Source organism: Chenopodium album, chromosome 5, assembly GCF_948465745.1.
Source record: "Chenopodium album chromosome 5, dcCheAlbu1.1, whole genome shotgun sequence".
In the NCBI taxonomy this organism is placed as follows: domain Eukaryota; kingdom Viridiplantae; phylum Streptophyta; class Magnoliopsida; order Caryophyllales; family Amaranthaceae; genus Chenopodium; species Chenopodium album.
The window spans coordinates 65382157-65454245 of NC_137838.1; the positions used below are offsets into that span (position 1 = coordinate 65382157).

The following is a 72089-nucleotide window of genomic DNA, read 5'->3' on the forward strand; positions in this document are numbered from 1 at the left end:
ATAAATTATTTATCTAATTAATAATTATGTTTAAGTTTATTTAAACAAAAAAAAACAATTTTATTAATTTAGCAAAAAACAACAATGCATATAATAAAAAAAAAATACGAGTGCGATAATCCGAAAACACAAAAAATTGAAGAATAACTTATTTTATTATATGACGGTAGCCGGTACCGCGGTACGAATGTACGATAATTCAATAATACAAAATAAGTAATGATAATTAAAAATCGTACAATAGTGTATGAATATTGAATAACTTCATTTATTATACGGAATACGAAGTTCGTTAATACAAAAAGAATACAATAGTGTATAATGTAAATATGTAATCATGTAATTATTATTGGTCGTCTTCGTCTTCGCCTTCGCCTTCGTCTTCGTCTTCGTCTTCGTCTTCTAGAGGTTCAAGTTCATCCGCCAATTGAGTTGATTGAGAAGTATGAGAACTAAAAGAAGTCGACGTTCCTTCATCGTCGTCGTTTTGTGCATAAGTACGATCTTGAGAACGAGTTTCGGCATCCAACCAATCCTTGAAGCAAACACACATTTCAAGTGTTTCGGGTTTTAGTCTTGTTCTTCTATCGTCTAAAACTCGTCCCGACGCACTAAAAGCTCTTTCGGAGGCAACGGAGGAGACTTGGATTGCAAAAATATCACGAGCCATTGCCGACAAAATTGGATGTTTCACGGTTTGTGATTTCCACCAATCGAGGATGTCGAGGCCAAACTTCTCTTCATCGTCCATGCCTTTCATGAAGTCGTAACTTAAGTACATTTGCAACTCCGAAACATCGCTTTGTGTTCTCTTACTTGATGATGATTCCGTACCTGAAAACTTGGACATCATGTTAGCAGCTTGTGCAAATAAACTTTTGGCCCGTTTACTTACATTTTTGGATGTTTGAGAAGGGGCAAATCGAGACACGGTTCCATATTTACTTTCATAGGTGGAGTATAAAGAAAAAAAATCATTTGTCACCTTAGTTTTAAAAGCTTCAACATCATCTTCAAAATTCATGTTACTATAATAAATATCAATTAATAAAAAGGTGCCATCATATTTTTGCCTAGGATCTAAAATAGAAGCAAAAATATAAATCATAGGAATATCGGTGTAATATTTACGCCATTTTTCCTCCATGGATGGAAGATATCCACGATAAACATGTTGAGATCGGTGTTCCGCAAAAAGTTGTGCAAGTAAACATGCATTACTAAGAAAAGAATGAGAACAAGGATTATATACAGAAGAAAAACAATGTGTCATACCATATAGTAATTGTAAAAACTGCATATATTTTTCACAATTAACCCAATCATCTTCTAGTAAAGCATTTTGTGGAAATTTCATATTATAAAAAAGTGTTAAATGAACCTTGTACTCGATTGCCCGACTCAACATTTCATAGGTGGAGTTCCACCTAGTTGGACAATCCGGTGCTATTTTTATGGTTTTTATCCGTTGTTGCCTGCAAAAACCTTTCCATTCTTGATATCTCATGTTAGAGCTATTAATAGACATAATAGCATTCCTTATTTTGTGATAAAATGGACCAATTGCTTGTGTTCCATCCTTCACACACAAGTTAAGAACATGACAAATGCATCTAACATGAAGTGCATTTCCATCTAATATAACATCGGTCAATTGGTTTTTGACCAAATTCGCACTATATGTCATAGAAGTTGCATTATCGAAAGTCATTGACATGATTTTATCCCTAAGACTATATGCATCAATGGCTTCCATTAAATGATGTGAAATGTTAAGACCGGTATGAGGGTATTCAAGCATTTTGAAATGAATGATGCGTTTTTGTAACATCCACTCATTATCTAACCAATGACAAGTAACACATAAATAGTGGAGTCCGTAACCACCATCCCATGCATCGGCGGTTAAAGAAACTCTACTAGGAAGATTAGCTAATTCATTTACTAATTTCAATTTGTACTCTAGATAACTCTTCATGGCAGCAGATCGAACGGTTTTTCGGGAGATTTTTTTGTGTTTTGGTTGTAGTGCTCGGTTAACATAGTTGTTGAAGGCATCATTTTCGGCGAAAAGAAAAGGTTGTTCCGCATGTACAATCATTCTCCCAAGTTCATCTCTATCTCTCTCGTAATTGTAAATGAAGCCTTGTGGATGGAATTGAGAAATTTTGGGTTGGGTTGGATCACTAGATGGTCCACCACATTTTTTTGTATGTCTATTAAGGTGTCCCGTCCCTCCCTTGGTATCGGCCGAGAAAATTTTACCACAAGTCCGACACTTGGCCTTTTGTCCATTTTTACTTAATTGATAATGTGACCAAACTTCACTCTTTCTTTTGGTTTGAGCAAAATCCTCTTCGGTACACCACTCTAATATGTTAGGATTTTGGGTGTTGGGCATTTGGGTGGATGGTTCACTCGACCCGCAGGCTTGTGTTTGGCTACCTTGGGAAGGAAGAGGAAAAGGAAATTCATGTTGTTGAAATTGGCTTTGTTGAAATTGGGTCCAAGGAGCCATATCATCCATTTGTTCTTGCCCTCCCGTGATTTGGGGATTAAAGAAAGGGGTGGAAGTGTTTGGAAAGGGCATGTTAGGGGAAGGAAAGGGCATGTTAGGGGGGGGCATAGGCATTGAAGTGTTTGGATTTGGTGATTCCCTACGTTTTGACTTGGCTTTTCTAGAGGAGGAGGAAGCGTTCGGGTTTGATGCCATGATTAATTAATAATAATAACAATAAAAGTAACAATAACAATAATAATAATAATACAAATAACAATAACAATAATAATAACAATAAAAGTAACAATAACAACAATAATAATAATAATACAAATAACAATAACAATAACAAAGTAACAATAGCAATAATAATAACAATTCACAACAATAATAATAACAATTCACAAGTCACAACAATAATAATAACAATAACAATAAGAATTAGTAAGTAGTTTTTATATAAATTAAATTTTTAAAAATAATTATAATAATAGTAGATTACTTGGATCAATGAGATCCCAGGTAGGAGAGGTTAGGAGCGACGTTGTCCAGAGCCCAAGTCCCGCCTTAGACAGATTTCAACAATCCAAATAACCCACAATTAAAATAGAAAGTAGTTTTTATATAATTAAGTAGTTCCAACTTCTAATAATAATAATAATAATAATAATAATAATAATAATAATAATAATAATAATAATAATAATAACAAGATTAACAACTAACAATAACAAATTAAAATAAAGTTGAGTTAGATCTTACAATGACGCTTCAATGCTTTCCCAAATTTATAATTTCCCGAACTTATAATTTCCCGAATTTATAATTTCCCGAATTTATAATTTTCCGAATTTATAATTTCCCGAATGTAAATATAACAATTTTTTTTTTTTGGTAGTAGACTAATAAAGGTAATAATAGTAAAAATGTAAAATTTATAAGAGAGTAGGAATTTTTTTTTTTTTCACAAAAGAGAGCAAGATTGTAGATTTGTAGGATTTGTAGGAATTTGAGAATTGAGAATTTGGGAGTAAGAAAATTAGAGAATAAGAGAGAAGAGATAAGTTGATGAATTGTGAAAATTTTGGAGGAAAATATGAGGTATTTATAGGGAATTTGGGTGGGAAAAGGGGTGGAAAACTAGCCGTTTATAGCTGTTGGAAAACGGCCATAAACGGCTAGTTTTCCAACGGTATGGCACGGGCCGTGCCGTGCCGGGCCGTTCCGGGCCGTGCCTTGCGGGCTCGTGCCGTGCCGTGCCGTGCCCGGCCGTGCCACGTGCCGTGCCGCCGGGTCGTGCCAGCGTGCCGGCCCACGTGCCGGCCACCGTGCCGCCCGGCGTGCCACGTGCCGTGCCCGTGCCAAATCCCACAATTTTGTTCACGGCACGGCCCACGGCCCACAGGTGGGCCGCCGTGCCGTGCCGTGCCGGCGACCGTGCCGTGCCGGGCCGTGCCGGAGTCGTGCCGGGCCCGTGCCGCCCGCGTGCCGGCACGGCCCGTGCCCATGTTTACTTGTCACATTTAGAATGTGAAGAAAACATTCCTAATCCTAGCAAAAAAAATAAAAAAAAACTTGTCATAGTTTCCAAATTTGTCACATTCTATATATACTTTACATTCATCTATTTTGAGTTTTGACATTTGTTTTAACAAATTAAGGGTCTGTTCACGTTTACTTAATTTCAGTTCAGTTCAGCTCTAATCAGTTCCTGATTTTCCTCTCTTATAAAATATTCATTTCAGCTCGGTTTAGTTTAGTTCAGCTCCAATCAGTTCAGTTCAGTAAATGTGAACAGGCCCTAATGAGGAAGGAAATCAAAAGAAATCAAGCCATGAGAAAATCAAATGTCTTTTATATTTTTGAAAAAAATTGTAATCCTCTTATTATTGCTAGATTGCACTAATTTAACACTTTCTCGCAATCATTTGTTCTATAAATATATATATTCTTGTGACTTTTACAGATTTCACAAGTGACCCTTGTAATTTAACCAAAGGATACTCTATCAAATTAGAAAATCAATAATTTAGAAAAAAAATAAAACTTAAATTGGGATAAAAGTTACCCAAAAAATTCATAAAAATTTTATGATCCGTTTTACCCAGGCTCGGCCCTGAGCCAGGACAGGAGAGAGAAGAGGTCTAATTTCATAGTTCAATCCTAACATTTAAGGGCTCTGCAATACATTAGGAGCCAAATTTGATTCAATTATCAAAAAAGCTCATAATTTTAGGGATAGTTGATTCAATTATCAAATTAGTCTCATAATTTTAGTGATATTTGATTCAATTATCAAATCAAGCTGATAATTTTCTTATTTAACAACATATATAATCGCTGGTTATGATCTTAGATATTAGAACCAATATTTCAGATTTTCGAACCCCAAACTTACTGCTCTGATAATTAAATTAGTAGTAAAATTAAATCAAACATAAACCCTAGATTGCGAAATTGACATGATGATTACAAAAAGAAACAACAAATCACCTCAGAAGCTGCTTCAATTGGGGAATACAAGCATTAGAAGGCGCATCAATGGAGAACTTGAAGTGCGATTTAATGGAGAACCGAGAGAAAGAGGGGAGCAAGAGGAAGAGGGAGGAGATACTAGAGACCGTTCAAAAAAAAAAATACTAGAGAGAAGTTTGAGTGTTTGGGCAATGTCTCAAAATATGTGATGAATGAACCCATGTTTGGTAATTGGCTTTTTAATGGCTTTTTTTATTAGCTTTTGACTTATTTAGGTGGTCAAACAGCCAAAAAATATGTTTGGTAAAGTATATAAACTGTATAAGATCAAGTTTAGCCTCAAATCTTAAGATTTGAATGTGACATCATGTAAATAATTTATATTAGTGTTTTATTAGTGTGTTCAATCAACATGAAATAAATTATATTTAAATTATTCGTACATTAACAAATTACATAAATCTTCTATATATAATTATATGATTGTGTCTATGAATAATTTTTTATAATGTTCATTATATTATCTCAATGACACCAGAAACTCATTTGGATCATTGATCAATGATCTCATCATGTGTATTTCTACTGATCCAAGCAATACTACTATTCGATTTTCCCTCTATATAAATAACACTCGTGTTGATATGAATGATAACTTTACACTCTGAACGTAGGATCTAGATGATTCCAAGGGTTATTTTATGTACTTGATTTGAAAGTAGCACAAACATGAAAAAATGAACATGCACATATAATTAAAGAGAAAGTATTGGGTGCGGCAAGCCATATCAAACAATTCGTGCGTTAAGTATATGATATGCAGTATTTGATATAGGATATGTATTATTTGATAGTAGATATGTACAACTTGTTGGAGGATATGTGTTACTTGATAGATGATACATACATTTTGTTGTAGGATATATATTATTATATTGTTTGTTATATAATATGTAGTATTTGATAGAGGATATATACAATTTATCTTTGATAGGGGATACAAACAATTTGTTAGAGGATATTATCATATAGCCAATAGAGGATATCATCCAATCTATAGATAATATCATAAACACAATTATAAATGATATCATATATATATACCCAATAGAGGATATCATCTAGCCTGTAGATGATAGCATAAACACAATTATAAATGATATCATATAGCCAATAAAGGATATCATGGACACCGTTATATATAGTATCATATAGCCAATAGAGGATATCATATAGTCAATAGAGGATATCACAGACACAATTATAAATGATATCATATGTAGCCAATAGAAGATATCATCCAGTTTATAGATGATATCATTTACACAATAGATGATATAGAACTAATAAATGATATCATCTAACTTATAGAAGATATCATCAAACAATAGAGGATATCATCCAACTCATAAAAGATGTTATATCATAAAAACAATAGAGGATAAAAAAAAAAAAAAAAAAAAAAAAAAAAAAAAAAAAAAAAAAGAGAGAGAGAGAGAGGATATATCATTCATCATATAGATAATATTATAGACACACTACATGATATCATCCAATCTTTAGATCGGATGTGTGATATCATCCAAATGAATAATGTAAGGCAATGATTGCTCATGAAGGTTGGAAAGTGAAGATTTCTCACTGCTATAGAGAAGCGAACCGGGCTACGGACTGGCTAGCTAATTTTGGGGTGAGATCAGAGCAAAAACTAGTCATTTTTGAGGCGATCCCGGAGGATCTCAGAGCCGTTTTATTGGAGGACCTCAGTGGAGTTGCGAGAGCTAGACTTGTTCCTATGGATAGGGCTTAGTTCGAGTGACTTGTTTTAGTTTTGCTGTGTTTTTGTTTTTCTTTTCTTTTTCTTTAGTCTGTTTGTTTAGCTTCATGTTTCTTTTTGTTTCTCTTTGGGTTTATGCCCTCTCTTTCACCAATATATATATATATATATATATATATATATATATATATATATATATATATATATATATATAGTAATCTTTATTTTTAAAATAAACAAATACAATAATTGTCTTCCTATATATATTGTACTAGATGAAGCCCATGCGATGCACGGTTTGTTAATATTTTTTTTAAAAAAATATTTTTCATATTTATGTGATTTTTATTATTATATTAGCTTTAGAATATTAGATAAAATTCCTAATCTCAAAAAAAAATAATATTTTGTATTTAATTAATTTAAACTTTAGTATCTCATTCGTCAATTTGGCTTACGTGGCATTTGAATTATAATTGTAAAAAAAAATTAATAATCTCTTATTTAATTGGCTACAACTTAAATTTATAATCCTACCTGGCGCGTTAAGAAATTAAATCCTATGTGGCTCTCTAAAAACTCTGGAAAAAACTCCCTTTAATATATATACTAGTTTTGTGCCCGTGCGATGCCCGGGTTGTTTATTGAATTTTAAGATATATTTTTAAATCTGTATGTCAAATTTTAAAACATAACATTAATACAAAATTAGTTAGGAATTGATATGTTTTTGTGACGATTTAAAATTGTAGACATGTAATGACTAATAATAATAATATTGGTGAAAAATATTTCTTGACCCATAACTTGAAATAATGACCCTGTCTGAAATGACTGGTGACCCGACCTGATTGACAGGTCTACACATAGTAATAAAATTATATAAGATTGTGAAGTATATTATTTTAATTGTTAGAATATATTATAAACAATGGATGTGGTACATTTTGAACTAATTCCTTCGCTCCAGAAAAATATTATGATACAAAAAATAAATTTATATGATAATTTATGAAAGTTATAATCTAAATATTTTTTGAATAAAATTATAATTCAATTTGTGTATATGAAATATTGGTATTTTATCAAAAATAAAACTCTAAATTAACAATTTTATCCTAAAATTCTATTCAAATTTGATTGAAAACAAAATTCTAAACTAACTTTTTTATCCTACAAATTGAATTCTATATAACTCTATCCTACGTGGCACGACACTTGGCGAAAAGTTGGAACGCCAAGTGTCGCTACCTCGTCGCCTGGCTAAAAGTTTAGCTTTATATATTAGTTATATGATACTAGTTTGTGTCCCGTGCGATGCCCGAGTTGTTTATTGAATTTTTAAGATAATTTATAATCTATGCTTTTCTCACGATTTGCTATCTAGTAGGTATGTAACGACTAATAATAACGTTGATGAAAATGTTCGATTTAATACATTAAAAATTTAAAATTTGGGCAAGGGTTGAACATTTCTTGACTCATAATCTGAAGTTACCCAATCCAAGATGACTCATGACCCAACCCTAATTGACAGGTCTCCATTCTATTAGATTGTGAAGTATATAATTAAAACTGATTAGTATATATTAGAAATGGATGTTTTATCCTTTAAACTACTTTCTTTGCTCCAAAAAAATATCATGATACAAAAAATAAATTTATATGATAATTTTTTAGAATTATAATCTAATAAATTTTTGAATAAAATTATAATTCAATTTGTATATTTTATCGATAATAAAACTCTAAATTAACAATTTATCCTAAAATTCTATCTAAATAAAATTCTTAATTAACTTTTTTTATCTTATATAGCCTATTTAAATCTATCCAACGTGGCGCGACACTTGGCAAAAAGTTAGAACGCCAAGTGTCGCAATCTCGTAACCTGGCTAAAAGTTTAGCTTTATATATTTAATTCATCTTGGGTGGACTCGGTCCACAATAAACTTATTGTGGACCCAAAGTCTCACGTGCCCAAACCACCAACCACCAACCACCAAATAGAAGACAGTAAAAAGTCTCCGGCCCAGCCCACTAACCCTTAAACCCATAAAACCCCAAACAATTCATGCATCTTCTTCATCATCGACGCCATTAACAATTCATCATCAGAGCTCGAAGTTTTTTCTCTCTCCTTCTAATCAATCTAGGGTTTATAATTCTCTATAATCAATTAATTTCTCCGAAAATCATGGCAAATTCTTCTATATATTCAGTTGAAATTGATCTAAATCAAAATATACAGGACAATGTAGAAAATTTTGATATCAACGTAATCAATTTTGATCTGAACGATGATGCTCAAATTGAATGCTACTACGAGGGTAAGAATTATAAAAATAAATGATTATCTATTTGATTTTGATCAAACTGTGCAAATTTAATTTATTGATCATTGTTTGATTTATTGATCAATTCGGACCTGAATAAGAAGATGAAGCTGTTGAAGATGTAGAACAAGCAATTATTGATGCTCAGGATGAGAATGATCAACATGTAATACAAGTTCAAGGTATTAGAATTATGCGAATTAGAGTATATGCAAATTATACAATTGGTTTTAGAATTCGATAATGTGAATGAATCGATTATGCAATTGCTGCAATTTCATAATATTAAATAGGATTTATAAAATGTAAGTCAATTATTCTCCAATATCTACATGTATCAATTCATGCAACACTTGTTTGACACTTTAAATGTAAGTCAGACGTTTTATAAAATAATAAGTATAATCACTTTAATTATGATATTGTCACTTTAAATGTAATATAATCAATTTTATAAAATTTCTGCAAAATAATAATCTTACATTTGGTGTACGGTATAATAATTATTTCAATAATCATTTATGTGATATAATCCTATTTTATACTCTATAATCTTCTTTTTCGCATTATAATCATGTGTAATGCAGGGAAGGGGAGGGAGTTGTGTGCTGCATGTAGGCAGGGGAGGGGTACGGTTGTGAGAGTTTGATTGATTCGTATGTGGTGATTTAATGTATTTAGTGTATTTTGCACTGCTGCACAAAGGGGGCATTGTCTTATGGTGCTGTAACATTTTCAGTGGCCTCTTGTTTTGCTGTAACAACTTGAACAAAGGGGGTGCTTGGAGGGGGGAGACATAGCTGACAATAGTCTCAATAGCATGAATAGGTTTATAGAGCATTTAGAGACATATAACATTCACTCATTAATCAGGCGCAACCCACAAATAGCATCATATTGTCAAAAATCAGTTGAGATAGTGCTGACATATAATAACCTTATTGTGTGTCCTAATGTGTATGTGATATAATCATTTTTTATGCATCATAATCATATTATGGTAATTATAATAACCTTTTATGAGCTTATCTATTTTAACACAGTATTATCATACTAAAATCGTAAGAGTGACATTTTTTTTATGTACAATCAGAATCTCATACATCACTAGCAATCAATGAGGACATTGGTGGTTGTTTATTAGGTGAAACTAGAGAAACTTTGAAGGAAATATATGAGCTATATTGTCAACATGCTGCTTTAGTAGGGTTTAGTGTGAGAAAGGCTAAAGATAGAAAAATATAGGGAACCAAAATAGTCAATGAGAAATACTACGTGTGTTCTGCTGAAGGGAAAAGAAACACTGAAAAAACAAAGGTTGAAGAAGAAGTCATGACAGAAGAAAGTACTTCAACAAAAGGAAATAAGAGAAGGCAAAGAAGAGTTATGATAACAAGAACAGGTTGTTTAGCATCAATACGTGCAAAGATGAATGATAATAAAGAGTTTGAAATAGTACGTCATGTGATGCATCACAATCATCCTTTGACAAGACAGTCACTTAATTATCTACATAGATCAGAGCGACGAATGACATCCCCCAAGGAACAAGTTATACAAGCCATGACAGAATGTGGTTTAAGACCAATTGATTCATATAATTGTATGAGTTATGAAGCCGGTGGAGAAGATTTATTGGGACATTCAAAGAAAGATCATTTCAATTGCTGCTACAAACTCAAAATGAAGCCAATAAATGGAAGTGATTCTCAAACTGTTGTTGACAAATTGTATGAGCAAATGACAGAGGACAATGAGTTCTTTTTTAGAGTGAGACTGAGTGAAGATGGAAAAGTTTATTGCTTATTTTGGAGGGATGCAATGATGCTTGAAGACTATAAAATTTATGGAGATGTTATGGTCTTTGATACTACATATAGGACAAATAAGTACAACCTTATTTGTGCTCCATTTGTAGGAATCAATAACCATTGGAGGAACACAATGTTTGCATGTGCTTTTATTGGTGATGAAACTAAAGAATCTTTTGAATGGGTGTTCAAAACTTTCAAGAAGTCAATGCAAGGAAAATGCCCCATTAGTATATTTACTGATCAAAATGCAGCAATTGCTGCGGGAATCAAAGAGGTACATGTCTTCTGTCAAGTATAATTTATTTTTTTTTTTTTTTTTTGTGTTATAATCCTTTTTTTTTTCTTTTTACAAAAGCCTTTGTGCTATAATCACTTGGTATAATCTTCTTTTTTGAAATATAATAACATTGTATGTAGTATAATCATATTTTTTTTTATACTAATTATAATGTTGATTTATTTTCTATGCTTTACAGATTTTTCCAGAAGTAAGACATAGGCTATGTTTGTGGCACTTAAGTCAAAATGCGAATACAAGGTTTGGATTACTAAAGGCTGATAGAGACTTCAAAAATGAGTTCCACAAATGCTTAAGTGGTTGCATAACAGAGAAAGAATTTGAAGAGAATTGGAATAAAATGGTCACAAAGCATAACCTTCAAAATGATGATTGGTTCAATAGGTTGTACTCACTAAAGGAAAAGTGGTGTACAACACTTAGCAAGGATTTTTTCTCTGCTGGAATTTTATCCTCACAAAGAAGTGAGAGTACAAACCATGCAATTGGATTCAATGCAAGTAAAACCACAAGCTTGACAGAATTCTTTTCTATATTTCAAGCAACAGTGAGGAGATGGAGAAAAGATGAAGAAATGGATGACTTCAACTGTACAAAAGGAATTCCTAAATATGACCTCTGTATGAGTCCATTATTGAGTCATGCTTCAATGGTATATACACATACACTATTCAGAGACTTTGAGGAAGAATTCAAGTATGCCATGGCAAGCAATGTTGAACTTCTAGATCCCAAAGAAAACAACATTACTTATAGAGTTTACATCAATGGCATATCAGGTTCATATCATAAAGTTTGGTTAAACTTTTCAACTGGAGATATTCATTGTGAATGCAAGAACTTTGAAGAATTGGGATGGTTGTGCTTCCATTGCATAAGAGTTTTGCATCTATATTCTTTCAATAAAATTCCAGAGCACTATATATCTGCAAGGTGGACAAAGTTTGCAAAAAAAGAAGTTTGGGAGAGACATGATAAAAAGAAAAGAGAAAGAGGAGAACTCAACAACTACACACCATGGAGATTACACATGATTAGAAGGTAATAGTATGTTCACATATAGATATAATCTAATTTTTAGTGATATAGTCTGATTTATAATAATATAATCTGATTTATAATGATATAATCAATTTTATCTTGGCTATTATATTTTCACTTGCAGGCAATACAATTTAGTTTTGAAGAGCCATAAAATAGCAAAAGCAAGAAAATTTCTTGAAGAAAATTTCAAAAAGACCAACATTATTGTTGACAAAATAATCAAGGAAGATGAACAAAGAAGAGCAGCTGAAGAAGCAAAAGCAGCTGAAAAGGCAAAAGCAGCAGCACAACAAGCAAAAGCAACAACAACTGATGGAAGTCATCAAGCATTGTCATCGTCAGGACTAACTATATTGGATCCCGATAGAGCAACTACCAAAGGGAAAGATAACAAGAGAATCAAGGGGCATTATGATTTATACAAAAAGCCAACAAAAAGAGGGAAAAAAAGACATAAAGAATTTGGTTCCACAACTCCAAAAGTTCATTTGTTTTAGAATTTTTAGTTTAATAACTTTTCTATCTCATATACAACATAATCAGTTTTGATTTGGCATAATCAGTTTGTACTTGACATAATCAGTTTTGTATTGGTATAATTAGTTTTGACTTGATAGTCCATTTTGATTGGGTATAATCAGATTTCAATTTTTATAGTGACCAAAATAGGAGTCAATATTTCATACAAACTTGACCATAGAACAAATCTTCTCATGCAAAAGTAAATCAAATATATCTGTCAGCCATGTACTTAATTATGTAACCCAAAAGAGGAGGTGTTGTGAATCTGTTAGCTTTTCATCTTATATACTCATATTTGGTATACTCATAATCACATATAATATTATATAATCATATATAAGTTGTTAAACACTTGAATACTACTATTATGTAACCCAAAAGAGGAGGATGTTATGAATCTGTTAGCTTTTCATCTTATATACTCATATTTGGTATACTCATAATCACATATAATATTATATAATCATATATAAGCTGTTAAACACTAGAATACTATTATGAACTTGATTCATTGATTTATATAGATGTCATTACATTGTTACTTGTTAGACATTGTTAGACATTACACGTGTATATGTCATTACATACCAAAAATATTAATCCATATTATCTACTTTTAGAACTCTACAACTATTTCTTCTTCTTAGCTGCTACAATTTTTTGTTTTTTGGCTATGGGTTTCTTCATCTTTTCTGCTTTTCGGGCCTTTTTCCTTCTGTTCTCTTCAATTGTCTGCAAAGTCTTTGACCTTTTATCTTTGAATGCAATCACATTATCCAACAGCTGAGATCTCACTTTATTCATGTCTGATAAAACAAGGCTTGCACATATACAAGCTCTGCATATCTTTCTATCATTCTCCTGAAAATTAATAATCATATAAAACATAATTCCTTACCTAAACTCTTAACTTTTTTCTAGCATACACAAAATGATATAAAGTAATAGAACTTACAATATTCAAAAAAGGGCATTCAAACACATTTGAACCGTCAAACAACAGCATATTGGTCAACACGAAATCAACACAATCCAAATCCAAAAACAACATATTGGTCTTCCACCTCCCTTCGATCTCTTTTATTTTAAAGAGTCCAATATCACAAACAATATTTAAGTGGATTAACTCGGAAAAATTTCCAATTAAATCAGCCTACAATAAAAAATAAATAAAATTATAATTAGTATTCTTAAAATAAGAATAAAATACAAATATGAAAACCTAAAAAACTGTAGAACAAAAGTGAAGTATGAAATACCAATACTAATCCAATTTCTTCAACTTTTTTCTTATAAGAAGGATCAACCAATAGCTTGTTGTCAAGATATTGAATATTCTGCTCTTTAATATTCAGCACAAACAGAAAATAATGATGCTCAAATAAGACTAGAAAAAATACCTGAAATATTCAGCACAAACATCATTATATGATATTAAACATCATTATATATACACAAACATCATTATATGATATTAAACATGACTATATAAGATAGAATATATATTTACCATCTCAATATTTTCATCTAGAGTAATATAATTGTAAGACTCTATTATTTGGTTCAAGGAATTTGAAAACTGATCTTGCAAACTGACATCATTTTTATCTTCACAAATTTTCATCAAAATTTCCTGCAAAAAGAAAAGAAAATTAAAACTTTGTATAAAAAGATAGAAAAGCTAGTGAAAAAAAAATATTGTATATTCGTACATTTAGAGAAGATCCAAGGAAAAACTTCTTAGGATTATGATCGGCTTTTCTTTCATTTTCATTGAGCAAGAATGCCCAACAATCAACAATAGCTTCACTAATTTTTGATTCAGATCCAATTGTCCAAAATTCTTCTCTTGAAACACAGTGTAAATCACTTGTCTTGAAAATTTCCTCACTAAACAGATAAAAGTAATTAATTAAAAATTAGAATTCCAAAAGCAATAGATATAGAAATAATTATATTTTTAAAATCAACTTACTTGAGGTTGAAAGGAGGTTCATTGATAAAACAATAATCAACAATTTCTTGAACAAACAAATCCATGTCCTTCATAACCTCAGCATGCTTAACCATAAAATCAGAAACAAACACAACACCACTCTCCCCAACATTTAGTTCACCAAAATCAAGACTGCACTTTGATTGATTATTTTTTAGAACCTCCTGGAAAACAAACCAACATGTTCCAGGTTTCCCACAAAGATTTTGTTCATTACCCATTATATTATGAACAACATTACTTATTATGTTGTTTGCTGCAGATGACAAACTACCGTCCTTGTAGAAACCTCTAACATCAGAAAGATCATCCCAACCACCAGGCAAATCACTAACAAGTTTTGAAATCATAACAATTTCATCAATAAATTTTTGGAATAGAGTAGTTGACATGAGATCGAAATCTCTCTGGGATGGTTCAAGAGCAGAAGTAATAGAGGAAGAATCATGCACCAAATTTTCAATCATTTTTTTTTCAATTTTTTTAATTCCTCAAGGTGATATTCAACAACAACTTCTACATCCCTCTTCATGATCAACCATTGAGCATTAAATTTCTGAAAGAAAAAAAAAAAAAAAAGGTAACATATAAGTTGTAAAACATGACTATGTCACAAGAAATATCATTATATTAGATAAAACACAAGTATAACCTAAAAGGTGTAAAACATGACTATATCACAAGAAATATCATTATATTAAATAAAACATGATTATATCACAAAAAGCATGTTAATAATGGTAAAACATTATTATATCACAAGAAATATCATTATATTAGAAAAAAACATGACTATATCACAAGAAACATCATTATAGTATATCATGATTTGGTTCTGTAAATGAAACATACAAAATAAATATGAGGATCATTATTATTAATGAAAGATGTGATATAATCACAACTGATATCTTATAATCATATTTATATTGATATAGTCACTTTTATATTGATATAATCACAATTGATATCTTATAATCATATTTATATTGATATAATCACAATTGAAATCTTATAATCATTTTTATATTGATATAATCTAATTTTTAATTTTTAATCATATTTATTATATTCATATAGTCACTTTTATATTGATATAATCACAATTGAAACTTATAATCATATTTATATTGATATAATCACAATTGATATCTTATATATTATATTAATATTTCGTCCAGTAACTGTTTTCTTATATTTGCACGCATAAGCACACATTCTGCAATTTCTAAAGCTTTTCGACTAAAATCAATACACTAAAACTACGAACAACGAACTCAGGAGAGAGGAAAACCAGTAGAATTAAGCTATTGTAAAAACTAATCCCTAAAAATCAAATCAAATACTAAAATACCTCTTAAAAATGAAATTTAAACACTAAAATTGAAAATCTAAAGTTAAATTAAACAGAATTGGACGATTTACACAAAAATTGAACTAATTAATCGAAAACCTAATTAAATACCTTTGCAAGGCCGCCCAACTGATGATCGTAATCCTCTTCGTTTACTCCAATTTGATGATCGTATCGCCTTCACCATTGTTGATTTTAATGAACTTCCTTCTCTCGCCTTCACCATTGTTGAAGTGTACAGAGAAGAACATCAAAGGAGGAGAGAGAAAAAGAAGAAAAAAGAGAGAGAAAATGATATGTCAGGAGGAGAGAGGAAATTAAAAGGAAGCTTCCCAAAAAAGAATATGTGATAGTCACGTGGGAAGCTCGGTCCACAGTAATATTAATGTGGATCGGGTTTATATTAGTCTTTACCTTATATATTAGTTATATGATATGATGATTAGATTTACTCAGTAAATGTACAGATGTTACTTTACATTACAACTAAATTATTTTAAAAAGTAGGTGGTCTTTAATTTTTTTTTTTTTTAGATACAAATAAAGATTATACGGAGGAGTAACTTGTGGGTTGTGGCAGTACAACAAAAAATTATACAAAGTATATTTGATTTTGATTTCTCGTCAATTTGGCATTGAATTTCGTCTTCCAACCATTGAAGGTCAACAATGGCGGAACCACCATTAAAGGTCCCGTACTTAGCTCATGGGTATAACATAGCACGCTCATTTCCAAACCAAAATACATGCACTTGTTATCAAAACGCTCACAATTCAACATACAATCACATTGGACAATCAATTTCAACAATTATACATCACAAAAGAAAACCCCAAATCTATTTTTTTTTTTTTTTTGGCATTTTTCGAAATATCCGACAATTTTAAGCAATTATTAAGCCAATTCAAGCATTAGTCATGGGCAAATATAATCAACAATCAACGAGTTTCTCATCATAGACGACACCACCGCCAATAACAACGCCGCCGATGGGAGCAATCATTGGTATAAAGCAAAAACCCCACGAAACATCTGGCCATGCTGGACTGACGCAATAGTTTGTGATAATTAAAAGCAAAAACAAGTAACACATAGCTTATTAATTGAACAAACTCCTAAAATCCAACAAATTAACACCTATATAATAGCAAAAGAGCACATAAAAACGACCTTATTAAATCAAAATTAAAAAAAATGTAGCAAATCTACAAAATTATTAGCAGTCACGTAGTTAACTATCAAGGGATAAATTGTTGAAATGTGGCATACAAAATGAGTCTTAAACATGGAACTTAGAAAGACAGCACAAAGTGATTAAAAGCAAAAACAGCGAAGTATGTAACACTGGCATCTGAGCTTACAAGTTCAAATTCACAAAGTAACAAATCATACAAAACGTAAGTCAAGGACGAGCTTTAACACCAAGTATCAAAGTAACATTTGTCATTCCATTTTCCTGCGTTTCCTTAGCACAATCAAATCAGGCAAGAGACTAATAGTCAACGCAATAAAGCATTTGGTTCTTAGCATTATCAATAAGTAAGAAGGCAATAGACTAATAGTCAACGCAGTGAGTATTTGGTTCTTTGTGTAGATAATGCTAAGGCATAATATCATTGTTGTATGAACCTTGTCTATAAACACATCAGATACCTATCTTTAGAGCAGAGATAATAATTTTAGCTGTGTGTAGAGTGGTTGCTAATGTACTTGGTGCTGGTCATGGAAGGGTGTCAAAATAATTTATATTGTCTGGAAAAATTCAAATATGTTCTTGTATTTTGAGTTATGTAAGAGGTGATTTACTCGGTATTTAAAAAAAAAAAAAAACCGTTAAAATCCTTACCACCTCTCCTAGTTTAATCCCCCTTTTTAGTGATTGGTGATGATCTTGTGAGGGTAGAGTAATACTTTTAACATTCTATAAACTGTTTCTTGATTTTATTATTTTTATATATAACGGTAAGAAGAACGGGGCTCATTTGAGGGAGAGATAAGAGAAATCCCTCAAATGAGTCCCATGAGATTTGATCCCTAGACCTTAGAGATACGAGGGAGCAATGCCACTACCTCATCACCTCCTCAACCTCAACCTCATTCCTGTTTTTTGATGGAGAGTGGTTTTAAAATGGTGCGACTATTTCAAGTTTGCTTTGGAGGCTTTTTTTCTTCCTTCTGTTTTCGAAAAAGTCACTTCACATCAGTACAACCTAAAACGTAATAAAACAGCAGCTTAATCAGATTCAATGAATATTACCAGGCCAAGAAATTCATCTATTTCATCAGATAGGGAATAAGTTTATTTTACATATTCTGTACACGAATTTCCACATGATATACATCATATACTATCCACTAGCTAGTTGAAAAAAAGGTATATAAAAAATCTGCCCAAGAACCACTCGCTCAGAATGGTGATGCATTATCTTTTCTGCAGACGAAGCAGAATTCAGAGAGCCAATGAACATCCAATTGCAGCTCCGGAAAGAAGTCACAGGACTATGATGAATAATTTGAGATTTTGCTTCAACTTGCAAAATTTGTGCCGCAATTTTAGCAGCATTGCTGCTGTTCAGCAGTACAATCCTTCAGTAATATATGATGCAATGCAGCTTCATATATACAGAAGCTGGACCAACTGAGCAGATTGATGTTCCAGACTGAGACCTTATAAATGCAGATTAACAAGTATTCAGTTAAGTACATTGTGAACTCGTTCAAGGAGTTGCACCACCTGGTCAACTGATACAGGTGAATGAGGTGATCTGGAGCTTGATGACACTTCGGCAGTTGCACAAGGTAATCCCAACACAGCTTCTTGTTGGATGCTTGTAAGCTCCAAAAACTGAGCCAACATGTCTCCATCAAGCATTGTAGGCACCACACCCTGATCAAGTGAGGAAAAAAGTAACCAACAGAGCAAATTGCAAAAAAAAACAAAAAAAAAAAACAAAAAAAAAAACTCTTATCTAAGTTTTAAATGTCTAAATAGATAGAGGGTTGGGTGTGGGCCAATTAAAGTCACCAGAATACCCTCTCTCTTACTAATATAAGTAGCTGTGCTCTTACAAAAATGGGATGTCATGACAGGACAATTGGACTGGAATGTCTGCGGTATAGTTTATAAGGTAACTTGGTGATTCCATCTATATTTATATGACTTCGCCGTTCATGTTAGAAACTTGCAATTCATCTAACAGAAAACTTCCTTAAGGCTATGATGGTTATAATATGTAATTTAAACATAACTTCTTTCACACAATCCAAAATTTTAAATGTGATTTAGTAATGAAAAGAGCATGAAATTTGTAATTAAATCCATTTTTCATATATATACTTTATACAAACAACATAAAGGGGATTACGAAAATAACAATTCTCTAATGAAACCCATCGTTTCTTTTCACTTGATAACTTTTTACTCATTCGGACTTTTATGCTCATTTGAAGAGAGCTCCTAATGAACAAAAAAATACCCTTTGATACAATTGACTCTAGAGGTATCTTACACTCCCATTCTACTACCCTGTGCATCTGTTTATATTTGTATATTATATATTTATAAATGCCGGTTTGTATTAAGGTTACATCAGGTAATTGTTTTTATAAGTAGTGTCTTAGAAGAGTATGATAAGGTTCAGTCCTAGATACTAAAATGACAAATAATTGCTAAACGTGTGAGAATGAACTTACGGTGTGTTTTCCTCATTTCACCAGATATAGTTAAGGCTATAAATTTACACACACAAGTTCAATAAAATCCATACAAGTTTAACTTAAAACATTAAGATGTCAAAATAAGTTAATGAGAAGAACCTTTAATAGACCAAATCAAACACGAAAAAGAAATATCCTGATTTTTATACCTGGTTCTCACGACTACGAAACTCGCTATGATTGTTCCCAAGTATAGGAGCAGTAAGAGGATGAACTGCAAGTCTGGCTTGTACAGGCTTCAAAAGCTCATATTCCTCCCTGTGGCAATATCAAAGAGAGCATAAATGACATACTAAAACCAGATTAACTCACTGAACTACAAAGAACACCCACAGAACTGAAGAAGTACAACAATTTCATGGAGTTGTTCCTCTAAACCGGCCTTTGAACACCTTCAATAACATTATTTATAAGTAACAGGTACATAAATTTGCTAAATTGTCAAATAAATGAAGACAATCAAGAGATTAAACAAAAGAAATCAGCTGAGACAAAACAGGTTTCTTTTTCCCTTCAATTCCACAGACTGCTTAGTGTCTCAAATTGGGATTTCAATAAGGGATACCTTCCTTGCTACTATGTAATGAAGTACATCACTTTGCAGGGTTCGACGGTTTAAAAGCAGCTACCATCAGGGCGCGCTGGCTAATACCCTACGCAAGTTGTGCAACGAAATAAGGCCCCCGATTTCAAAAGGCCCATGTTTTTGGAAAACAAACCAAACACAACATATGAAGGTTCACGATAAAATAATACGTAAACTATTAGCAATGACTCCATGGTTGTTTGTTAGCAAGATAAGATAACCCATATTACCACAAGTAGCAGGATCAAATCCTAATATACATGCTTTGCAATTTATTTTTTAATTTATAAGATTTAGTATTATACTTTGCTACTTCCTTTTTATGTTTTCACCTTACGTTTTTAGGATTCGCTAATTCATATCATTTCTCTTGTCTGCACCTTCCTCTTCCCATATCCTTCGTATTCGTAAATTTTCTTTTACCTAAATTCCTTTTTTTGTCTTAAAAATAAATAAATAAATAAAAATTGCTCTTCCATCTCATTTTATTTGATTTATTTTACCCTATTTTATTGTGTTCCATCTGAAAATACAGAGGAAATATATGTAACAGTGTAACACATGTCTTATTTTAATACTCAATATATAATTTAAAGTTCCAGGAACATTTGGAACATTTCGCTTCTGAGCATCCTTTAGCAGTAGTTTGCTAGGCCTCCTCTACGGCTCTAGGCAGACTCATGAACGTAGCCATTTTAGTATGGAGTAAGATTTTTAAGGCTCAATTATCAAATTTGCACGGAGCCTCGTAATTGTTTAGAATAGCCCTAGTTACCATCTAGATTGAAAATATACTTAGATTTTTAAGAGTGTAATGGCCTCAAGCCATTGTTAGAGAGTGATAGCCTTAAGCTATTAACCTATCTTTTGTATACCTTGCAATTTTCATTCGATATTCAAACTTCTATTTTTATAAATACTTGCATTGTTAAATCTGAATTTCAAAGCTAGATAATCAGTCCATTACAAAGTGTACGCTCTATATAGTATATCCTGTTACAACTTATAAATCTGCCAGTCATTTTAACTGGGAGGGAATTATTAGCTAATTTAATGATAATACAAATAAATAAGCAATTCATCTGTTAAAATGGTAAATGAGATATTTATGTAAGGTTAGAGGATAATAGCTTGGTAAACTTTACATTTGTCTCCTCTATAATAAATTTTTCAAAGAGGCAGTAAAGTTCACTACTAATCAAATAGTTTTGAAAACAATATAGTTCCAGATTCAAAAGAAAGGTACCTGGATATAGGGATGAAAATTAAAATGCTTCCAAGTAGAGTACTGGCCATGATACCATTGCGCGACAAATCAACAACACTATTACCACCATCACACCCTTTAAATCCATCTTCAGCAGGCATTTTATAAGAGAATGATCCCTACACGAACACATACAGCAATATGATAGAATGCCATGTATTAAGAGTGACAAAATGAAAATCACATAGCATTAGAGAAAAATATCACAGCAATGTCCAAGAGGCACACAGTATCAATAGTGACAACATGGTAGAATGCCATGCACTAAAAGTGACAATGAAAATCACATAGCATTCAAGAAAACTTCACAGCAACGTCCAAGAGGCACACAATATCAATAGTGACAACATGATAGAGTATATGCAATTTTCAATGCCTAAATAGTTTCCATTAAACAATCTATAAAGATGAAAAGACATAGTAATTACATGAAAATAACAATTCAGATGTGCAGCCTTAAACCTAGAAATGCCATTTTTCAAATAACGCCAAACCATTCTCTCTAAAGATGAGACAAACATAAGAGTCATAGCGGCCCAATTGCATAGAATAAATGAATTGCTGCATACACTAGTTTCCCTTCATCACCACTAAATTTGTTAACTCTATTTGCTCCATTACCACTAAATATAAGTAAATGTAAGTTTTAATTTAACAAAGATAAGTTCAGCAAAAATAAGCTAATGAGAATAGAGCCAATGTTACTCCTTTGTTATGGATTCATGACCGACTTATTTGGCTCACACAAAGAAGACAGAAAATAGAGAGAAAGATTGAATCTTTCATTAATAGACTAAGTTTCTTTTAACAAACTAGTAGCTTTAGGTACCACTCTCCAAATTAGTGAAAAGCAACCATTCACCAAGGTGATGACTTTAAACAACAATTACCTGCCTAATCAGTTTTTCTCTCTCACTATTTACATACATGGTTTCAATCCTAGGATGATTCTAGACTGAGCTTTTGTCTCATGTGCACAGGTGGCGTCTCTCGGTTCATTGCATATTCTCCCTTATTTATACTTATAATAATTTGATGACATCTAAGTACTAACAATATTGGACTACCCGTATGCCCATCCCCTAGGTTGGTTCACTACAAGGAGCTTCCCGGCAAAAAACACAACTGAGATACACTAAAGCACAAGGCACTGCAAGGTGCCAACAAAAGAGCATCTGAGTAGTCTCCAGACAACGCAGATCAAGAGGCACACACCACAGGATGCCTCAACCAAGTGCAAGGCTTCCCTTCTTGCACATCTTGGAAGCTTTCCAGTCTTTAATCCATCTCATCAACTTGCCAAAGGTATTGACTATTTTCTCTCTACATTTTCTTTTCTCCCTCTCTTTCTCTATAATAGTAGATCATGTGTTTCCCACTCCTTCTTCCTTTTCTTTTCAAACATAGCTTTCTTCTAAATCTTCTTCCAGATTTCTTTTTTTCATCAGTAATTGCTGATAGAGATATGAAAATCCTATCTCTTCTTGACTTAGAGGAGGCAGTATAGTGTTGGGAGAAGGACTTGCGCCGGATGCTGACTGGTTAGGAGGTTGAAATCATGCAAACTTACCGCACTTGGCTTAACTCTTTAACCTTGTAAAACAGTCTAAATAAAATGTTAAGCCAGACTAATTAAAGGAGAATAACCAGAGGAGTGAGCATTTTATGCACTTTGATACCATCCTTTGGTTTCACATCATCAAAATTTTCCTTAATCAGGACAAACAGTGGTTTTTTTGTTTCTTTTGTTAATCATCTTCCAAGTACATATGTTTTGGATTTTCCATGATGATCCAAAATGATTTGAAGTTGGCTAACATGAATCGTCATAAGGAATTGTACCATATAAAAGAAAGGGGCATAACAAGATAATCAGTTGAAAGAGTTTGTAAACAGGTGAGTAAAGTGAGAAAAAGAAAGAGCATCCAAGAAAATATTAAGGGAGTTTTAAAAGAGAACCAAGAATAAAATTCAAGAAAGTTTTAAAAGAGTGGTTAAAACGTTGGAGTAAAAAAAAAACATATAAGGTTTGAGAAAACTTTAGCAAAGGAAATCAATACAATTCATAAAACACTAATGGGAATGTGGGATAAAATAATAAGAGTAAATACTAAGATAAATTTAAAAAGTATAGATATAAAAGAGAATTAAAGAATAAATCAAAATAATACTGTTTTGATTTTTTTTATTTATTTACAATAAAGCTCAATACACATGTTAAAATAAACAATTATATGAAAGTAAAGCCTCATGTGAGTAGCTCAGCTCCAAACGATGACCCAGTTTTGCTGCCCTAGGGTTAGTATCCGTGAGAGCTAAAGTACTAATCAGCCCTAATGTCTTGAGGACCAAGATAGCACGACTGCAATATTTTTTCTTCTACAGATAAGGTTATACACCTTTAAGGGTAGGTATCTAAAATAAGGTTATACACCTTTAAGGTACTTGAGGTATCTGAAATAAGGTAATCTGGCATAAATTTATTAAGGCCTGGTCGATTCTGATATGAATCTTCTTGGTCTTATCTCCTAGTCTAAGCTTTGACCATTATTTAAAACTAATTTTTAGGGAAAACATTATCATGTGGGGGTCTCATTAGATTTGGCTCAACGTGTAATTTTCAAACATCAATTTTCCTTATTTCTACATAAAAGTAATCAAAACTTTGTTTCCACAAAACAATTATAAAATTACATAGTATGCAGGTACCATTGTGTCAGCAGTTCACATAGTATGAAGGTTCCCTAGTGTCAGTACTTCACAATATGACAGGGGCAAGTGCTAAGTCCAAGCATCACAAAAAGGAAATTTAATTTTTAGGCCAATCTAAATGGATATACATATAAAAATAAATTTACTGCGGTCGGAATTTCTCCTCAACTACCAGCCCAAAACTTCAATAAAAAATAGAATACGATACTTCATAAAAATAAATAAGTACACTATACACTTTTACAGATTGAACTATGTTTAAAATTTATAGGTGAAACTTCTGTAAAAAGTATAGTCTCCGGAGTAATGCAAGGAATAATAACAAATACTAAAAACAGCCTTTGACTTACCTTCTTGATGCTCATTGCAATCTCGCCTGTATAATATGAACAGCTCACTGTTAGGTTGCATTCAGGACTCGCATTGTCTGGGGCATTAGAGGAAACACGATGTTAATGATCCTAAACATGTCATCTCCAAAAACAAGATACATTGTAGGAAGAAAAACCCCTACCTGATTAGCTAGATTTAAAAAATTAAGCTAATTGCCTACAATAATGAAAAAATAAATCTAACCTTCCAAATGAGTTGAGGATGTTAGAACAGCAATGCTTCCCTTACGATCCGAAACAAAGGCAGTGCTGGTATCAGTAAGGAGACAATCAGCAACTAACCTCTGACCAGGATCACAATAGATCTGCTCCAGTTTCTTTGCAGTCTTGTGTTTTTGGTCACGGAGACAAGTGTTAGCACATTCATAGAACAGTTACCAAAATAATGTTGAGAATCAATTTTTCATACCCAAAAGAAAAGGGAAAAAATAAAAAAAGAAAGAAAAGGTTATCACTAATCACAAACATACAATGGAGAATTTACTGGAAGAAGCCAGCAGTATTTACCTCATGATAATCATAAAATAGCACACCATCACGACAGTCACCAACAGCAATCCTTGTGAAGTAAGCTGTCAATGAGACTATCATAAACCGCGTTCGTTCAACAGCATACCTTTTAAGTCTCTTGGGATTATCATTTTGAAAGCCGCATACATAGAACTGAAAAATAAAAAGAAGATTGGATACTCAACATCATCAAGTACATCTAATAATCATCAGGATAAGAGGAAGGATAGCAATTTACAGCGTTGCCAGAAGAAGCTAAGAAGTACTCATCAAGGTAAGGACATATTGCAAGCACCACTCCAGGCCAAGTAATTGCACTAAGAAATTCTAGTTGCCAAGCTTCAGAATCTTCAAGCTTCACTTCATCACAGCTATTATCATCTGGGCTACTGCAACGGCTGCTATTAGACATCCTTTCAGCAGTGTATCCAGCAGCTTCACAAACTGGCGAAATATGTTGCGTAGATGAACTCGATTTCAAACGCATTGTCATTGACCCACTATCCGAATAGTGCGAGTGCTCTAGGCGGAACATAATTAATCGGCCCTTTGTACTGCCAAAGTTATGTCCAGTTAGGATGCACACATAAACAGGACTATTAAACTATTAACTCGAAAGTCATAAGAACGGAAATGCAAAAGGGCAATTTATCTCAAACCAGATCCAAGTACAGTTTTAAAGCTGAACTTAAAGAGCCAAAAAAAAAAAAAAAAAAAAAAAAAGGTCAGAAGATAAGGGAATCCAAGATACGACTAACCTTTCAGCTTCTCCACTAGGCATTATAGCTGGCCCAGAAGATAAACTGGTTCCAACCAACAGTACCTGCTGATTCCCAACCTGCACAAACTCCATGCATTTTCCAGTTTCACCCACATCGAACTTAAAAGCAGAGACTACAGACCCACTAAGGGGATCTACACAGCAAATATCAGAGGAAAACGGATCGATATCCAAATCAGTTCTCATAACGAGCAGCAACCTGCTCTCACTATGATACAAGACCTTTCGTGGAGTTCCACCAAGATGAAATTTCTGCACATTAAGCCTCTTACTATGCACCATCTCTACCTACAACATCAAGTTGTTTCTATATTATTAGTTATCACCAGCAAAAGATGTGTCTAATAGCAAAAATACTACTATTATAAAAAATAATAAAAAATAAAAAATAAAAAAATTTAATGTTGGACCAATATAGGTATGAGGTCCTATAATTAAATAGACAACAGAGCAATGTCAGAAGAAACAAATGTCCATGTATCTTTAAGTAAGGATATTTTAGACATAGGTCTAAAGATCAGCTTTAACCGCCTAATCACCAGACTGAATGAAGAAAGATTTTCAGTGATATAAACAGAGGTTTTAATTTGTTTGAGGTAAATGACAGTTGGCTTTCATTATGAGGATCCTTGTGTCCTTATCACAAGTGTTCCTATCAAACTCTTTTTATTCATTGACAGCTACACTCTTTAACACAGCCCCATGTAGGAATGAATTAGCTACCAAGAAAATCAATCTGACTTAATTAACCCAGCATATGGACTATAAAGGGTAAAAAAATCTAATAACAGCCCTAACCCCGTTGATCCAATATACTACAGAAACAAACACTCACCAGATGTAGACAGTTCTCTGCTACAAATAGAAGTCCCTTTGGACATTCAGCTGAGCATACAGGAGTCACATAAGTTGAAGGTTCAAACGAGATTGAAATGTATGAAAGGCTGTGCCTAGCAGCTTGGACTAACCAAGGCCTGTCGCTGAGAGCAATAACATCAGCATCTAATGACTCGCTGAGAGGAACAAGGAAAACAGGGGTAATACCAATCCGACGAATAGCAATTAATAGGAGATGAACAGGATCATTATCCTTTGGCCTTTCATAGGAGTTGACACCACTAAGCTGTGGACCAAGAATGGCTGGAGCTGATGCCTTTAACAAACCAGATTTTGAACACAAAGTAGTCCTATAACAGGGTAGATCAGATTCCCAGGATGTTGTAGGCCACTCAAAGCGTAACAACATTCCATTTCTTAACCCAGAGAGAATATACAGCCTATCTACCAGCACAAGCCTTACATCCTGCGGAATACACCCACTGATAGCGGTACCAGTCGTGTTTGTCAATGATATCATTCCAGCGGCAAGAACTCGTATTCCTTGACCATGCACATAAGATAGAATTTCCACAGATGGCTTGTGTGTACCAATCACAAATGTATTACCGATATCAAATCCAACTGGGATAGGACCAGAATCTCTTCCTATACTGTGCATTTGTGGAATAGATATGCAAGACAATTCACTTTGAAGTCTAACATGTTGCATCTCATATATTTCATAGTCATACAATGATAGCAATTTAACACCAAGAATTATAAGGAAACAAGGATTTGCAGTAGCAACAATTATCATGTTGTGTCCAACAGCTCCCAAGCTAATACCAACTTTATCAGGAGACCAGGAAGTACATGTTGGTGAAGACATCGGAATACCATCTGGATGAGCAACTGAAGTAGGCAAGCAAAGTCTGACATAATTTTGATCAATCTGAACCAATACATTATCAACAACAAGACCACATGCTAATGTACAGACATCAGGCTGAAAACCAACTGACTCTGTTACATCAGTGAAGCTTACACCAACTGACAACACCCTGGTTTCCTCAACAAAAGAAAGCACAAGAAAAGAGTGATTTGAATCTTTTATTCTCATCTTAACAGTCCATATAGCAGTTATTCCTTCATATATAGGAGCTGTCCTTACTAATCTTTCCAGACTTGCACCATTTCTGATTATCCTCAATGATCCTTCAGGAGCCACTCCACAGCAAGCAAACATTTGATCCTGCTTTTCATCGTGATAATCCATGACTGACATGTCTAGGATGGGAGCAATATTTTGAATCGGACCTACATAAGCCAGATATTCATCTTTCATTTCACCAACATCTGCCAATTTTAGGACCATGCCATCGTCCATCTCCACAATTGCTGCCAAATAGCCACCAGTGGTCCATAATAATGCTATACTGGGAAGACCAACAAAAAGACAATGAGATAACAAGACCTCAGGACCATCAGGGCCAAAAGTGATTTCAATATAAAAATATTCCCCTGTATCCACCGAAAATATCATCCTTGGTTTCGTATTTGTTCCTGGTTCCCAACTCCATGAACTTACAAACATAGGTACAGATTTAGCACTGTGCACATCCGCATCAATGCTCATGGGATCATTACCCTTATTAAAATCCATCCCATAATCCTGCAACTCTAGCAAAGCACGAGCAGCAATGAAACCTTCATCATCACCATCCTGCATCTTGAAAGGGTCTTCCATACAACTCTTCTCCTCACTTGGGTTGATTGGAGTACTCAGGTCTGTTCTTTGCACACAAAAAGGATTACAAGCATCACTAAGATCCATAAGTAAGATATCACCAACCCTAAATAATAATGCAAGTCCCGGAGATCCATGAACTTCAGCAATAGTACGAGCTAAGGGTCCACTTTCCACAAACCTAGAAAGAATATGTATTGTATTCTCTCTGACATCCCAACCCAAAAGAAGCAGCTCATTCAAGGATGATTCCTTCCTGCAGATTATTATCTTTCTTTAAATTTGAGGCACATATAAAAAATGACCTTAGTCATCTCACTAGTAATCAAATAACAAGATCCATGAGCATAAACAAAAAAACAGCAATGTTTTCTTATTTGGAATTTTTTATCATCATACCTGGTGACAAGAATTGCTAGTACAGGATTGTGCTCCTTGCTCAATTGGTCAGAATGCTTTGAAATAAAGCACATGCTCCAAATAGTTCCATTTATATATGATATTGGAGGTGTTGGAGCAGACTCTACACTTATTTCCTCTACAGGCAATGAATTAACCAAGATAGACTGGCTGGTTTGCTGGAGTTCTATGTCAATCAAATCATCCTCGGGTTCAGGAGGATAAATTATTCGCTAGAACAAAGCAAAGGAATATTTCAACTTCATAAGAAAACCCCAAACAGAATATACTTGAATATAGCAGAATAAACTTGCAGTACATTCCAGGATCAAGGATCATTTGCATATAGTAAACTCAAATAACTCTAATACCTTGTCAATCATATCAACATCGCTTGATTGTGAAACAGAAAAAAGAGCAACACGTTCTTCATAAGCACTAACGGCAATGTAACACCCTCTGGAACAAATAGCACAATTAAACACACAAACACAATCAAAAACAAGAAATTGATGGAAAGCAATAGAAAGAAGAGGGTAGTGAATTAGGGAGGAAGAATGTGAACAAAGATTGAAAGAGAAGCAAAATTAGGAAGAGAAATTAGGAAGAGAAATTTAAGCACAATATCAAGTTCATGGAACACAAAATTAAAATTACAACCAGGAAATTGACACATGGTCACACACACAACACGCACACAAGATTATAGTGTGCCAATGTATTAGTCAGGTTAACCAGATCAAACATCTAGGCATCCAACACTCAAAGTCTCAAACTAGGACTCTCGTGTCATTTGTGATACCGGTGAGTAGAGATGCATTTACTAAATAATCCTTCTAGTGCACCACTCATGGATAAATGGAAACCAGAAAAGCCCTCTGCTATTAATTGACCAACGATCCAGCATTGAATCCATCACGCTAATTTAAACAGTTAAGAGTGTAGCAAGAATCTATTTATTGATGAGGCACCCTACATTTGCATCAGGGCAAAGCATGGCCTGGATATATTCTCCAAATATGGATATGAAGAGGTGGCAAAATTACATTGCAATAACTCCAAAGAAAATACTTACAAGGCATCAACAGCAAGCATTCTACCAATCTGGTGTCTTGAGTTGCCAGGGATTGAAAGTTGAACATGAGTCACTGGAAAGAACCTAATCAGTCAGCGGAAGCACAAATATAAGTCACCAACTAAACCATAATTAGTTCACAACAATGAGAAACCATAAATACATCCAATTTTACTATTAAAAAGCAGAGGAGAACCCATATAGGAAGGCTCTAGATGAGAGTAGAACCTGTGCATTTCATTACAAAATGTTAGGAAAGAGAGCTTTCCAGAATCGGAAATGATAAGCAACATGTCTTTCCCCATAACCTGCAGAAGGAATAAAATATGCATTCAATTACCCCGCAAGAAAAAGAGATGTAGCCATTAAGATGAGGGTTCCTTATATCATGTAAAACCTGTGAGTTATGTGTACGAAGTTTCTTAGTCCTGGGTAGAATAGCCATGTCTTTTATTATACCAAATACTGGTTGCTCGCAGATAGATTGTACCACGCCATCCTCACTCATTTCTACCAACTCAATAGATGTCTCCTGCACGATACAACCCAATTAGACATATTCTGAATCGACTACCAAGTGGCTATTCTTACTCAATTTAAAGATATGCATAAGACACAATTGCTTCATTTCTACATGATAACACCTTACTCTGACTTGTGAGCAACTCAAAATAGAATCATACGGAATATGCATGAAGACGGAATTTTTGCAGATGACCACTACATTTGAGACAAATAAACAAAAAAGACCGTAGTATAGAAACAAACAGCCTAATGAAAAAAAGAAAAAAAAAAAAACACAACCTCATTTCACAATGATTGATATCAGTAGCAAATAAGAAAATCAGATAACTGTTAAGCAAAATCCCCTCATTGCCATTTAAGTACACAGCACGAAAAAAAAAATACGATTAAGGGCAACCGAAACAAACGAAATGGTAGAGATTTCAATTATCAACAAAAGAAAAATAATTGTGTTTCATGATGCCAGTGAGTAAAGATTGCATAAATTTGGGAGTTTTCCCCCCTAAATTTTTAAACACTGGCTCATTTTCATCACCAATAGTCCAATACAAAGAACTTTAAACAGACAATAACACGGTTTTCGTAATCGATACAATTAACACAAGATATGTCACAAACCAACCATTGTTAGTATTGAAACCTAGTAACAACAATCACAGAAATCAATTCAAAATATTGAACTCAACCCCAATAAAAACTGAACAAAAACGAATAGAAATTATGATCAAAAACAATGACAGGAATAAAAATACACTAAAAACTAAAATCATATCAAAGCTTGATTGAATTAGATTAAATAAGACCTTGCCAAAAACGATGTCATTGGAAGAAGGAGAACGAATATGGCCTTGAACAACTTGAAGAACAACGGAGCCCGGAAGAACGCATTTAGCGAGGTAGTGAGCGCCATTAGAAGGCTGAAATTCAGAATTTGATGCTGGTGTTGAAGATGATGATGATTCTGCTTCAGTGACCGCCATTTTTGTGGAAATTTCTGCAACTTTTTTTAGGGTTCATACATGATTTGATATCGAATTAAATAGATTGACGATAAATTACTTAAATATAGAATTTGGATTTTTGATTTGATTGTGTCGAGATGAGAGAAGAATTTTTAGGGGGAAAGAGAAGAATTTGGTTGGATTTCTCACTCTTTTTCTTCCTGCTTGCTAAGCTCAACAAGAACACCAAAAACGGAGTAGGAGTTATTTTTTCAAATAAAAAAATTGCCAATTTTGTAATTTTGGAATACTCCCTATTACGGGATTGTAAGGGTATGTTCTCATACGTTGAAATTCAATTCAGTTCAGTTCAATTCAGCTCAGTTCGGTTCAACTCCTAATTTCCTTTTCTTATAAAATATTCATTTCAATTCAGTCAATGAGAAAGGCCCTAAATATGTAATAATACTAGTTTGACTAATCTTAGAAAATAAGATTAAATTTTATAATTCCATTTCATTGAGTACGCAGCTTGATCTAGTGGTAAGGTTTGTCATCTCATAATCACTTTCCCCCCCCCCCTCCCAAAGAGCCTAACCCGCTAACCCTAGTCGGGTTGACTTGTGAGAGGTTGTGGCCCGGTAGGGCCTTTCTCTTTACTATAAAAAAAGGAAATTTTGACATTTGCTACCAGTAAAAGGACCCTGCTTCACATTTACTACCGTTTTAATTTTTTATTTTACTTTGCTACCACCTAAATCATAGTTTGTTAAAAATCAGTACCACTCCGTTAAGATTCCGTTAAGTTTATAAAAAAAAATTTAAAAAAAAAATAAAAAATCAGCCACCCAAAAAAGCCTAGCCCCTCCCCGTCAACCACCCTCCCCCCTTCCCCTACTGGCGGCCAGCGCCCAAAGCTGCAGGCGGCGCCGGTGATTTATGTCGGAATCGAACCCCTCCCCTTCCCCAACGAAAACCGACAACCCTAACCCAAAACCACCAGCCCGAAACCACCCTAAACGGGTTTTAGGGTTTCTCTTATCGTGATTTAAGTGGCTGGGGACTCCAAAAACTCCTTTACGCGGCATAGGATCGGTCGGAATGGGGTTGGGATCGGGTTTTCGATGGGAAGAGGTTGGGATCGGGTTTTTAAGGGGAGGGGGCTAGGATCGAGGCTTGGAGGGGAAGGGCTGGGAAGTGGTTTTCAAGGGAGGGTCGCGACACCGGCGTCGACACTATTGTCGTTGGGGGTTGGGTGGTTGGAGTCGCCGGCAGGGGATTGGGCTCAGGCGACGGTGGAGGTAGCTTGGGCAACTGGTGGGTGGGGAAGGACTGGTGGCTGGACGATGGTGGGTGGTGGTTGCGGTGTGTTTGATGTTGAACAGTGGCGGTGGATTGGGCAGCTGGTGGGTGGGAATGAGTGGTGGTTGGACGGTGGTTGGGTGGTGGTAACGGAAATACTAACGGTGTAAGACAAGTGGTAGTGATTTTTAACAAACTCTGATTTAGGTGGTAAAGTAAAAAAAAAAAAGATTAAACCGGTAGCAAACATAAAGCGAGGTGTTTTCCCTGGTAGCAAATGGCAAAATTTCCTAAAAAAATCCATTTATTGATAATTTCACGCTATCTTCAATCCCAACAATGGAAGTTGAGGAGTTCTCAATTTCGCAACAATAGAATTTGAGGATCAATATCAATGGAGGATGGAAAACTCACACGCAAAATGATAAATATCTTTCCTTTAGGGTTCACCATGCCGTAATTTGTATGTTATTCTCAGGATTTTCTTTGTTTCACCATTGAAATGGTTGTGTTGGGGTTGAGGTTTGTTGTGGGGTTGATGGTGTTGGGTTTACTGTTTGATGTGCTACTAGGTCGTATTCGTCATTGTTGTTGAGATATGGAGGAGGTAGGAGGAAGAAGGATAAATTTTTTTTTGTAGAATTACAACAATCTCATTAGTATTTAGTAATACATTTTGTTACTCATATTGGGTAACCTGTGTTGTGTTAAAGGAAGAAAAACAAAGATTACATTCTCATATATCAAGTAAAAGGAGTATTTTGGTGAATATTTCTGGGCGGAAGAAGGCGAAAACAAGAATTCAAGAAAATGGGGAAATCTCATGTGCCCGGGCAGACCCGGCAAGCTCGCTGATGTGTCTATTTTATATAGTATTTTACCCCCGTCCCTTGGTCGTAATTAGTAGTGTTTTTTGCTCTTTATAGCCACTTTTATTACTAATTGGTGTTTTCTAGTGTTTTCGTAGATTTAGTTGACTTTTGCAGGGATTTATGCTTTTGGAGTATTTTCCCGAGTTATTTTGGAGCAATCACGAGCATTGGAGAAACACGACCAAATTTTATAGCCCAGGGCCGGTTAGAGCCATCGAACCGGTGATTAAGGGCTCGGTATAGGTGGTACCGGGGTATTTGGACCGAGTATTCAAGACCGGAAGAGGAAACCCAGATTGGCCCGAAGAATTGGAGCCCAATCGTAGTCCAAATAATGGCCCAAGAGAGTCGTCCGGCCAAAGAGGCTGGCGCCCAGAGGCGCGCCCGGCCGGGCGGGAGAAGCTAAGGTCAGCGCCCGGTGACGCGCCCGGCCGGGCGCGAGAAGTGTATTGAAGAGCAAAAAGGCGCGCCCGATCAGGCGGTGCCTCGCCCGATCGGGCGCGTGTATTTATTAGGAGACGATTAGCGTCGTTTTAGTTTGTTCTAGTTTAGGATTTGTACGGAGTATAAATACTCCTCCGTAATACGATTTTCTCTCTCTCTCTTTCCTTTTCTTTTACTCTCTTAATTGTTCTCTTAGATTTTCTTTCTCTTAAACCTTTGTTCTTAATCTACTCTTAATTCCAGATTTATTTTGGTAACGATTTCTCTTCTCTTAATCTTAGTTGTTTATTTTATTCCTTTAATCATGTCTTACTTTATCGCTTTGATTAGTTTAGTTTCTATTATGTGTGAGTAGTTTTATTTCTAGGGTTTGTGGGGATCCATAAATAATATGAAGGGGTAATTTATTGTTGTTGATTATCAATGCCAGATTAATTTCCTATTGATTGATTTAATGCTCTGTGACTAGATTTGCGCAGATCTTTTATGCATGAGTTTGACAATATTGATTCGAGATTCGACAGATGAGAATTGATGTTTAGGTCTAGTTTCAATAGGCAGGTTAATTTATAAATGGTTAGGTCGAGATTCGAAAGATGAGATTTAATACCGGTAAATTAATTGTGTGATTATAATACGTAACGAAAGCCCTTTATAATCTGATTAATATTTGCATTGATGAATGATTATTATATTCAACCCTAGAATATTATTTATTGGTGAACCTATGCCCTAGATCCTTTTATATATTATTTTCTCCCTATTCTTGATCTCCGTAGTTTAGTTTATTATTCAAATATAAATTTTGGTTACCTCATAATCTAGATTATAATAGTTAATTAGGAATAGAAAGATCCATTTTTCTGTGGATTCGACCCTACTTCCCTATCTACTTTAGTTAGAGGATTTAGGAATTACTTTTGATTTGGGGATACGACTTTACCCTGTCAAAATTTGGCGCCGTTGCCGGGGAAATGGTTTTATTTTTATTTCTGATTATTTTTGTAGTCTAGGTTAATTCTTTTTGTCTCAGAGAACGTTTCGTTCTCTGGGGCAAATCTCATATTTGCTTCTAGTTTTTGTTTATGCCCAGGTGTTCCAGATTAGGGTACATCCCATTCGATCCTGAGATCGGACGTTCCTTCCATAGACAGAAAAATCTCTACAAGAAAATTCTGGCGGATTCTGGTGATAATAATAATCACCGCGATCCTCCAATTGGTTCTAGCAATTCAGAGGTATCATCAGATCCAGAATCAGAGATGGCGGTTCCAAAGAAGCTTAGTGATTACTCACAACCCAAGCTTAAAGATTTTCCACATCCCACCCCTACTCCGGCTCTTGATGGAGTTCAATTCGAAATTAAACCTCAATTTATAACGATGATAGAGAGGAAGCAATTTAGTGGAGCCAAGGGTGAAGACCCAAATCTTCACATTGCCGACTATTGTCAATATTGCAACACCATCAGGCAAGCCGGGGTCACTCAAGACCAAATCAGGGAGATTCTCTTTCCTTTCTCATTAACTGGAAAAGCTAAATTGTGGTTTAATGGCTTAAATAGAACTGCACTTGGCATAACTGACTGGGAAACTCTTGTTTTGAATTTTTATAACAAGTATTATCCTGCAGAGAGAACAGCCGTACTACGGAGTGCGATTCAGAACTTTGCCCAAGAAGCCGATGAATCTTTATATGAGGCTTGGGAGAGGTTCAAGGATCTACAAAGAGACTGCCCCCACCATAATTTAGCACAATGGCAGCTAATCCAAGCCTTTTATAATGGCCTTGGAAATTCTTCTCGAATAATTTTAGATTCTGCAGGCTGCAGCTAGTGGGAGATTTATGAATCTTGATGTTGAAGATGCAGGTCAGGTTATTGAAGATATGGCGATACACAATTCCCAATATGGGAATCCTAGAGGATTTGCTAACAAGGGGAAACATAGTGTTGACTCTGTATCCTTTTTATAAGCTCAATTGACCTCTATATGCCAAAAATTAGATAATCTGAGCACTGCTAATGTAGCTAATGTTTCTGTGATTAATAATAATTCTAATGAGGCCTTCTGTGAAAATTGTGGTATTATAGGTCATTGGGAGCAAGATTGCAGGAGTTCCGTGGAGCAAGTTAATGCCTTTCAAGCTTATAGGCAGAATAACCCATACTCCAACACCTATAATCCTGGGTATCGGAACCATCCGTACCTTTCCTACCGGAGTACTAATGTTCAGAATCCACCACCACAAGAACCACATGCGCCATAACAACAGCAACAGAAATATTACCATCCCAATGCTGGCCAGAAGAACCAACCACAACAATCCTCCTCATCTTCCGACCCTTCTCTGGTGGAAATTAGAGCAATGTTGGTTAATATGCAAAAGCGCATGGAGAGTAGAGATGCGACAATTGATCAAATTCTAGCACATAATAAAATTGTAGATAATCAAATTGCGCAACTTTCCGCTACTCTACAAGCCCGCCAACAGGGAGCTCTGCCGGCACAGTCGACCAGGCCTACGGATCAAGCGTTTGCAATTACTCTAAGGAGTGGTTCAAACTATGAAGGGCCCCCTATGCCCAGAGTTGATGAACCTGTTTTATTAAACAATGCTAATCTTGATTCCGTTAAACCAAACAATATAGTTAATAGCCCTGCAGGGCTAAAGGATAATACTAACATATCTAATTCTACATTGCAGGGTACGACTCCAGAGAAGGTGGATACTCCAGACATGAGCAGCAATGCTTAAAAGCCAATTATCAAACTTCCAATCCCCAATCTTCAATTGAAGACAAACTTGGATAAGCAGTTTGGTAAGTTCCTGGAGATGGTAAAAGATTTGAAGGTAACAGTTCCCTTCACTGAATTAATCACACAAATTCCTTCGTATGCAAAATTTATGAAAGAAATATTGATGAGGAAAAGGTCTATTAGTGAGGTAGAGACAGTGGCTTTCACTGCAGAGTGTAGTGTCGTAATTCAAAATAAGTCTCCACCTAAATTAAAAGATCCGGGTAGTTTTTCTATCACTTGTCATATAGGCAATCTAATGATTGATAATGCATTGTGTGATTTGGGAGCTAGCGTTAGTGTCATGCCATTATCTGTGTGTTCCAAACTGAATATGGGTAAATTAAAAGCTACTAATATTACTCTACAAATGGCCGACCGTTTTTTTAAATACCCCTCAGGTGTTTTAGAGGATGTCCCCGTTAAAGTAGGTAAATTTTATATACCTGTTGATTTTGTTGTTCTTGATATGGCTGAGGATGTGCAAACCCCAATTATTTTGGGTAGACCATTCCTTAACACAGCAGGAGCAATCATAGATGTGAGAAGTGGCAAGTTAACACTTTCAGTAGGGGATGATAAAATTATTTTTAATCTTAATCATACCCCTAAAAGCTCCATGACTGAGGAGAAATGTTTCAGTGTTAATGTGGTTGAGAATTATTCTAACGAGCCTCAAGCTCTTGAAAAAGATCCCTTGGAGGCGGTATCTTGTGTTGCATCCTTTTCAGATGAGATAGACAAATGGTAGAAGGAAGTTGATGCAATAGAAAGAGCACTCTACAATGTTGGTCTTGGTTTTGAGGATGAAAAGGTGGAATCAATCAAGCAAGTTGTGCAAATTACGGTAAGTGGTCCGCCAGATCGAGTTGCAAGTGTTGAATGCAATGACAATTTGAAGCAACCCTCGATCAAAGACGGATCTTTAGTGCGTAGCATTAAAGATCCCCCAGTCCAAGTCAAGGAGGATCCACCAAATAAGGTGAATTGGCGTCCCACAGGGCATGTCAAGAAGCCGCTTCGCAGCCGAAACACCGCTAGACCGGGTGAGAAACCACCCGATCAAGTGTTAGGCCAAAGTTCCTAGTTATTATTCTTGGTAAGAAGGTCGTGCGGGACCTAGATAAACCAGCGCTTTGCGGGAGGCAACCCGTATTTTTAACGCTTTTTAGACTAGTTTTTCTTTTCTTTTTCTTATGAGAGGAGAGATGAGGGAATTTAATGAGTTTTATGAGTTTTATTCAGGTTTGAAGGAAAAGAGTTAGACAAATTTTGAAGAAAATAAGCAAATACGAAAGTTGACAATTAGTCTCGGGCCCGACCGGGCGAAGTCCGCCTGATCGGGCGCGAGACCTAGGTCCAAAAGTTGAGCATTTTCGCCCGACCGGGCGATGGGCGCTCGACCGGGCGCGAGAAGCGTCATATACGAACAATTTTGTCCGCCCGACCGGGCGCGAGAAGGGGCAAAATTTGGAGCGATAGATCGCCCGACCGGTCGCGAGAATTGAAGAATATCGGGCATTTAGATCGCCCGATCGGGCGAATGCGGCCCGACCGGGCGCGAGAGCACAGCGCAGATTTCAATTTAGATCGCCCAACCGGAGGATCTGCCGCCCGACCGAGCGCGGCATACCCGACCCTTCCTTTTCTTCTTCTTTCTTCAGCTTTTCTCATTTCACTCTTATTTCTCCATAACTTTCTCTCTCTAAAACTCAAATTCTCTCTACCTTCTCTCTAAGATTTCTCCTTCATCCCTTAACCAAATTCAAAACTTTTTACATATTTGTAATTCTCTCTTCATCCTCTACATTTCCATATAAAAATTTTCAGATTTTATTCATATAAAGTTTCAAACCCATTTTCTACCATGGCTTCAAAGAGGGCTAGGTCCATTTTCGATAGGAGCTCCAGTTCGAGGGAGGAATACGATCCGGATTTGCAACTTCCGTACTGGCCGACGATCCGTATTGCTAGCCGAGAGCAAAAGGAGCGGCTAGAACACTTAATCGGTCGGGAGGTAATTCCTTCTCGGTGGTTACACTGCCCTACTCTATAATCATTTGGTTTGTATAATTTTGTAAAACGATTTTTAAATGACATTGGCATGAGAAAATTTGTTGATATGCACTATCCTACATTCCGAGAACTTACTTGTGAATTCTTGTCTTCTTTACATGTTGTTAGTAGTAGAAATGGGCCAAATTTATTTTTTAGGTTGAACAATAGAAATATTAGTTTAACTTTTATAGAATTTTGTAAATTATTTGAATTAAATTCTGAACTATCTCACCAATGGTATGCGGACTATAAAATGGGTGACATATATTATGCTTTGACTGGCTTGCCTACTCCCGACCCCCAACATGCTAGTACCAAACCTATTCACCACCCTGTCCCAAAAATCTGGCAAAGATTTGCGGGTTTGTGTTTTTTAGGTAGGAACGAGCCCCATAATGCCCAAACTAACGAACTAGCTGTCATAGGGCACTATGTGTATGGGTTCGGGAAATTGAACATAGGTAGGTTTATTGTTCACTATTTGAGTAGGCATGCCACGGCTAGCACCACATCAAAAACCCCCATCCGTTTAGGAGGCCTTATCACTCGGATAGCAGTGAAAAAGGCTGGTTTTGCAGTGGATGGACCCCATCAGCTGACCAACTGTGGACCAGATACCTATATGACTGCTAGGTATTTCGAGGAGTTGGGGTGGGTTCGACCGGATAGCGAGCAGACACCCTTTTAATGTATTAGGACTAGGAGCGAGCAACCTTTGCCCATTTTTCCCCTACCCAGTCCTGACTTGACCGCCTTTCCCCCAGGGCAACCATCTTACACTTATGATGTTTTAGTTGCCAACGCTAGGGGGGAGGCACCACCACCACCAGTTCCACCACCCCAGCCTCAGCCCGAGGTGGCATTCTCTCCACCTCGTATGTCTCACTCCGTCCCTCATGTTGACTCTGACCCAGTTTGGGACCTTCAGAGTATAGGTCAGGCCCTGGGACGTATTGAGCATTCCCATACTGACCTTAGGAGGATGGTTAGCTCCATAGACCATAGGTTAGGGTACCTAGAGAGGAACTAGGGTAGAGCTCTCTATCCTATGTATGATGATTATGCTCGTCGTGGAAACATTCCCGACGACGCTATTCACCCTGACTGGTTTCAGCCTCCACCCCAGGGATACGATAGGGATCCCACTGCCCATGGTATTTACACGGACTATTCTTCCTTCTATGGGTACGACCAGGACATTCCTTTTGGGGGACCGGCGGGGGGGGGGGGAGTTTTCATGCTGATTATTTTGGTGGTAGCTCTTCTGGTGCAGGTGGCAGTGGAGGTGCGGGCTTCGGCTCGATGGATGAGGATGATCAGGACTAGCTATGCTGGGCTAGTTCCCGAACCAATGAGGACATTGTCTGATTCTGGCTTGGGGGAGATTTTGGATTTGGTATATTTCTTTTCCTCTTTTCTTTTATTTTTGGTATGTTTTCTTAGGTTAGATTTCTTGCTTTTTAGGTTAGTTTTATTGCTTTCTTATATATGAGAAAATAAAAAAAAAAAATTGAAAAATACAAAAATCCAAAAATACGTTCCAATGAATTATTGTTTTGATTCTTGGTATTTGATGATAGACATTGTGGATTAGTTGATCATGATTTGATGTTTGATTGCCCTGAAACCTAAACATGCGTCAATTTTGTCCAACTACTTGTGAATATAGTGCTTGACTAGTTGATTTGGTTAGGAATGTGTGATAGTTTCATAGTTCTGGTATGTCAATGAATTTGAGTATTGGTTTGCATCTATTAGTAATATTTATATGATTCATTATTATGCACATTGTGGAGGACGAAGGCATTTGTTCTTTTAGGTAGCCTCCAAATATTGTAGATACATTTGTTCCCTTCTTGCTACCCATGTTGTTGCCTTGACTTTTTGTTGTTTTATTAGCCATATTACAAGCCTATTTTTCCCCATTGGTTACTAGTCCTAAGCTTGGCTTGGGGGAGCTATTAGTGAGTGAGGTGAGGGAGCTTGTAGTGTGCTTATTATTTGCACAGCTTGGGTGGGCTTTTGAGAAGTTGTTCTGTTGTTGATCATGTTTATTTTTTATGAGTTTGAGAGTTATACTTTCTTGAAAAAAATAAAGCATGATGTTATGAAAAAAAAAGAGAAGTTCAAGAAAAAAAAAGTGAAAAATAAGTGAACTTCAATAAAAAAAATAATAAAAAAAATGGAAAAAATTGTTCAATGTTCAAATGTTCTAGTTGGAGGTTGATCAAAAGAAAAATGATAGAGCTTCAATGGAAATTCAAGTTTGGAAATAAAGTTTGTTTATTCACTCCACTTCTTCATTATTATATCTTATGAGTGATACGTAAGAGTTGGGATTGTTTATTATGATTGGAGTATATTTGGTTGATGTTAGAGTTGGTTATGTAGGAGATGTTGATCATTATTTATTTTGATCATGGATTTTGATAGGATTTGCTCCCTTACGCATAGCTTTTCTCTCACTTGTTCCTAAATGATTCCTACCCTTTACCCTAGCCTACATTACAAGCTTTAAAGACCTTCCGACCTTTGTGCATAGAATTGTATGAATGTGAAAGTGTTGCTTATCAATGCAAGTTATGATTTGACATATTTCGAGTCGACTAGTAGGATTGAGCGTTCATTGTTTTATACACACGAGAGTGTGAGTTGGGAGGGCATTGTTCACATAAAGGGGTTGGATGGAGAGCGATCGAGTACATCTTTTACTCGCCACAAAAAAATGAGAGTTGAGTGCGTGAGCACTAGTCTTGAATTCTATATGCTCTTGTGGTTTGCTCTGTTAGACAATTGTTAGGGAAGATTGGTAATTAGATGGATTTGATTGGTTGATTTTGAAGCATGTTTATTTGATTTACCCTGGATCGTTTGTGCTTGGTTTTTACTTTTGGGGTGAAGCATATTTATTGATTCATTGATGAGATCTTTGCTTAGGGACAAGCAAAGGTTTGGCTTGGGGGAGTTTGATGTGTCTATTTTATATAGTATTTTACCCCCGTCCCTTGGTCGTAATTAGTAGTGTTTTTGGCTCTTTATAGCCACTTTTATTACTAATTGGTGTTTTCTAGTGTTTTTGTAGATTTGGTTGACTTTTGCAGGGATTTATGCTTTTGGAGTATTTTCCCGAGTTATTTTGGAGCAATCACGAGCATTGGAGAAACACGACCAGATTTTATAGCCCAGGGCCGGTTAGAGCCATCGAACCGGTGATTAAGGGCTCGATATAGGTGATATCGGGGTATTTGGACCGAGTATTCAAGACCAGAAGAGGAAACCCAGATTGGCCCGAAGAATTGGAGCCCAATCGTAGTCCAAATAATGGCCCAAGAGAGCCGCCCGACCAAAGAGGCTGGCGCCCAGAGGCGCGCCCGGCCGGGCGGGAGAAGCTAAGGTCGGCGCCCGGTGACGCGCCCGGCCGGGCGCGAGAAGCTTATTGAAGAGCAAAAAGGCGCGCCCGATCGGGCGGTGCCTCGCCCGATCGGGCGCGTGTATTTATTAGGAGACGATTAGCGTCGTTTTAGTTTGTTCTAGTTTAGGATTTGTACGGAGTATAAATACTCCTCCGTAATACGATTTTCTCTCTCTCTCTCTTTCCTTTTAATCTCTTAATTGTTCTTTTAGATTTTCTTTCTCTTAAACCTTTGTTCTTAATCTACTCTTAATTCCAGATTTATTTTGGTAACGATTTCTCTTCTCTTAATCTTAGTTGTTTATTTTATTCCTTTAATCATGTCTTACTTTATCGCTTTGATTAGTTTAGTTTCTATTATGTGTGAGTAGTTTTATTTCTAGGGTTTGTGGGGATCCATAAATAATATGAAGGGGTAATTTATTGTTGTTGATTATCAATGCCAGATTAATTTCCTATTGATTGATTTAATGCTCTGTGACTAGATTTGCACAGATCTTTTATGCATGAGTTTGACAATATTGATTCGAGATTCGACAGATGAGAATTGATGTTTAGGTCTAGTTTCAATAGGCAGGTTAATTTATAAATGGTTAGGTTGAGATTCGAAAGTTGAGATTTATTACCAGTAAATTAATTGTGTGATTATAATACGTAGCGAAAGCCCTTTATAATCTGATTAATATTTGCATTGATGAATGATTATTATATTCAACCCTGGAATATTATTTATTGGTGAATCTATGCCCTAGATCTTTTTATATATTATTTTCTCCCTATTCTTGATCTCCGTAGTTTAGTTTATTATTCAAATATAAATTTTGGTTACCTCATAATCTACATTATAATAGTTAATTAGGAATAGAAAGATCCGTTTCTCTGTGGATTCAACCCTACTTCCCTATCTACTTTAGTTAGAGGATTTAGGAATTACTTTTGATTTGGGGATATGACTTAACCCTGTCACTCGCCTAGTCGGGCGCAAGCAGTAACGTGTTGCTGGCTTGCTCGCCCCGTCGGGCACATAGGATTACAAGTTCTTAAGTGGCTTTTTGCCTTCTTCTCGGATTATTTTCTTGTTCTAGATTGATGCTTTGTAACCCCCACATTACTCCATCTTTAAGTATATGTTTTGGAATTTAATCTACTTCCTTAATTCTAATTAAACTCTCTTCATTTTCATCTCCCTCCTCTTTTCATCTATCCATGATTATGCTGTATATTCATGGTGCAAAAATCAGAATAACGCACAAAAAATAGCTAAATACATTTTGTTCTTAGGACATAAGTTTACATTGACTCCACCTCTTACTCTAAAGTGCCTTAGTGTGAGAGTGGTGTGTAACCTTAAGGGACGATCTGACGATCACAATTGTGCACCCCGGTTGCGCCGGAATTCGTTTTCAAAGGCAGTTTGTTTATTTTCGCTGACTTTTGTATTAGACACCATTTTTACAACATGGGCACGACTTTTTATATTAGAGAGAGATATTTAAAGAGAGAGATTTACAGAGCAAATTATATCAATCTAAATTTGAGGATTTCATAGATAAAGATGAAAGTGAAATTTTTTGATTCAATTAATCTTTTTAATTTGATTAACTATGTTTTTTAGAATTTTATCATTATATATGTTATAATAATTACATTGTTTTGCATGATTATCGTGAATGTCATTGTTTCCTTGCAATTTTGATATTTATTGGATTTGTATATTTATTATGAGACCTGTAGATCAATTTCCGGGCCAAATTAAGCTTGAAGATGATGTTCTTTATATAGTGTGATTATGTTTCTTATAATTATTAGTTACGTTGTAAAATCAATGTTCATCCTATTTTAGTGTATATGTTCATTTAAATTTTTTAAAGGGTTTTATCATTTTTTCGATCCACATTTTTAATCGGAATGGAATATAATCTTTGAGTATGACCATTATGTTCTATAGGTCTAAATTATATGTTCTTTACGTTACAAAAAATGTTTTGTAAGATGTGTAAAAAAACATAATTAAAAAATAACTAGGTTTTTTCCAATAATACAATGATGTTCATTTCAATTGCTTTATATGTTCTTCAATATTAATATTCTTTTGGGCATTTTTGAAAAGTATATTATCCCAGGGGCAGAATCAAGGGGAGCTGGGGTAGGCCATGGCCCCCCTATGATTCAATTAAAAATTAAATATACATGAATTTATACCTTATACATTGTAGCTAAGTTGGTTTACCTTAAGGAAATTGAAGGAGGTTTATTCCGGAGACCAAAGTTCGACTCCTAGTATGTACTAATAAATGATTTGTATTTGATCTTGGCCTTCTTAATGTAAAATTTATGGTTATGCCACTGAATTATCCCATATGCTCTTTGAATTTGGCTCGTATGAGTATTTATGTTCTTTTGTTTTATCCTTTGTGTTTTTTTTCTATTACGAAAAATAGTAAAAATGATCTCAACTTTTGCTTGTTCGCTCAAAATAATGCCAACTATAAATTATTTTTAAATAATTTGAATTTGGGGGTCATTTGCTTTTATTGGTCCCATTGACTAGTAACTTGTTAAAGAGGTATGTAATTTTTTTTTTAATTTAACACGTGTCACCACATGAAAATGAAAACTAATAAAAAGCCCCACCCACGCAAATCCACCACCACCGTTCTAGCAGCCCCCATAACCATGATATGTGTCACGTCTTAAACTTTTGTGTCAAAAAAAAAATGTGAAGCTGAATTTATGGAGGGAGAGAAAATATTTTTTGGAAAATGATATTTTTGAAAAGACTTCATCAATTAATGCGGGACATGGGTAGAAATTTAATGAAATCAAGATTAGAGTATATTGCATTCTTTTGCGAGGGAATGTGCGACACAATTACCATCTCGCTTTACATGGGACCAACTAACCGAATTAAACTTCGTACACATGAAGAGAATATCTCCTAGAACAATATCAATATCTGTTGTGTTCCTTGCTCCTGTTGACAATCGATCAATGACTAGCTTGCAGTCTGACTCTACAATGATATCCTTGAGCCTATATCTGCTGCCCAACACCAAAGCACGAAGTGTGGCCTTAGCCTTTGCAACCTCAGGTGGCCAGAATGCTCTAACTCTTCTAGAGGCTGCCCAAATTACCTGACCCTTATTGTCCCTAGCAACCATTCCCAGCCCAATCCAACCTTCGATCGCAAGAGAAGCATCGGTATTGATCTTGACAATTTCATTTGGAGGAGCACACCAGCGAGAAGGGCTACGGCTAGTATACATTCCAATAGTTTTGTATATTCTAGCAGCATATTTGTCAAAATCCTCAACCAACCTAAACACTCTCTGGGACAATATGGCATTTGGTGTTGTTTTATTCTCAAATACTTTTTGGTTCCTCTCACCCCAAATGCACCAGGCCAAGAATATACCACGTTGCTGCACTTTTTTTTTATCAAGATCCTTCCAGCTTACCACCAAGTCACAAATTGACGCAACCCTGCCCCAATATGCCATTTGCTCACATTCACAGTCCACCCACAAATCCTTAAAATGAGCGCAAACAACAAAGGTGTGCTCGAAAAATTCAATCTCATGCCCACACCAAGGACAAGATGCGTCCTCAACCAAATGTCTATGAAGTAACATACTACGGGTAGGGAGTGTACCTGTACATAGGCGCCAGAAAAAGTGCTTCACCTTTGGTGTAACTGCAGCCTTCCAAATTTCCACCCAAGCTTGGTGGAAGTTATCAAGATCACACCCTTTACCTAGGAGATATGTGGTTTTTACAGTGTACTCCCCACCCTTCGAGAACACCCATGTTAATTTATCTTCCTGCCCAATTTCACAAAGAGGAATAGCTAAAATGTTGCGCATATCCCTCTCGTTGAAATGTTCATCAATTACCTCATAGCGCCTGTAGGGAATATTTCAAGCATTAACCCCTAGCTTGAACCCCACTGTGATCATACACTAAAGTACAGTGGCGTCCAAAGGGAAAGAAGATAGAGCAAAAGAGTCGCCAACAAGTTTTAGGAACTTGTAAACCGTTCACGAGGTGAAGGTTACACCCCTTAACGATCCAAGAGATCGTCAACTCCAACAGGTCTGGAACCAAGACTGGTAGTTCGGGGATGAAGGTACAAATCCAACCTAAAAGAGATTGAACCTACCCTAATAATAGGCCTCTACTTTATTCTGATCGTACTCATGTGCGCTTTCTGATTAACATGCAATCAATAGGATTACCCTAATTAAACCTGTTTATCTATGTTGGTTGAATATTAATGCACAAATAAATCTATTATTGGCGATCACTTGAATTATAATCAAATTAACCCTAAACAAGATTATTAATTATCTTATATAAGCGTGATTACAAGTACCAATTCCCTTTAAACATGCATAAAAGGTGTGATCAAGCAATAACAATAAATATCAAGCAACATAATAATAATCAAATTATAACAATAATAATAATTATAATAATAATAATTAAAAAAATAATCATAATCATGTTAAAGCATAATAATAGTAAGATCCTAGGCATGATAATGACAAGATTAATAACAAACCCTAGCATGTCACTAAACATCAAAAATAAAATATATAGCCCTAACATGATACTAACATGAATATTAGGAAGAACATAAAAGACATCATACTTTTAATCATACTTGATATTAAAGTTACCCTAGACATGATACTAGGAATTTATTGTTGTCACCCTAAACATCAAATTAAGGAAAACATCCTAACATGATACTAGGAATCAAAATAACAATCTAAGCATGATTTCTATATCATAATATTAATTAAACCATTAAAGTACTTACTTGGATGCCTCGTACCTCTTTCTAATAACAAAATACACACGTTAGTAACTTCAAGGAAAATAATAAACAACAATTAAATTAAATAACTAAATAATTGAAAGAGAGATTTGGGACCAAACCCTCAGAAATTAAAACCTTTCATGTCTAGGGCGAAGGCAACTTCGAATATGGCTAGGTGTTTCTAAGTCTTGCGAATGCTGAATTTTTGTATTTGAGAGAAGGCTAGTTTAGAAAAGAGAGAGAGAGAGAGAGAGAGAGAGAGTAATCAAGAGAATCTTGATGAGAGTTGGTGAATGAATCGAGAGAATTGGTGAATGAAAACGGAGTTTTTAGGAAGCTATTTATAAAGAAAATCAGCCAAAAAGATAAAAAATCAAAACAGTGTTCTGACGCGTAAAACGAAATTAGCGCCAGACGCTAATGCTGGCGTTTGATGCTGACTAAGAAATTGACGCGTTTTCTAAAATCAGATAGAAATTGCCGTAGCCTCAAAAACCTTCTTTTATTCTGATTAAAACTCTAAAAGTCAACAAAAATTAGTTTATCAATGCTAATTGAATTAGGAATGAAAAGAACCTTCTAGAAGAATCTAGAAGATTAAAACCATTCCTAATTGCATTAGGAATGATAAATCTATATTAGGCCCTCCTCTAGATCATTGGGCCGCATATAAGGCTCAAAACGGGCCCAGTTCAGTAAATTGGTCATAACTTCCTCAATATTCATCGGAATTGGGCTTATAATATATCGTTGGAAAGCTCTTTTCAAACCCTATCCAACTACACTACTATTGGACCCATATCATGGACCAACCTAAGTGGATTGACTGTTTTCTTAAAATAGGTTTTCAAAAACAGAGAGAAGAGAAAAGAAATTAAAACTATCCGCAACACTAAACTTTCCACACTTTCACTTCATTCGATTATGATTCGACGTGAAAGGTACTCATCACTGGGTTTGGTTTTGGGGAGACACAAATGGGTGTCTACAGCGCCACTCCTTCTTTTCCATATCAATGATATCATTCACCACCTGTAACTCAGGGACTGCAGGACTCGAAATAAAGCGTCCCTCTTGATCAGCGATCCAAGGGTCATGCCATAAATTTATCATTCGACCATCTCCCACTCTCCAAATAATTCCCTCCTTGATAATAGCTTTCGATGACCAAATGCTACGCTAAGAGTAGCTACCCGCAAGACCAAGGGAAGAGTCAAGGAAATCAGAATTGGGGAAATATTTCGCTTTAAAGACCCGCCCCAATAATGAGTTTGGAGCTTGCACTAAACGCCATGCTTGTATACCCAATAGAGCATCATTAAAGACACTTAAGTCTCTAAATCCCATACCACCCAAGCACTTTAAAGTGCACATAGCATCCCAGTTTTTCCAATGTGTTTTCCTCTTCCCATCCGACGAACCCCACCAAAACCTTGCCATGGCCGAGTGAATACTCTGAATAATTGAGCTTGGAATTTTGTATACTCCCATCAAATAAGTCGGGATCGCCTGAACAACAGATTTTAGGAGAATTTCCTTCCCAGCTCTCGAGAGGAGTTTTTCTTTCCACCCTTGAAGTTTTTTTCAATTTTTGTCAACTAGAGCTCCAAATACAGCTTTCTTCGATCTACCTACAATTGTAGGTATGCCAAGATATTTCTCATGTCTATCAACTTGTCTCATATTCAAAATACTCATCAAATCTCCCCTAATTTCACTGCTTACACCTCTACTGAAGGACACCTCTGATTTTTCATAGTTAATTTTCTGCCCGGATGCCTTTTCATACTGGTTAAGTATATCAACTACAATTTGACATTCCTGTCGAGAAGCCCTTGTAAAGAGTAAGCTATCATCTGCAAAGAGAAAGTGAGAGATCTCCGGCCCATTGCGACAAGCTTTAGCCTCGTGAAGTTTCCTCTCCCGAACTTTACTCGGCAAGAGAAAACATCTGCCACTAAAATAAAAAGGTAAGGAGAAAGGGGATCTCCTTGTCGAAGCCCTCTAGTGGGATTCACCGAGCCACATACTCCTCCATTGATCACGAACGAGTAAGAAACAGACGAGATACAATCCATCACCAGATTCACCCATCTCCCATCAAAACCCATAGTGAGAAGCAGTCTTCGCAAAAAAAACCCCATTCAACCCTATCATAAGCTTTGCTCATATCAAGTTTCATAGCAATTGACCCTTTCTTCCCTTTACTCCTATTTTTCATCGTATGAAATATTTCTAGAGCAATAAGAGCATTATCAGTTATCAGACGACTCAGAACAAAGGCACTCTGATTTTCCGAGACAATCACTAGTGGAAAAAATCTCATTCGTAACAGGCTATTTGTAACGGACAAATCTTTGTCCGTTACAATTAAGATATTCGTAACGGGCAAAATAGTGTCCGTTACGAATACTTATTTATTCGTAACGGGCAAAATAAGGTCCGTTACGAATACATATGTATTCGTAACGGACAAAATAGTGTCCGTTACGAATAACTAAGTATTCGTAACGGACACTATTTTGTCCACTACGAATACTATATTACACGTAGATGACCAAACATGGCCCAACTAATGAGAGGAGAGCCCAATACTCGGCTTTTTAGGGTTTCACTTAACAGCCGTCACACCTCTTTCTCTCTCATCAGTCCCTCACTCTCTCTCTCCTCTCCTCTCCTCCCCTCCCCTCCCCTCCCTCCCCGTCATTCACCTCTTTCTTTCTTTTCAAAATCAGGCCCTCTCATTTAGAGGAGCAACGAGAAGACCGACGGTTTCATACATTAACTCCCAAGCGGCGTCGGTTTTGGGCGGAGGTGTAACCGGCGATGACGGAACTCTTGTTTGAAAACCCACTCCGGTTTGACCAGGGTCCGAACCCGGTAAGCGTCGATTGTGGCGACATTGAGAACAACCAAGCCCGTAGGCTTCTTCCTCTTTAGATCTAAGTCGTTGAACGAACCGATGCTAGGTAAGATTTTTCTCTTTGTAATCATCGAATATTAAGTTAGTAGATTCAACTTTATTTTTTGAAATTTATGTTGTTTTTAATTGATTTAAGTTTCTGGGTACTGAATTTTTGGGATTTTGTGCTGAATTTTTGCAGATTAAGGAATGATTATTGTCTTTTTTTAGATCTAAAGTTTTTGATTTTATTCCAATTCTATCTTTATTTTGTATTTTAATCTCCTTAATTAATTTTAGCTCTCTAATTTGAGTGATTTATGATTTTTCATCTTTAGTTTAATTTCTTAGTAGGATTTTTTGTTTCGCTCACAGGTTCATTTCGATTTCCTTCTCTTTTGCATTCTTTTCGTTCTTCGATTTGATGTGCTCGTTGTTTTGTTCTTCGTATTAAATTTTATAGGATTTGTAATTGGTTATTGTTCGAGAATTAATTAGGTTTTTTAGTGATTTAATAGATTTCTAATGTGATTATTGATTCAGCATTTGATCTGATTTTCAGTACGTGTTGTTAGTGAATTTGTGAAATCATGCATTCTCATCATTGGTAAGATATGAGAATTTCTCGTCTAGATGTTTGATTCTTAGTGTTGATTTTAGGATTTTTGATTTTGGATTGTTTAATAGAATGACTATTTTAATTAATCATTTTTTATTTTAATACCATGAAGATTTGTGCATCTCATTTAAGTTCATGCAACCATGATTAAGCTGCTGTTATTATTTATGTTATTATCAGAAGGCTATTAAGCGATCAATGAAGTCTTAGTATTTGTTGATGACCTCACTTTCTCGTCTCTTTAGTGTACAAATGCAACCTATATGATCACTAAAGTCTGTTTTTCCAATTACCATTTGCAGCCAACTCGACAATAATCATTTTGATGGTGCTGAGATTCCAGAATCATATCAAAATTTGTCCAGATTGGTAAAGTTGTAAGTGGTTGGAATCATTTTGTGCGTAATTATCTTTTATTGAATCTTGATTATGTTTGTGGAATTGAAAGGTTCAACAATTGATTTTAACTTTTGATTAGCATGATTTTGCGTGAATAGACCAGGATTTGGAGTTTCTGTAGTTTTGAATAATGGTTACAAATTGAAATTTGTAACTGAATTTTGATTTTGTGCTCCAAGGTTTGAGGATGATGTATGGATTGAGATAGCCAAGTACCTAGATGGAAGGTCTCTGGTGATGCTTGCCACTACCTGCAAATGGTTCTACAATACTCTATTACCAGAATGCGTGTGGAAATATGCTAGTTTACGTGATCTAGCAGTTCCTGGTCCAGGAGACGTCTCTTTTAGCTGGAAAAAACTATATGGTTAGTTTCTTGTTTACCCTTTCCTTTTCTGGTATTGAAGAGTGATTCACTTGGTTTATGTTCAACCAGTTTAAATGTAACTAGCATACTGAAACTACAAAATCCTATGCTTCTTCTATTTTGGATTAAATAACTTCTTGTACCTAAAACATAGAAACTCATCTGATAATGTCTTAAAGCCAATAAGTGAACATATTACCGTGGTTAAAATTATTTGTAACATGCATGCCTGCTTCCATTTTCTTACTAACTTTATCCATAATCATCAATTGGGAAGGGAATATATGAGTATCCAATTGAGATTCAGTCTCTTTTCTTTTTTGCACTGAGATGTGCCAAAAACATGTTGAAAGAAGTGCCTGATAACAAAGAATTGCTGGACAAGATCAACTCTAAGATCAAGGCACTTAAGTACCATATTCGGTCATATTACTGGTTTGATTATACCCAGTTAAATAACATATACCGCTATAAAACAGAAGAATACTCTCACACTGCTTTAAACAAGTTCAATTTATCTCTGGAGTCAATTCCTGATTGGTTATTCGAGTTCATGCCCTTACGAGGTGGTTATTTCATTGGCAGTGTCAGCCAGCTCGCATGGATTTCAGGTGGTTCTTACTTAGTAACTGCATTGCTATCTTAAGCTAAAATTGTATATATTATTTTTTTTTAACTTTGATAAATAATATAGGCATGTTGTGTTTGATTCTTTACTAGTGTAGTTTGCATTTTTTTGCTTCAGATCTATCGATTTTTTTTTCCTGATTTTGGATCTTTCTTTGCTAGTTTAGGTATGGTGATTAGTAAACCGAGAGTACGGCAAGATATGCTACTCAAATCTTCTCCAGGGGCTTCAACAGTTCAACACATTTGGTAGTGTTTCCTCCAGTTCCTCCTCCGCTGCCCCCTTTTCTAAAATCACGCCAAAATTAAACAACAATAGGAACAACCCCAGAAAGAAAAATAATCTGCTGGTGTTGCTGAAACAGTTTCGAATTATGAGCAAACGAGAGAGCAACGAATTGAATTTGAATCTAATCTTAGTTATAGCAAGTGCATGACTTGTTTTTAATTTCTTTAATTGATAAAATCATTTGAATGTTGTATAGCTTTTGCTAATTGAATTTGAACTGTATATTTGTATAAATCATTATTTAAAATTATTTATTTTTTGTAATTGATAATTTATAATAGTAATTCAAATTTGGTAGCAGACTAGAAGGTATCACCTGCTGGATTTTTTTTTTTTTTTTTTTTAATTTGGGCTCAATTGTATTCGTAACGGGCAGTTAGATTGCCCGTTACAAATAACGGGGTTATTCGTAACGGGCAATCAAACTGCCCGTTACAAATAACGGGTTATTCGTAACGGGCAGTCTGATTGCCCCTTACGAATAACGGGTTATTTGTAACGGGCAGCGCCCGTTACGAATAACATATCCTATCCTTAACAGCAGCATACGTAACGCCCGCTGCCCGTTACGGATAGGCTGTTTTTTCCCGTTACGATAGCTATTTTTCCACTAGTGAATATCAGGAAGAATATTTTTGAGTCTAATCACAATCGACTTAGAAACTAGCTTATATAGCACATTACATAAAGCAATAGGGCGAAATTAAGCAGTAGTAGTCGGTTTGTCTACTTTCGGAATAAGGACAATATTAGTAGTATTAACATGACAAGGAGAGATAAAGCCATGAAGAATATTACTAACAAAAAAAGCAATGTCATAACCAATAATATGCCAAAATCGCTGATAAAAAATTGCATGCATACCATCCGGGCCAGGATCTTTACAGGGGTGCATTTGTTTGAGAGCATCGTAAATCTCCTCCTTTGAGAAAGGTCGAGTGAGCTCCCTGTTTGCTTCCTCCGAGATCACAGAATTCATAGAGCTAAGTACTTCATCAATAATACTCTCGTCGGGATTGGAAGAAGTGAACATAGAATCAAAATGGCTGGTGATTATCTTTTCAATGCTTTCCTCATCCTCATGCCAAGTACCCTCCATATCCAAAATACCCCGTATCAAATTTTTCTTTTTGCGCTGCGATGCCTTATGATGGAAGTATTTAGTATTTTTATCTCCATCCCGAATCTCAGCTACCCTGCTTCTGATGTACCAGTAGGCTTCTAGCTTTTCATTATAATCATCTAGAATTTTTTCAAGCCTTGTACACTCCGCAATATTCCCAGCTGAACTCCTCCTTCTTTGGGCCGTATGAAGTGCCTCATCGGTTTATGCTATTTTGTTCTCCAACTTATGAAATTTCTCACTACGTACTCCATTTAACAAGCCCTCTCGCCATTGCTGCTATACGGGTAGGAGTACCCTCCCCTGCTGAGCTTTCCCAAATTTGTTTCACCGTGGCCTCACAAGTTTAATCTAAAAGCCAACTTGTCTCAAATTTGAAGCTCTTTTTCTTCTTATTCTTCTTTTTCCCTTGGGAAACCTTCTGTGAAAGCAAAAGAGCAGTGTGGTCCGATCTATAGCGAACAAGATGCTCCACCTTTGAATCCGAAAATATCCCAAACCAAGATTGAGAAGCAATGAAACGATCAAGCCGCTCCCTCACTTTAGTCTCCACCGGATTGCCTCTTTCCCAAGTGAACCAACTCCCCTCAAACCCCAAGTCCCTAAGATTACAATCATCCATGGCATCACGGAAATTAGCAATCTCCCTTCTCTCTCTCCCAACACCCCCTTCAATTTCGGCATAACTTAGGATTTCGTTGAAATCCCCCCCGAAAAGAATAGGCACATTGACATTAGAGCACAACTGTCGAATAAGCAGCCACGTTTTGTGTTTTTCCTCTTCTTTCGGCCACCCATAAATGCCTACAAACCTCCAAACTCCCCTTGTGCTTCTTACATCACCACAAATGTGGTTTTGAGAAAAGGAAACAAGCTAAAAATTCACCCCTTCCTTCCAATAAATACACAACCCACCCGCTTTTCCCATACTAGCCACGCCAAATGCATTCGGATAGCCTAAGTGATCATTTATTCCTTCTACCTCAATCTTATTTATCATTGTCTCTAATACAGAAATTATATCAGGGGCAAATTTGTTGCTCCACTTCCGAAGCTGTCGAACCGTTAGGGAATTGCCCAAACCCCGGCAGTTCCAACTCAGCACAATCATTCGGAGAGGCGGGGTTGGGTTGAACCAACCTCCGCCGCCATTGAAATATCCATATTGCTAACATCATGCTGCCTCGATTTTTTCTCACCACAAGCACCATCATCTAGAACATCACTCCTCTCACTGAGGCTTCTTTTTGACAAAAGAGATGCTGCATATTCTGCCTTGCCTTCTTGTTGAGCACGAGCAACCCTCTTCCACTTACGGTCCCTTTCTTTAACACCCTTATTCGACTCCGCAGCTTCAAGATTGGAGATATTTATCAGAGCTTGTGTCTTATTGGAGGCATCACATTCTATCATGTTCAGAGAGGGTGTGCCAAAGACAAAAGTTTGAGTGTCTTCAGTAGCATGGAGCGCCATATCCTTAGTTGTAGGCTCAGCAATAACATTAACCTTTGCACTTATTGTTTGCACCAAGTCTAAACTACCCAAATTTCCTTCCTTCTCCCTATCAACTCTTTCTTCTTGTTGAGGCTTCATAGTAAAGGTGAGTTTTTTGGGCAGATTTCAATCTTTCCACTTCTTCTATTTCCCTCGAAAGACCCTTCCTTGGAGTGGCTTTCAAGTCAGTACTCCAACCAAGTTGGTCCTGTCTATCTTCCTCTGCCACATTGTGGAAATCTTACTCAGAGTGTCCCATTATTCCGCAAGCAAAACAGAAGAATGGAAGCCGTTCATAAGCAAAATCAACTCTTAATTCTCTTCCCTTATGATCCTTGATCATCTGGAACCGTCGCAACGGTTTAGAGGTGTCAAGCATAAGTTTCACACGGCGATAACGCCCAATCCCTAGAACATCCTCCTCTATTTCTATCACATCTCCCATTCCTTCGACTAGGGTTTTGTGATAGGCTAAAGTCGTATCACCTAATCAAAAGTATTACCTAAGTCCTCTAACTAATGAAGATAGGGAAGTAGGGTCGAATCCACAGGGAAACAAGCTTTCTATTCCTAATTAGTTATTATAATCTAAATTATTAGGTAACCAATTTGTTATTATAAAGGAGAACTAAACTACTAGTAGGAGTAAAAGTGGGAAGGAATAAAAGTAGGAGGAAAAACAATGAATAAAAGAACTAGGGCATAGGTTCACCAATAAATAATATTGCAGGGTAAGACATAATAATCAATCATCAATGCATCAATTAATCAGATCATAAAGGGCTTTCGCTACGTATTACAATCACAAAATTAATTTACCGGTATTAAATCTCATTTCTCGAATCTCGACTTAACCATTTATAAATTAACCTGCCTATTAAAACTAGACCTAAACATTAATTCTCATCTCTCGAATCTCGAATCAATATTGTCAAACTCATGCATAAAAGATCAGACCTAATCTAGTCACAGAGCATTAAATCAATCAATAGGAAATTAATATAGCATTGACAATCAACAGCAATAAATTACCCCTTTATATTATTTATGGATCCCCATAAAACCTAGAAAGAAAACTACTAACGCATAATTAAATCTACACTAATCAAAGCAATTGAACAAGACATGATTAAAAGCGATAATAATAAAGCTAATAAGCAAGCAATAATAAAAAAAACTAGAGAAAGGCAATTAGAGAAGAAGTAAAAGGAAACAAGGTGTCTGGCAATAATTTAAAACTAATCTAAAACTAATGATAAACAAAACTAAAGTAAGACTAAAACTCCTAAAAACTACTTACTGCCAATTTAGCCTCCCTTTATATAATAAAGAGGAGTTATAATCCAGGTTAACTTCTAACCCACTACCAAAAAGCCCCGTACTACTGCCAATTTCCATATTAGTGGGCTTTTTATTATATCCAAGCCCAAAACTAAAATAATCGGCTATATACAATCTCGAAGTCATACTCGCCCGATCGGCCATTGGGCTGCCCGATCGAGCCCCACCATTTCACATGCCCCCAACAGCTGGCTTATTTAGAGGTTGGGCTTCTTCCATCTTGAATTTGTAACTTGTGTTTAATATAAGTTGGCCCAATTCGCTTCTTCTTGATATCCAAGTACTTGACTTGCAATTAGTACTCCAAAATGATTCGAGCCCTCAATAACCAAACCAAAATTTCGTTAACTTGATCTTGGGCTTTAAATATACGATCATAAAATACGGTCCAACTCTAATGTCTTCGTAGTGGCTCAATAAGCTCGGGAATTGTCATAATCTGCATATTCCTACAAAATAATACCAACTCTACAAAAACACTAGAAAACATATATTAGTAATAAAAATAGCTCCGTAGAGCTCAAATAAGCACAAATATGACCGTTGGACGGGGAATAAAAATATACATAAAATAGACTTATCATTTTGACATGAGAATCAGACCTGCAATTGAAAGGGAGATTTTTTATTCGCACCCAAAAGGGAGACTCCCTGAGAACCACCTTCTCTGGTTGTTCATCACCGTCTATTTCTTTTAGAAGAACCAACATATTGTCGAAGCACCATGGCCTTCCTTTAATTACCTTCTCAAGATCTTTCCAATGGAAAAACTGGAACGCAAATAGATTAGGACTAAGAACCCTAATCGCTAGTCCATGAATCGGAGCCCAAATACTGGTAATTGTTTTCTTGAAGGCCTCGACATTGTAAGATCTCCGGGTTAATAATCTTCCCACAAGCATTAAGGACATATTATTTTGCTTTGTTTCAATCGCAATGGCCCCTAAATCAATTGGTTTTTTTTCTCCTCTTCACGAATGCAAAGTTGAGAATAAAGGTTCGCAATTTCATCATCCATCTTTGAGGATAATTCACGATCAATTACAGGTAGCAGCCACCGGAATCCGTTAGAGTCCTATCTCGAGGATAAATGTCGCTCTTTTTCGCAAGAGGGTTTGCCCTTTCTTTCGAGGGAGTGATTCACTTATTATATTGCATTCTTTTTGTAAACCCTTTATGTTCTTTGGTTAGGAATGTTTCTTCTTCAAAATATAATATGGAGTATGATCTTTTCGCCTTTTTTTTTAGTTTGTTCAGTTCATACGTTTTATTTTATTGGGTATGTCATTTTTAACCGGGTGTAACATGCGCATAATACACATGTTACACCCGGGTGTACAAATCAGGGATTTAAATGAAAATGTTTATTTATTATGTGCGCTGACCTCAAAGAACAAACTAATGATACCATTAGTGGTTTTCTAAATAAAATCTATAATGACTTAACATATAAATTTGTCTTCTATTCAAGTTATAAGTTTATATTTTTTACTTGTTGATCAACATTTTAAGTCGCTATTAATTATAGATGTTATTTTATAAAACTGCAAACACCAGTACAATCTATTGGTGTTAGCTTTTTTATTTTAAGTAAAATCCATATCGCTAATAGCGTCTTTAGACTAGCAAAAAAAATGTAATAGATTCCACATAAAAGTTACGTAAGATTGACGTCGTAGAGCTCAAATAAAGCGCAGCTAATGGCCTTGTTTGGCAAATGACTGTTGGCTGGTTTACTTGACTTGTTTGACCAGCTGGAATGTTTGACTGCTTATAATGGCTTTTGAAATTGGTTGTTTAAGCTGGCTGTTTATAAAAGTGTTTGGTAAATTAATTGGTGGTTATTGGCTGTTTATTAGATAATTTGTGGGCAAACAATCCAAAAGCAACAAAAAAGCTATTCAAAGCAGTTTTTTCATTTTGGCTTTAAAGCCAGCTTTTTTCGCTGAGCGATATATTGTCAACAAACCCCCAAAAATAAAGAAGGTATTAGGATTCTTAAAACGAAGAAAACAAAGAAAATGAACTGTAAACCCTAATTACCTTCGTTCTAAAAAAATAGCGATCAATATCGTGTTTCAGTCGATTTTCAGAATTTGATGAATGCATTAGGTTCGAAAGTTCTCGTCTTCTTAAAATTATATCAATTTCATGCTTTCTTTCTTGAGATTCTTCCCTAAATTTCTCACACTGCATTATCAAACTCAGAGTTTTTTTATCCGCCATTGTTGCTCAATTTTAAGTTTCTTCAGGTGCTTGACTTGTTTGTCTTTTTCTTTTTTTGGTCTTTTTTCAAAACCAGTCGCAATATTTTTGTAAGAGTCAACTAACTATGTATGACTGACAGGGTATAGTCGTATCACCTAATCAAAAGTAATTCCTAAAATCACTAACTAAAATAGATAGGGAAGTAGGGTCGAATTCACAGGGAAACGAGTCTTTATTCCTAATTAATTAATATAGTCTAGATTATCAAGTAACCAAATTATTATTATAAAAGGGAAATTAAACTACTAAGATTAAAAATAGGAAAAATCAATGAATAAGAGGCCTAGGGCATAGGTTCATCAATAAATAATACTCCAGGGTAAAACATAACAATCAATCATCAATGCATCAATCAATCAGATCATAAAGGGCTTTCGTTACGTATTACAATCACAAAATTAATCTACCGGTATTAAATCGCATCTCTCGAATCTTGACTTAACCATTTATAAATTAACCTGCCTATTGAAACTAAGCCTAAACATTAATTCTCGTCTCTCGAATCTCGATTTAATATTGCTTAACTCATACAAATTAAATATGCGCAAATCTAACTGCATAGCATTGAATCAAGTAATAGGAAAGTAATTAAGCATCGACAATTAACAATAATAAATTACCCCTTCATATTATTTATGGAACCCCACAAACTCTAGAAAGAAAACTACTCACATATAATAAAATCTAAACTAATCAAAGCAATTAAACAAGACATGATCAAAGAAAGAAATTAAATTACTGAAATTAAAAGAGAAGAAATCGTTAACAAAGTTAACAGAAATAAAGGAATGAATTAAACCAAGAGTTGTAGAGAAAGAAATAAGAGAGAAAGTAATACTAAGAGTTTAATTTAGCGGGGGAGAGAGAGAGAAGTTAGAGAGAGAAAAAGGGTAAAAAAAAAAAAAGAAGTGCTAAACTCGCTTAACAAAAGCGTACTTATACGAAGCTAGAAAAATCCTAAGCTTAAACAAAGTAAATAGATGCCTTGCCTTACTTTTTATTAGCTGCGTCGATTTGGTATCACAAACCATACGATTAAGATTAAGCCAAGTTTCTAATTAAATTAGTAATTAAGTAAAACTGGAGAATTCTGGGTCATCAAATTGAGTGTAAGAAACCTGATTTTAAGCATTACTATCACATTCTTGAAAAAACTACAGAGTAGTAATTTTGACCCCATCCTTAATTATATAGTAGATCAAATAAGTGAACTAAAATCAGAAGTTGATAACATATATGCTCGTTGTAAGTGAGTTAAAAGGTTAAGATAAACAAGTACAACTTGCTTTAACAAACGAAGTTAGACATCAATCTAATCAAGAAGTATCACCTAATAAGGAAAAAATTATCCCTTATAAATATGATTTTATATTCATTTTAATGCGTGTAAAGAGTTATAAAAAACTAAATATTTATAAAATATACTATAAGATGAATAAGGCGGATTATAAAGTGGTTTGATTTTTCTCGTTCTTTAGTATGTGATAGTACTTTCACTCACATATTTAAATGTAGGTTGTCGATATCTCCAAATTTACACAATGTGTTACTCTGCCAAACAAAAACCTTTAGTTCATGTTTCATAGTTTATTATTTGTAATATATGGAGTGTGACCTGCAAGAGTAATCATGCATTCATATTCTGATCCATGAGTGGGTTATGGTTATAACTTATAAGTTTGAAATATGTTGAAGTGTACAAAAATGGAGGACCAAGGATTCTTAGTTACAAAATAAAAATCTAACACGGGTTAGACACTTGAGAGTAATCAAGATAGGGGTTCGGCTGGATTCCTACTTTTAAAGTATCCGTTTTGGGGAATAAACTAATAAGCAATCTCAAAATTTAATCTTCCCTTACCGCTTAGCCAACGGAAAACTATTAGCGCATAGGCGGTATTTACATAATTTGTAAATAGGATGGCAATGTTTGTAAATAAGTTGAAGTATTTGCTAAGACATGAACAACTGGCAGTGTAGTTGAGTAAAAAGAATTACGGTGGAGGCAAAAAAGTAACGCGGCTAGTTTGGAGAAAGCGGGAAAGCAAAATGGTACATTTGATATCCATAATGGTATGGAGTACATTTTATGGTTGCAGTGATATTTTTTGTTTACTATTATTAATGACAGCCATGGCCAATATATAATACAAGGTTTCCCTAATCCGATAGAATTAAGAAATAACAAAAAAATAATGTGCTAGGCATAAGATATGGAAACTAAATACATCATATTAATTTCTTAAAATATATCCTCAATACCCCCCTCAAGTTGGAGCATGGGGATTAAAAATGCCTAATTTGGAAAGAAGAGTATCAAACTGAGTCTTCCCAAGTGCCTTAGTGAAAACATCCGCCAATTGCTCCTTAGTGGAAACATAAGATGGAGCAATTAAGGAGCAATTAAGCCCTCTATATTTGCATCACGAACAATGTGACAATCAATCTCAATATGCTTCGTTCGTTCATGAAAAACTAGATTTCAGACTATATGTAGGGCAGATTGACTATCACAAAACAAATTGATCGCCTTAGGGTGTTGAATCCTAAAACTCAATAGTAAGGCTTTTAACCATTTCAACTCATTTGTGATCGATGCCATGGATCGATTCTCGGCCTCAACAGAAGAGGTAGAAACTGTAGGTTGTTTCTTGCTTTTCCAAGAAATAGGAGAATAACCAAGAAACACAAGCCAACCTGTCAACGAACGACACGTAAGAGGACATGCCGCCCAATTTGAATCACACCAACCCTGCAAAGTCAGGTCACTGTATGCACTCAAAAAAATACCTTGTTCTGCGGTGCCCTTTAAATAACGAACAACCCTCAGAGCTGCCTCCCAGTGCTCACTGCGAGGCTCTTGCATAAACTACGAAAAAATATGAATAGAATATGCCAAATATGGTTTAGCTACCAAGAGATAAATCAACCACCCTACCAGTCTGCGATAAGACTTAGGATTCACAAGTAACTTGCCACTAGCAAGGCGAAGCTTGTGGTTTTGCTCAATCGGAAAACCACTTGGCTTTACCCCTAATAACCCTGCTTCAAAATAATATCCAAGGTGTATTTTAGTTGACACAAAAACAAACCAGATTTACTATGAGCAACAACGATGCCCAAAATATATTTCAAAGGACCAAGATCCTTCATCTTGAAACAATCACAAAGATAAGCCTTGAACACAGTCTATGCAGCGGAATCATTCCTAGAAATAATAAGATCGTCAACATAAACTAAGACATTAAGTTGAACATTGCCTTTAGTATATGTGAAAAGAGAATAATCAAAGTAAGACTGAAGAAAACCATACCCTTTCAGAGCTGTGGTTAGTTTTGCAAAATAACACCGTGGAGTTTGTTTCAACCCATATAAATACTTTCGCAAACGACACAGGTAGTTTCATGTACACCTCCTCATCCAGATCACCATGGAGAAAGGCATTATGAACATCCATCTGCTGAATTTTCCAATTCTTAGAAGTTGCTATAGCAAGAAAAGCGTGAACTGTAGTCCTTTTTGCCACCGGAGCAAAAGTCTCACCATGATCGATACTTTCTTGTTGATGATTATCAAAGACAACCAAGCGAGACTTGAGACGTTCAATATCACCATTAGGCAAAAATTTTATCTTGTACACTTCCAATGCCCATATTTCTTCTTTCATAGAACGTCGCCAACCTTCCGATTTCATTACCGAAGGTACGTATTGCATTAATAAAGGGTGGTTTATTGAACAAAATTTCAAACGGTGTTTTATTTTGTAATAAGGGAGTGGGTGTACGATTAATTAGGTGAGCAGCAGTAAGGACACACTCCCCCCAAAAACAAATAGGCAATTTGGCTTGAAACCTCAAAGCTCTCCCAACTTCAAGTATATGTTTGTGTTTTCTCTAGACCCTCCCATTTTGATGTAGAGTCCCCACACAAGAAATTTGGAAAATAATATCGGTAGCGCTAAAATTATCACGCAAGCAATTAAATTTTGTGCCATTATCACTTTGCACAACTTTAATGGTTTGAGAAAATTGCCTATTAGCTATTGCAACAAACGCTTAAAACATTCTAAAAACCTCAGTTTTATCAACCAACAAATAAATCCAAACATCTCGGGAATAATCATCAACAATAGTAAAAAAATAACGAGCTCCGCACAACGAGACATGTCGATATGGACCCCACAAATCACAATATATTTTCTCAAAAATCCTAGAAGCTCTACCATCACTCAAAGGAAATTTATCTCTATGATGTTTAGCACGCATACATAGCTCACCCCCTTTAGCATGAATTTTAGTTTTTCTTCTATTTTGATGCAAAGCATGAAAGTGAATAACTTTTCTAAAGACGATCGCCTTGATGTTAAGAGCGTATCTTTTTCACTTAGTGAACTCCATGAGTGAACGGTTACCTTGGAAGAAATTAAACAACTGAGAATAAGTTAGAACTTGTCTAACATACTTAGAGCTTTACAACCTTCTAAGAAGTGTGCTTCTTATTAATAGTTCTTTTAAAGGTTTTCGATGTTATTTCACCAAGTTTTGTTGGAAGTATTCAAAACTAAACTTGTGAGTACAGGTTACTTTGTTTTTCTTGTCTTAATGGAACGATGTAGGTCTCACTTAGATCACTTAATTATTATGGGTTTTTGTCCTTGATGGTAAGTTTCCCTCTAATGGTTGAAGTTTGGTAAGCCTTATAAGTGGTGACTTAAGTGATTTGGTTATAGTTCCATGTTAAAGATAAGAGATGAAAGTTGAAAGTTCAAGTGTGAGTTGACCTAAGACTATTACCTAGCTAGGAGGTGGTACAAGAGTTTGGTTAGTTACCTGTAAAAATATAATACTTGTGATTGAGTTTGCTACTCACTACTTGCTTCAAGGTAATATGTTTTTTGAGTTACTTCTACAATGCGAGTAATGTGGTGGTGTTGAGAAATACATGTGTAATTGTAGTTAATAACTTTCTTGAACTTCTTCTTTCCAATTTGCTAAGCAATTTTCTCGATTTTGAGTATTATTATGAGTTTTTGGTCTATGCAAAGTGTCATACAAGTTTCGTGATTGGAAAGCAAGGTTTTTGCGATGATATGATATTTGTTGTTTATGTCATCAATTAAGTAGAATATGTTTTGTATTAGCATGAATTATGTGTACTTTAAAGAGGTCTTAAAGTATGTATTGAGTGGGGTATGCTAATACTTTTAGCAATGTGATAAATAGTGACATGCATTATTTTAATATAGCATATATTTGTGAAATGATCATAGCTTAGTGTAATATTTTACAAATTTTATTAGTAGATGATTAACGTTATTTAATTTTGCTTCATCTTTTACTAAGTATCTTTTTAGGTACAAAGGTTGTGAAATACACTAGCTTTCGGGAAAAGTCTTTAAAAAATTTCGGAAGACAATGCGGCTATGTTATTTTCAAGGATTGAACTTGATTAAGTTTTTGAAATTTTAAGTTTTGTATTGTCTTGTTACTTTATTCACCTAATGGTGAATGTGACATTTTTTTTAACCATTTGTGCAAATTAAGTTGATGTTGGTAATATGCTAGTTTTTCTTATTGGAAAAGTATTCTAGCAAAAATAATTATGCACGATGGTAGGGAAATTTGGGGCATGTTACAATCCTTGATAAACTTGTGGAAATGTCGAGAGGGATAGGCCTTAAACCCATGTGGAAAGATTAAAAGCATTATTTTCCTATCCCTATGACATGTGTTGTAATGCTTGATTGAGGTTGAACTCTTTTGAGTTCTTAATGGATCAATAAAATATTTAGGTTGGTGCTATTTGATATACACTTGATTGATCTACTGTTTGAGATTGAGTCCTTAGACTCTTGATGAATCTAATTTTTTAATGGACGCACTAAAACTTTGGAATCATCGTTGTTTATGTTTGATGTGAGGTTGAGCATTAAGCTCTTAATGAATCCATGGTCTTGTAGGGTTTATGGCTACAATGTAGCATTTGTTGAGTTCTTATGAACATGTTATTTTAACCCCATTGACTAAGTACTTTAGAGAAGTGCTTGTGATTCACCTATGTGGTTGTGAAGACCAACCATCTTCTACTGAAAACTTAGGCGAATTTCCTAGAGCTTCCACTAGACCTATGGTGAATGTACTTGGCAATAAAATAAGTACATCTCTTCGTGGAGTTCATATAAAATCTTGGAGTGATGTATGTGTAGGAGATTATAGGTACTAAATTGCGAAAATATATGAATCATATTCATAAAGCACCTAAACCAAGGATCTCATGCATAACACATAAAGAAGTAAGAATTATACCTTTGAAGCGTGATTCCACAAGTGATCGAACAAGAACAATAAGGAGAACAAGAACCCCACGTGTGATTCCTCTACTTAGTCCACGAGCACGGATTAAACCTCCACTAATGCTAGTTAGTTGTGACTGAACACTTCAATCAACCTTCAACGGAGATTTGAGCCACGAACACACCACAACACCACCCACGCACCACCACACGCGCCACCCACAAGTACGGACAGGGAGGAGAAAGAGAGGGCCGAGTAGAGAGAGAGAAAGAGTTAGGGTTTTGGGAAGCTTGGTTGCTTGTGTGACAATTTACTGTATGTCAACTGTTGTATCATGCAACTCTAGGCATGGTTTATATTTATAGATCATATCTAGAAATAAAACCATGTCAAGTCCAAAACCCATTAGACTCTTCTAACTATCCAAGCCCAATTATCAATATGGTATCTCATGAACTCATGAGGCCCAATAATGGGCCTCTAACTTGTTTAACCCAATACTCTTATGTGTAACCTTGTAGGATCCATTCTATAAGGCTTTGGGCTATTAAGCTAGCCTAAAGATCAATTGTCATATCTAGCACCAAACATTGGCGACCCTATAGAATGAACTAATTATCTCCATAATCGTGATCCTTGATATATCTAGTAATTGCACTTATCGAAGACATAACTCCTTCAATATGTGTTGTGAGGGACTTGCACTAAATCTTGGAGTTTCAAGATTCGTCCACTCCTTAATCAAGAATTTAAGGGTTTGAAGGTTCGTCCACTCTTAGACTTAGCTTGTAGTTCATTGCCTCATTTCACTAAGTACTAGATTTTAAATTACATATGTAATATCTAAGTGTAATGTAATAATCTCCTCTTATGCCTAATATGTTACTTCCCATCTCTTTGTTTGTTTTGCTTTTCCTCCCTTTAGTGGGGGATTGTTGGAGTAAACAGATTAAAAGTCATGTTTTTAGTTGATTTGTAGTCTTTCTAGAGCTTGATCAGTAGTTTACTTCACAAGTAGGTTGTGGCCTACCATGTTTGCCCACAAGTGGGTTGTGGAGTAGACTTTTTCATGTCTAGATTCATTCAACAGCATGTCTATTGACTTTCTCCTCTTCCTTTGTAACCTCTTAGTAACTCCCTAGCTTCATTATGTGTTTATAGTGATTAATCTTCATCTTTATTCTCATTAATTCACTTATTGGAGAGGATACATTTGCCTCTCTATCTTCCTTGCATAGTTTATATATTGCTTGGAACTCTCTCACAAAGATTACATACACGTTATACAATCATCAAACACTTTAAGCTAAACACATTCCTCTTTTTGTGCATAGGTTTATGTGACTCCAACCTCTCATCCAAAAGTGCCTTTGTATGAGAGTGGTGTGTTAACCTAAGGGAACGTGCTCACGAATACATTTGAGCACCACGGTTGGGCCAATTTTGTTTTCAAGTCAGTGATTTTCATCACGACACACCATATTTAATTTATTTTTATTTTTTTTTGAAGCCACACACCATATTTAATTTGTTCCATTGATTATAAGATCAACCTTTCGATTTTATTGTTCTCTTATTTTGTAGCCTTGAAAAACACCTTATTTTACAACACTCTAATGACACATTTTATGTATACAATATTATGTTAAAAAGAGTTAATTATATTTATAAACTTGAAGATAGCATTTAACTGAAGAACGAAGTAAGCTAATAATTTAATTTTAAGATACTGGATATTGGGTAAAATATTTTGATGTTTAATAATGATTTGAAAAACTATATTTTAAATAGTATGAGTGCTAAAGTAAATGTAACTATATTATAAAAGCACATTTTCAATATACATATTACTGTTAAAAAGAGTTAATTATATTTATAAACTTGAAGATAGCATTTAACTGAAGAACGAAGTAAGCTAATAATTTAATTTTAAGATACTGGATATTGGGTAAAATATTTTGATGTTCAATAATGATTTGAAAAACTATATTTTAAATAGTATGAGTGCTAAAGTAAATGTAACTATATTATAAAAGCACATTTTCAATATACATATTACTGTTAAAAAGAGTTAATTATATTTATAAACTTGAAGATAGCATTTAACTGAAGAACGAAGTAAGCTAATAATTTAATTTTAAGATACTGGATATTGGGTAAAATATTTTGATGTTCAATAATGATTTGAAAAACTATATTTTAAATAGTATGAGTGCTAAAGTAAATGTAACTATATTATAAAAGCACATTTTCAATATACATATTACTGTTAAAAAGAGTTAATTATATTTATAAACTTGAAGATAACATTTAACTGAAGAACGAAGTAAGCTAATAATTTAATTTTAAGATACTGGATATTGGGTAAAATATTTTGATGTTCAATAATGATTTGAAAAACTATATTTTAAATAGTATGAGTGCTAAAGTAAATGTAACTATATTATAAAAGCACATTTTCAATATACATATTACTTCGTATGACCTAGGGCATTTTTAGGGTAAAAAACTAGTTCAAATTAAAATCGATACACAAATAGGGAAGGTATCTTACATTGACATTTATTTTATGGCTCCTTAAACACCTAGTTGCATAGAACGTAGGAGTGAAGAAGTCCGAACACACAAAAATTAGCAAAACATAATTAAAAATAAATAAATCATATAACTAATATATAAAGCTAAACTTTTAGCCAGGCGATGAGACAGCGACACTTGGCGTTTCAACTTTTCGCCAAGTGTCGCGCCACGTAGGATAGAGTTATATAGAATTAGGGAAAAATCGATGGACGGGGGAGGTTGGCTGGGCAAAATCGATAAATCCCACGATGGATGGGGCAAAATCGACATCGGGGAATCAATGGACGGGGGAGGTTAGCTGGGCAAAATCAGGGGATGGGGGAGGTCAGCGAAGCCGAAATTAGGGGAGGAGGGATGAGGGAGGTTAGTGACGCCGCCGGAATCGAGGTGGGGGAGGTCAGTGCGCTGAGACCAGATTCGTGGGTCAAGGAGTCCGGCGAGCTGAGGCCGGATTTGTGGGTCAAGGAGTTCAGTGTGACCGAATTTGGGGCTAATTTGTGGGCGTCGAAGCGGCTTCTCTATTGATGTTCGCCGACGGTTTGCGAAGGAGTAGCAGTATCGCTGCTACTTGGTGGTTTGCGGGTTGCTGCTGGAGTCGGGCCGGCCGAAAACTTGAAGGGATTGGCCGGAATCGGGAAGGGGACGAGGGAGGTTGGCTGGGAAAAATCGATAAATCCCAGAAAACCCACCAAACTAAACCTGATTCATCCCGTTTTCTGGGATTTATCGATTTAGTTTGGTGGGTTTTCGAATGGTTAAGTTTATTGGTTAATGGGGTTGGGTTGGCTGGGAGGGAGGGTGGGTGGGATTCCGATCAGTGCGATCTCCGTGGTGGTGGTTTCGGGTCTAGGGGGATGGTGGTTGTAGGGTTTGGGTTTGGGTGGTGGTGGGGATGGTGGTGGCTTAGGTGGTGGTGTTTTTTTTTTTGTTTAAATTTTTTTTACTAATTTTTTTTTACCAATCAGTTAGCTACACGTGTCAATTAAACTTAAAAAAAATAAAAATTACCTATTCAACCGGTTACTGGTAAAATGGGACCATTAAAAAAGATAAAGGGGTAAAGGTGAGACTATTTAAAAATAATCCAAAGGTGGGATTATTTTTAGCGGATGGGCTAAAGGTGGGATTATTCTGGGCAATTTTTCCTATAATTTTATTACTGTGTGTAGACCAGTCATTGTCAATCGGATATGGTCACAAGTCATTTCAAACAGGGTCATTATTTCAGGTTACGGGTCAAGAAATATTTTTCACCAATGTTATTATTATTAATCATTACATGTCTACTACATAGTTTAAATTGTCACAAAAACACATCAATTCCTAACTAATTTTGTATCAACGATATATTTTAAAATTTGATATATAGATTAAAAATTTATCTTAAAATTCAATAAACAACCCGGGCATCGCACGGGCAAAACACTAGTAAGCATTAAACTTGATCATCAACTTATTTTGGCATTTCCAACATTAAATTTTCGCATTACAATCCACTCTAGAAAATAAATTGTTAAAATCCTATTAGAAATCGCGGAAATAATTTTTATTTTGCCATTATATTGAGTGATACCTTACTTACAGGTAACAGTAGCCGCCGAAGAAGGGTAAGGAGCAATGATAGGGTTCACAACATCGGTAATAAAGGCCATCACACCACCCCTCGTGGTCTACACAGGCGGAAGTGACAGCAATTAACATAAACAATGCCATAATAACTAGTATGATATCTTTCATCACCACATTATTTCCCTTCATCTTCGTCTCAAAGTGATCAAATTTTGTTTTCTTCAAAAAAAAAGTTGATCAAATTTTGTTTTTTTAGTGTGCTTTGATTGTTTTTATTGAGATGTAATCAAGTAGCCACAACCTTTTATAGAAGTTATACTAGCAATAGGGAGTGGAGTCCATACATTATTATTATTATTATTATTACTATTATTATTATTATTATATGGGACGACATTTAAATATTTCATTTTTTATCATCTACTTGTATTATTTATTTATTTATTTATTGAAAAAATAACTACGATAATCCCAATTTGGGTGATCTTCCATTATAAAGTCAAATTTTAACTTATTAAAAATATGCCCAAGTATAATGTCTCTATTTCAATTATACTATTCACATACCTTACGTTTTTTATTGGCTGCTGGCCCATAAGCCGGTAATACACATGACATGGTGCATGTAATCATGTGTTTCCATATTGTTTGACTTTAAGAAATCATTGAGTATACATTTACATTAAGTAATCATTCATGATTAAGGATCTGTACTGTTCTCTTGAGCTTAAGTTTAGTTTAGTTCTGTTCAGCTCATTTCCTAATATCAGGGTCGTCCCAAAGCATGCGAAGGCCTTGTGCGATTAAAAATAAATGGGCCCCCATTCAATTTATAATTGTGTAACCCCCCCCCCCCCCCCCCCCCTAAAATAAAAAAAAGCAAAGCTCACAACAATTATCGAACCTTGAACCACTTGTAAATATTCTCCAACGTCTGACCACTGAGCAACCTACGGAGATTTTCAATAATAATGCTAGCTTATTTGTTATATTCTTAAATTGATATGAGGTCACATACAAAAAGCTTAAAAGACAATAAGTTTAGACGAAATTCTATTCATGGCATCACATCCGCAACATGATACTAAGTATCTCCCTTTCTTTTGAACTTATTTTTAGAATTTCAGATTTTTTTGTAAGAGAATAAGTAATAGGGAGGGATTTTTTTTGTAAAAGAAGTGTAATTTGGGAATTTTTGAAACTAACATGATTAAAAAAAAAATGGTATAAGAATTTTCGAAATAATTTTATGGAATTTTCAGTTTTCTTAGCCTTAACTTATCAAGTCCGCAGTTAATCACAAGCACTAGAGAGATAAGATTTACTGATTTAGATCTAGATCCTATCCTGGATAAATAAAGAAAAAAGAATATTATACAAGTCCATTTGAGATGATGCAACTTGTTCTACTTCTACATTGTATAGCAGCACTTCCAGGTTTTAGCAAGCCTAAAAGGTGCATTAAAACAAGTGGTGTCCACAAAACCCACAGGCAGGACTAAGTCCTATAAATATGTTGTTTCTATGCTCAGCATTGTTACTCGTCTACACGCTTCACGAAAGAATAAATTCTAAACTACTAACTTGCTAAAAACTTTTACAAGGGCCAGCTCCTATGGTTTAGATTCTTGACCACTCTCTTCAAAAGTTAAAATAGCTTACTAATTGTGTATGTACAAGCACATTATTGTACGACTGCAGCAAGCACCGAGGCATCCCCAAGCGTCTTCTTTGCACTCCAATATACAGCATTGGCAGATTCGGATGTTCCCAGCTGCATAAGCAATGAGTAAAAGTTAAGCTAGTCAGAACAACTAGATTCGCCATGTTTATTCAATTAAGGTGCAAGGATTGGCTCCAATCTTATACTTCCAATGTTTTTTAAAGCTTACAACAGTTTGAATTTCATGCTTTGACCATTAGTATCTTTGATTATTAATTATGGTAAAGATTAAGAAATTGACATTTAGAAAATATATACACATATATATCGAATTTAACCCAAAAACATTCTACATAATAACATTTATTTAATAAATCTTCTATACCCTGATATTGACATAGAAGCCAAAGGAGGCAACACATTGTGCCACCTCAACAATCATGTAATTCTACATTTAAATCAGAGTTTGACTTTTGATAAACAATACTAATGAATAAAAAAAATTGGTCCTCAATAAACAATCAGTTTCCTAAATACTATAGCACTACAAATAAAAAATCAACCATAACTTTTATGTCAAATCTCAGAAAATCATAATTGTAGGTTTTTCCCCCTTTTCTAAAAACAAATATCACAACATTTGTCTTGAAAGGAAGACAGTACTAGATGCAATTATAATACTTCCTCCGTTTTCTTTTAGATGCAACACACCCTTTAGCGCGGTAATTAAGAAAGGTGGGGTTTACATGATATAATAAGCTTTAAAATAAGATGAGTGGTTGTTAGGAGTGTAATTTAGTGGGCCATGTGCTTTAAATAAGGGATATAGTATAGTTTTTCCCTAAAATAACTTTCCTTTTATAGTGTGTTGCAAATATTGTGACATTTTCTTTTTAGGGAAGTGTTGCAAGTAAAAGAAAACGGAGGAAGTATGTTTTAACAATAAATAATTGACCAAGTGTTATATGAGTAATTTAATTTAATTGAATTAAGTTGATTAGGGCAGAGAGCTAAAATGGGCAAACAGGTTGTTTATTTCTACTCTGTAGTTGATTTAAGAGAGGTAAAAACCAATACGAACCAATCAGCTCCTATTCGAGTACAATCAAGTTTAGTCACTTATAGGTACATTATTAATTACTACTCCACTACCTATAATACAACAAATAAAGAAACCCAGGTTAGGTCAATCTGATTCAGGTTAAAACCAAGGTCCAGTTTTTAGTATTGTTCCCGTGATTTATAATAAAAAAACATAA

The 72089-nt window shown here is 35.2% G+C and overlaps 4 protein-coding genes, 1 long non-coding RNA gene and 1 other non-coding gene across 9 annotated transcripts in view; 2 read left to right on the forward strand and 4 right to left on the reverse strand.

The window, feature by feature from the left end:
* Window positions 1-10516: 10516 nt before the first annotated feature.
* On the forward strand, window positions 10517-12741 carry LOC145633017 (protein FAR1-RELATED SEQUENCE 5-like). The gene is made up of 3 exons (XM_081685329.1): window positions 10517-11176; window positions 11379-12241; window positions 12366-12741. The coding sequence occupies exons 1-3, from the start codon at window positions 10517-10519 to the stop codon at window positions 12739-12741; spliced, it is 1899 nt and encodes a 632-aa protein (XP_081541455.1).
* A 5594-nt stretch (window positions 12742-18335) lies between these two features.
* LOC145632173 (uncharacterized) lies at window positions 18336-31838 on the reverse strand. Of its 2 annotated transcripts, XM_081684482.1 has the most exons (15): window positions 31451-31838; window positions 30520-30654; window positions 30351-30430; window positions 30123-30206; window positions 29419-29506; window positions 29048-29280; window positions 26918-28904; window positions 26060-26370; window positions 25540-25855; window positions 25299-25454; window positions 24976-25117; window positions 24750-24826; window positions 21667-21806; window positions 19984-20092; window positions 18336-19004 (listed from the first exon to the last, which is right to left on the reverse strand). In XM_081684482.1, the coding sequence occupies exons 1-15, from the start codon at window positions 31625-31627 to the stop codon at window positions 18810-18812; spliced, it is 4230 nt and encodes a 1409-aa protein (XP_081540608.1). In that variant the 5' UTR covers window positions 31628-31838; the 3' UTR covers window positions 18336-18809. The 2 variants fall into 2 exon arrangements, 1 of the variants encoding a protein (XP_081540608.1); XR_014112513.1 differs by lacking the exons at window positions 18336-19004; window positions 19984-20092; window positions 24976-25117 and having other exon boundaries at window positions 21670-21806.
* Window positions 31839-35849: 4011 nt separating this feature from the next.
* On the reverse strand, window positions 35850-35956 carry LOC145633446 (small nucleolar RNA R71). Its single transcript, XR_014112771.1, has one exon. It is a non-coding gene; the product is annotated as a small nucleolar RNA R71 (small nucleolar RNA).
* A 12924-nt stretch (window positions 35957-48880) lies between these two features.
* On the reverse strand, window positions 48881-49622 carry LOC145633018 (uncharacterized). The gene is made up of 2 exons (XM_081685330.1): window positions 49387-49622; window positions 48881-49247 (listed from the first exon to the last, which is right to left on the reverse strand). The coding sequence occupies exons 1-2, from the start codon at window positions 49620-49622 to the stop codon at window positions 48881-48883; spliced, it is 603 nt and encodes a 200-aa protein (XP_081541456.1).
* Window positions 49623-49971: 349 nt separating this feature from the next.
* Window positions 49972-52799, forward strand: LOC145630870 (uncharacterized). 3 transcript variants are annotated; one of them, XR_014112295.1, is made up of 5 exons: window positions 49972-50265; window positions 51120-51194; window positions 51396-51583; window positions 52169-52208; window positions 52373-52799. It is a non-coding gene; the product is annotated as an uncharacterized LOC145630870 (long non-coding RNA). The 3 variants fall into 3 exon arrangements; XR_014112294.1 differs by having other exon boundaries at window positions 52378-52799; XR_014112293.1 differs by having other exon boundaries at window positions 52169-52799.
* Window positions 52800-70515: 17716 nt separating this feature from the next.
* Window positions 70516-72089, reverse strand: part of LOC145632174 (uncharacterized) — a 9591-nt gene continuing 8017 nt past the window's right edge. Inside the window, exon 6 of the mRNA XM_081684483.1 lies at window positions 70516-70941. Within this exon, the coding sequence (XP_081540609.1) occupies window positions 70852-70941 (90 nt within the window). The 3' untranslated portion in view covers window positions 70516-70851. The remainder of the gene's footprint in view (window positions 70942-72089) is intronic.

What these genes read in the sequence shown, in the direction of transcription:
- LOC145633017 (XM_081685329.1), top strand. Translation starts at nt 10,517, where the DNA reads ATGAATGATAATAAAGAGTTTGAAATAGTACGTCATGTGATGCATCAC. An exon ending in TTGCTGCGGGAATCAAAGAG is followed by an intron (nt 11,177 to 11,378) that starts GTACATGTCTTC and finishes TATGCTTTACAG; the next exon opens with ATTTTTCCAGAAGTAAGACA. An exon ending in AGATTACACATGATTAGAAG is followed by an intron (nt 12,242 to 12,365) that starts GTAATAGTATGT and finishes TTTCACTTGCAG; the next exon opens with GCAATACAATTTAGTTTTGA.
- LOC145633018 (XM_081685330.1), bottom strand. Translation starts at nt 49,622, where the DNA reads ATGAGATTTTTTCCACTAGTGATTGTCTCGGAAAATCAGAGTGCCTTT. An exon ending in TGGGTTTTGATGGGAGATGG is followed by an intron (nt 49,248 to 49,386) that starts GTGAATCTGGTG and finishes TTTTAGTGGCAG; the next exon opens with ATGTTTTCTCTTGCCGAGTA.
- LOC145632173 (XM_081684482.1), bottom strand. Translation starts at nt 31,627, where the DNA reads ATGGCGGTCACTGAAGCAGAATCATCATCATCTTCAACACCAGCATCA. An exon ending in CTAGCAATTCTTGTCACCAG is followed by an intron (nt 28,905 to 29,047) that starts GTATGATGATAA and finishes AATAATCTGCAG; the next exon opens with GAAGGAATCATCCTTGAATG. An exon ending in ATCCTCAACTCATTTGGAAG is followed by an intron (nt 24,827 to 24,975) that starts GTTAGATTTATT and finishes CTAATGCCCCAG; the next exon opens with ACAATGCGAGTCCTGAATGC.